At 33.9% G+C, this 71688-nt stretch overlaps 7 protein-coding genes across 9 annotated transcripts in view; 3 read left to right on the top strand and 4 right to left on the bottom strand.

The window, feature by feature from the left end:
• The first annotated feature begins 13894 nt into the window (after positions 1-13894).
• LOC144562265 (UPF0426 protein At1g28150, chloroplastic) lies at positions 13895-15506 on the top strand. Its single transcript, XM_078311452.1, has 3 exons — positions 13895-14010; positions 14114-14275; positions 15166-15506. Exons 1-3 carry the CDS (start codon positions 13972-13974, stop codon positions 15352-15354), a joined length of 390 nt encoding a protein of 129 aa, XP_078167578.1. The 5' UTR covers positions 13895-13971; the 3' UTR covers positions 15355-15506.
• A 10696-nt stretch (positions 15507-26202) lies between these two features.
• On the top strand, positions 26203-29812 carry LOC144561767 (ABC transporter G family member 11-like). Its single transcript, XM_078310862.1, has 10 exons — positions 26203-26651; positions 26922-27211; positions 27422-27593; positions 27675-27797; positions 27894-28022; positions 28113-28307; positions 28613-28699; positions 28780-29052; positions 29137-29244; positions 29367-29812. The coding sequence occupies exons 1-10, from the start codon at positions 26289-26291 to the stop codon at positions 29694-29696; spliced, it is 2070 nt and encodes a 689-aa protein (XP_078166988.1). The 5' UTR covers positions 26203-26288; the 3' UTR covers positions 29697-29812.
• A 4420-nt stretch (positions 29813-34232) lies between these two features.
• On the bottom strand, positions 34233-37271 carry LOC144562440 (Hus1-like protein). 2 transcript variants are annotated; one of them, XM_078311663.1, is made up of 8 exons: positions 37092-37271; positions 36813-36979; positions 35907-36194; positions 35399-35576; positions 35235-35317; positions 35071-35140; positions 34812-34956; positions 34233-34670 (listed from the first exon to the last, which is right to left on the bottom strand). In XM_078311663.1, the coding sequence occupies exons 1-7, from the start codon at positions 37141-37143 to the stop codon at positions 34832-34834; spliced, it is 963 nt and encodes a 320-aa protein (XP_078167789.1). In that variant the 5' UTR covers positions 37144-37271; the 3' UTR covers positions 34233-34670; positions 34812-34831. The 2 variants fall into 2 exon arrangements, with proteins under 2 accessions (XP_078167789.1, XP_078167790.1); XM_078311664.1 differs by having other exon boundaries at positions 34233-34577.
• A 920-nt stretch (positions 37272-38191) lies between these two features.
• Positions 38192-40689, bottom strand: LOC144561375 (uncharacterized). Its single transcript, XM_078310339.1, has 2 exons — positions 39589-40689; positions 38192-39387 (listed from the first exon to the last, which is right to left on the bottom strand). Exons 1-2 carry the CDS (start codon positions 40612-40614, stop codon positions 38479-38481), a joined length of 1935 nt encoding a protein of 644 aa, XP_078166465.1. The 5' UTR covers positions 40615-40689; the 3' UTR covers positions 38192-38478.
• Positions 40690-50318: 9629 nt separating this feature from the next.
• On the bottom strand, positions 50319-50762 carry LOC144561390 (ferredoxin-thioredoxin reductase, variable chain-like). The gene has a single exon (XM_078310357.1). It carries the CDS (start codon positions 50760-50762, stop codon positions 50319-50321), a length of 444 nt encoding a protein of 147 aa, XP_078166483.1.
• A 1549-nt stretch (positions 50763-52311) lies between these two features.
• On the bottom strand, positions 52312-64438 carry LOC144561604 (vacuolar-sorting protein BRO1-like). 2 transcript variants are annotated; one of them, XM_078310616.1, is made up of 9 exons: positions 58340-58397; positions 57395-58153; positions 56143-57090; positions 55607-55696; positions 55404-55472; positions 55128-55265; positions 54852-54900; positions 52762-52865; positions 52312-52669 (listed from the first exon to the last, which is right to left on the bottom strand). In XM_078310616.1, exons 2-9 carry the CDS (start codon positions 58034-58036, stop codon positions 52553-52555), a joined length of 2157 nt encoding a protein of 718 aa, XP_078166742.1. In that variant the 5' UTR covers positions 58037-58153; positions 58340-58397; the 3' UTR covers positions 52312-52552. The 2 variants fall into 2 exon arrangements, with proteins under 2 accessions (XP_078166742.1, XP_078166741.1); XM_078310615.1 differs by lacking the exons at positions 55128-55265; positions 55404-55472; positions 55607-55696; ... (1 more) ...; positions 57395-58153; positions 58340-58397 and adding exons at positions 61241-61378; positions 61526-61597; positions 61773-61862; positions 62133-63080; positions 63779-64438.
• Positions 64439-71606: 7168 nt separating this feature from the next.
• Positions 71607-71688, top strand: part of LOC144561550 (uncharacterized) — a 7360-nt gene continuing 7278 nt past the window's right edge. The window contains exon 1 of the mRNA XM_078310523.1: positions 71607-71688. This exon is cut by the window's right edge and continues 342 nt beyond it. The gene's annotated coding sequence lies outside the window, so the exon portion shown is untranslated.

Genomic DNA, 71688 nt, shown 5'->3' with positions numbered 1-71688 from the left:
TAGAATCCGTATCACTGAGGTGCAAGTGGTGAATCTAAACCGTTCATTTCACTTAACACAAATCTCAATACAGACCTACAACCTCAACAGTCATCGATTGAGTTTAATCTGGATGGGATTAATCTGAGCCGTCCATTTTCTTCAATTGCACCTCAGGTATCTGGGAGACATGGACTCCTCAACATAACCTTTCCATCAAAAGACATTCACATTTAGAAATTGGAATTTGATTCCTCATAATGAGTTTGTAATATTTTTTTCTTCCAGGGGCTCAATTAAAAGTCGCTATGGAACATTGTGCGACATTTCGACACGTTGGATCCAAGATCAACAAAGATTAATCTGGATCACAATACTCTGTCAACATCAACCGCTAGATCTTCATCTGATGTACAATAATCCCTAGTTTGAGCAGCGTGTTATGATAGAGAATGCAGGGAATCCTGTACTTGTTGTAAACGTCAATAAATAAGACAAATAGAAGAAAATGATCCTGCTGTCGCTGTCGGGGTCCGGATTACCTAAAGTAACGCAATTTTTGAGTTTAGATCAGGACCGTCCGATTCGAATCTGGGTCAATCCGGTCCGAGGTGGAGCGCACGGAGCCCCTTTAATCTGACGGCTCGATTCGAATCTGACGATTCTGATCTGAACTAAAAAATTGGGTTACTTTAGGAGATCCGAACGCTGTCGGCTAACGCAAGTACGCAACACATCTGACATCTCAGTTTTCTTTTTTGAGGATAAGCCCTTACGCACCTGACATCTCAGTTGGACAATGACGGTCGGACCGGGCAGAGTACTATCGGTCAATAGTTTAATAGAGCAATCTTGACTTTATGCAGCGCAATCAAACATCTCTGCATATGATTCTTCTGTTGCATGAAGCTAAAACTGCTCTGTTACAATATACCCCGTACTATGATATTTTGTACACTGTTCCTTCGTCTAAACGGGAGGTTTCAACACGCCGCATTCTACGCCTCACGGTTGATGCCGTGGCAAGTGAAAGAAATTTAATTTTTTTTTTGTAAATTAATCAGAGAAAAAAGAGATTCGAAGGAAAGGGTGACAAAAATAAGGTAAATAAATTGTTATATGAATTGACTTCAAGTCTTTAAAAAATAAATAACGACGATATTTAACCGTTAACCGTGGATGGTGTTTGATGATTTAATCTGTTTAAACGCCTTTTAAATGACATTAAAAATGTACTTTGAGATCATATTTAACATTTTTAGATATTTTTTTTTACTTTTAAAATAGAAAATCATTACTTTTGGATAGTTCAAAATCGTCAGATCAGGTGATTCTTTACATATCTATTTTTTATAAATATATAAAATTTGGTATCTAAGTATATTTTTATATAAATATCACGTCGAACGGTTTGAATCAATTATTTGAATTTTGTAAATAAAAATATTAATTCATAGCACAAATCGTTTTCATACTTTGCAAAATAAAGTACTCTTGATATACTTACAGATAATGACAATGATGATGACACGACATTGATAAGGACAATAATAATAAATGATAATAAACGATGAGATTGTTTTCACCGTATAAAAGGAGTCTTGCTACTGTGATTTTAAATTCTATCAAATAAACTTTAAACAATGAATTCAAACAGTTAAAACTAATTTATTCTATGAGTGATGCATTAAATACAAATTTTATAAATTTTTGAATTCATCTCGTATGAAGTCAAGCGGGAAATTTTTTTTTTAAGTTATATTTAATGCATTCATTTTTTTATTATAATTTGACTACTTTACTTCATACTAAGTGAATTTATAAATTTATAAATTTTTCATGTAAACACATTAGTAAAATAAATCAGTTTGAATAGTTTGAATTTATTATTTAAAGCATATTTAATAAATTTTGAAATTAGTACCACTGCGATTGAAACAACATCAATATATCATAATAGCCATACTCATATAAAAATATAAATCTTGTTATAAGCGCACTTTTCTTGCATAAACGAGCTTGAATCCCTTTGTCTTTAAGCACGGTAACACCTTGTTTGGATGGAGAGTACAGGAAGGGAGGGAATGGAAAGGAACAAAAAATTTCTCTTGAATCGTGTTTGGTTGATAAAATTATATTGGAGGTGAAGGGTACAAGAGGTGAAAGGTTTAACATTCTATCATTATAATTAATAGAATTGGTTTTCCTCCCAAATTGGGGTGTAATTGATGGAAATAAATTTTGTTACAAATTTTTTTAGAAAAAATGATACAAATGCCCAACCATATATCTTATATATACAATTCTCATACAATATTTTTTTTCCTCAAATATACAACAGTCACTGAATTTCTCATTAACCTTCTAAATTTTAATCAACCAAATAAGAAATAAGACAGAAATGAAAATTAAATTTATTTTCTCTCATTAATCATCAAAATACAAAGATATTAAATATGTTAATCTTCCTTTATATTCCATTTTATTTCCTTCTATTCTTTACCTCTCATTCCTTCCCCTACTCTCCATCCAAACATGGTGTAATATGCTTTTAGATTGACTCTCTTTTGAGGAATCTAAACCCATATGATATGAAGGTTTCTTGCCTTGTACTTTTTTTTGTATTGGATTATTCTATTATTCAATCTTGCCTAAATGCCTTGTATATAGTATATACTTGTTTCCCGGGATGGTAGGCAAGTGGCAGCATTTAAACTGTTTTACTGTTTTTGAGACTTGACATGGGCTGACCTAACTTCATCCTAATATATGGCTCGAATCATTGAAGAAGTCGTACGAGAAAAGGGAAAATACTTGTCTTTTTGAGATAGGTCGAAACTCGTCGAATATTTAATTCTCTCTATTTTTAGATCTTATTATTTTCCATTGCACATGCATTCCTTCACTGTCTATAAACGAAATGGATGAGACACGTGCATCTAGGGGTGTAAACAATTGGATACGGATCGGATAGTGGTTTTACCGTATCCGTATCCGTTATAATTTTTCAGATATGAATTGAATATTAAACGTTGTGAATACGGATTGGATAACAGATAGATACAGATATTTTTCATAACTAGCTTATTGGTTACAAAATATTTATTATATTATTAAAATATTAGTTACTAATTATGTCATAGTATTATATTATTCATAGATATGCAATTTAATAAATAAATTTGAGAACATATAACACATTTGTTGTGGTTTAAAAGTGTCAACGGTCGGATACAAATAGTTAAAAGTTTCACCATATTCTTATTCATTATAATTTTTTGAATACAGATAGTCTCGAATACGGATATGGATCGAATAATATCCGATCCGTTTACACCCCTACGTGCATCACGGGAGATTTGTCTGATCGATAGAGATAGAGAGGAAGTCATAGGTGTGAACTTTGAAGACGAAGGGGAGATGATTGATTATGCCTGTAATTAAATGAAGTAAAATCACACGCATCACGAGGCGTCAAATTGTCAATAGATCATGTTATTATTTTTTTAATTTAATATAATATTACTTTATAATCAAAGCTAATCCGACACGAATTAAGAAGATAATGACTTATATCCATCCGATCTTTGTCAGATCAGATCGGACCCATTAAATTTCAGATGTAGCATAAATTTATTTATTGCCACTCATTAATGACAAAATTAGTAGTTGGGGACTTGGGGTGGTGGCTTTGGGCCCTGATTTTCATCTAGAATGACTACGAATTTGATTTCCACACCTCTTGCATTTTTGTTTTCCTTCAAAATTTCTTCATCCAATTAAAGCTTTACTTAAACCCCCCCCCCCTCTCGTAAGTCATCTTGGAAGATGTTATTGCTAACATTTAAGGCTCTGATCGGAACAACGATGAACAAATATTGAGTTAAATTAAAAAAAAGAGAAGATTGTGAATTGAAGTTTGCTGATCGAAAACTTCTAAAGTGGAGAAGAGAATTAAGTGTTGGTCTACTTAAAGGGTGGGGGTTTTGTCTGAACATCTTTAAACAAAGTCTCATCCAAAGTCAGATCTAAACCGTTTAATCTGCATCAAAATTCACACAGACATTTAGATTCAAGGAACCATTTAAATTTATTAAGTTTTAAATATATTTGCACGAATCTCAATGAAAATCGAACATTTAAACTTGACTTTGGATGAGGCTTTGTCCAAAGTCTTTTGGACAAAACCTAATCCCCTACTTAAAACTAACCTTCAAATTTATATAATTTACCAATTATGCCATTATATTGTAAAAGTTAGGTTTGGAAAAAAGAAAACGGAGAAAAAAAAAATCAATACTTCTATTGAATAAATTCAACTCTCGCTAAGAAAACGAAGAAGATAACTTGTTCGGCACTTTGATTGATTGTTGAATTTGTTGGTTAACTATCTTGATATCTAATAGCAACACAAAGGGAAGAAAGGGGCAGATAGGAGCTTTCACTAGTGACAATTTATTTCTCGTCAAATCTCTTGCTTTGAGGTTGGATTTCAGTGTGCGATTTCGACCCTCTCAGATCGCGTGGAATGAACTCAAGTCTCATTCATTGCTCTTTTCCGATCAGCGAATTTCTTTCAAATCTGATTCCAAATCGCATTTGGTGAAAGACAAGAGATTTCCTATCAGAGTGTAAGTGGATGAAAAGACAAACTTCTATCTTAGAGGGTGGGGGGGGGGGGGGGGGGGGGGGGGGGGGATTGACTATGGTCAATGTTTTTCTTTCTTCTATATTATTCAGGAGCATAACTATAGAATTTAAATAAGAGGCTGAAATAAAGATATGTAGCTACTATAGTTTGAACTTAAGTCTCCACGCTGATAACAAGTGAAATTTTAACCACTAGACTATAAATACATATTTTATATTTTATAAGAGGGAACTAAATTATATAAAAAAAATTGTTAAAAATAACTTCAATAAAATTCCAATATATACTATTAAAAATTTAAATTATAAGGGTGGTTGAACAAATTTAGCTAACTTTTAGATCTGCTCCTGATGTTATTATATTGTTTTTTATGTATTCTATTTTTGTTTTAGGTTTTAAAAAAATAGATATAATTAATTAGGGCTCGTTTTTAATAACATTGAATTGATCATCCACATAAAAGCAACTCTTATCTTTGAAAAGAGAATTGAGAGATGGTATTATTGATACTTCTAACATGAGTAAAGCTCTTATTAAAACATAGTGATGAAAGCATCAAGATCCTAATTACAAGGGCTTATAGAAATATCTTATTATTGCTTAGAATGGCTTCAACATATGCCCTTTTTTAGAGCTTCACCATTCTAGAAAGGAATCTGAGTAGAACATGTCATAACAAGAGGATATATATGAAATAGACAACTCATAGCATATTCATTTCGTTGTCCACAATATATATATAGAGGTTGGCTAAGATCAAAGTGGTAGTTCCTGAGCTTTGGTGCTACCAATTCGTTTTTCAATTTTTAAATTTCAAAACGTCGATCCGAACCGTTCAAGTTGTTCTCCATATTAAATTGTGCTTGGAGACCAAATTTTATATTTTTCTGAAATTTTTTACTATTTATTAAGCCATTTTGAAAATAGCTGATCCAACGGTAGCTTCTGATTTTACTGTTTTGTTAAGCCACCGTTGGATCAACGATTTTCAAAGTGGCTTAATAAATAGTAAAAAAAATTAGAAAAATGTAAAATTTGGTCTCCAGGCACAATTTAATATGAAGAACAACTTGAACGGTTCGGATCGACGTTTTGAACTTTGAAAATTGAAAAACGAATTGGTAGCACCAAAGCTCAGGAACTACCACTTTGATCTTAGCCAACCTCTATCAGGAAATATTCAACTTTTCAAGGATATATATGAAATAGACCACTTTGATCTTAGCAAAATTTTGAAAGTTTCGAGTTTATTTGCTACATGGTCAAGTGGTCAATGAAATAATAAAAATTGAATATATAAAATAACTTATAATAAAATGTTCATTTCTTTGACCACTTGATCGTGTAGCAAATAAACTCGAAACTTTCAAAATTTTGCATGTATATGCATCACTCATGAAGTACATGGATTTCAACGGTTTGGATTCGGCATTTGACGTCGATCCGATTACTTTTGGAGTTATGCTCACCAAACTTTCTTGGTGAGCATGTCACACCCTAGCTTTACTCTATATATATATATATATATATATATATATATATATATTATATCGATCCAATTGTCCTTGGTATTAATTCAAGTATATTATAAGGAGAAAAACTAGGGTGTGATGTGCTCACTAAGAGGGTTTGGTGAGCACAACTTTAAAAGTACGTCGGATCGAATTTAAATGTTAAATTCAAACCGTTGAAATCCATGTACTTCATAAGTGATGCATGTACATGCAAAATTTTGAAAGTTTCAAATTTATTTGTTACAAGGTCAAGCGGTCAAAGAAATGATAAAAATTGAATATATAAAACAACTTACAAATTAATTTATAAAAAAATTCATTTCTTTGACCGCTTAACCTTGTAGCAAATAAACTCGAAACTTCTAAAATTTTGTATGTAAATGCATCACTCATGGAGTACATGAATTTCAACGGTTTGAATTCGGTGTTTAAAGTTGATTCAATATACTTTTAGAGTTGTGCTAACCAAACTCTTTTGATGAGCACATCACACCCTAGCTTTGCTCTATTATAAGTACCACATTATATAATTTTCCACATCTAAAATTCTAACATAATCAAATTAAGTAGATTAAGACATCGTTTAAATTTAATTATAACATTGGTTGATCGGCACTATACATAGCACCTTAATCTAGGGTAAATTATGTAGCCATTTGATTTTTTTTTTTTTTAAATAATTCCTTATATCTTATGAGTTTGACGTGCAGTCATAATTAGTAACTTGGAGTAAGTTTCAAATCAAAAAAAAAAAACTTGGAGTAAGGTATTAGTTTGAACTTTACCATTTGGAGCAATGAAATGAACAGTTTCATGAGACTTCAATCAATTCATATTCACCAAATTATTTGATAATCCATTTTACAACTAAAAAAAGCATGACTTTATACCATTATGTCCATTTAGACATTAGGTCAAAAAAGTAGATAAAGCGGGTCCATATAAATGTGGAGAAGCACTTTTGTAGTTATGTTGGTGACAAATAAGTCTTTGGGAAACATAAATAGGATACCACTAGTGAGAATTTCTAGTTCTGTTTTATTAATGGTTCTGCACCTAAACAGATTTGGACTCTTTCTTAATAGATACTACCTATTGATTGACAGCTATGGTCATGGATTTGGTTATATGGAACCGGATCATCTGCGCTTCTGTGAACAGAAAATTTATGTTTTTAAAGTCACTGATATATAGATTTGAAATTGATTTTGATATTTAAATATTAAATATATTTTTGACTCAAAACCCACATTAGACTCACGTGTCAGTGACTTTAAGGACATAAATTTTCTATCCACAGAGGGTAGGAGATTCGATTCCTTGGTCATATGGTATAACAAATATCTAATAAACCTAATTGGATTTCAAATTGAATGTAGATGTGCCAATAAAAGCCGTTTATTTGATTCAATAAACTCTGACATGTTCTGTATTTCATTATCGTTATCGTAGGGTAATTGATAAATACAAAATATAGATAATAAAATTTTAATCAGTATTTTGTTTGATGATTTGCAATAATTTGTATTTTGTATTTTATATTTTATACTTGTATGTGCTTGATATGCTTAAAGTGGTATAATTAACTCACGATTATATAAATTATTACTTTATTTCATATTATCAGTTAATTTTAACGAGTAAGATGAATAAGATTTATGTTTAAAGAATAAATATAATGTACACAAAAAAGATAAATTTTAGTGAATAAACGTATAAAAATACTTCTGCCCAAATTATACTGCATCTGTCATCCCAACTCTCCCTCTACAATTAGGGGTGTTCAAACAGTTTGGTTTGTTTGGTTTTCAACCGAACTGAAAATTTTCAGTTTAAATGGTTTAGTGTTTTGGTTTAAATGGATTGGTTCAGTTGAATTTTTGAATTATTTTGGTTCAAATAAATCGGTTCAGTTTAGACTTTTCAAAACCGACTAAACTGAACCGACCGAATTATATTGGTTCAAGTATTATTTATATTTTGTTTGATTCAATCATTACTTTCTTTCTTTCATTTTAGTTTAAATATTTTAGAATATTTACATATTTGTATGGAATTGAACAACTTGTGTATGAACATGTGTAATTTTCATTAATAATGACACCAATATGTTTACTTCGGTTTAAACCGAACAAATCAAAATTTACTTTAGTTTATTCGGTTCGGTTCTTAATCAGTTACAAGTTTAATCGCTTCGGTTCAATTTTATTTTTAAAAACTAAAAAAGTTTAATTTGATTATTTTAGTTCGGTTTTAATCGAACCGACCATGTAAACACCCCTGACTACAATGTCTATGTATTCACACTGCTATAAATTTTTATTTAACAATAAAAGATAAATAAAATTATTTTTATATGTATTTTTTTTTTGTATACAAGGAACTTTATCTTCATTTATTGTAGCCGTTTCCTGCCAACGAAATATTTGAAGATATCTACATATAGAGACAGTGGTATTGCTATCTGAAGTCAACTTATAACCTAAGAACTAAATACAGGCACAATGTCAACATTGCAACCCGTTTGGAATTTAATTAACAGTTTCCTGGTGGCAGAGCATTAATCATGTTCATTCAGAAATTTGGTGTTATGCTTCCTTGTCGGTTTTGTATTTCCTCCGATCTGATCGGATCAGTGTCTCATGTTTCAAAGATTTAAATAACATTTATCATATTATAGCGAAATAACTGAAAAAATAGTGATATATATATATAGCATTATTATAGTGCACTATAGAGTGCTCACCGCTAACATCATAGCTTTTATAATCAGAAAACGTTATAGCGACGCTATAATTAAGGACGGAGGCAGAAATTTATGAAATGGGAGTTAACTTTTTTTTTTAATAAGAATAGTGTGTGAGAGAGAGATAATATAAAATAAGAAATGCCAGTTTTCTATTTTTTTATTAAAAAATATTCTAAAATGCTAAAAATCTCTCAAATTATACACAAATAATTTTTTTTAAAGAATGAGGGTCAAATGGTAAATAGTATAAAATTTCACAAAAATATGGGGGTCAATTTCTTGTGCCTCTAGCATTTTACTATAATTTATATAAGACAAGTATATTTCTAGTACTAGTTTTTGAAAAAAAAAATGGGGATCAATTGACTCCCATTTTTGTATAGTAAGTCCTCCCTTGACTATGGCGCGCTATTTAGAACCCTAGTCTGTACACACTCACATTGCTCAATTAACTTTCTACAGGTATAAAAGGGAGGATTTTATGAATACCTTTAAAAACATCAAAATTAAGTATTTCTCCTTCAAAAATTCATAATATCATATTTATTCTTCTAAATTTTAAAAACTCACAAATTTCATCAATTTATTGTATTTTCTATTAAAATTCATTTTAAATTTATAATGTTTTGATGTTACCCTTTATTTAAAAATTTAAAAAATATTGAGCATGTGTAAGAGAATTGTTTAATTTTCTAATTAACCGATTTGTATAGAAAAATAGTTCATTTTTCTACCTAAGCCTATGCCTAAATGGCACGATATATGTGTTATAAGTAGATAAATGAGTAATTTGCTTTTTTTTTTATGATTGGCAAATTGTCAACAAATATATTGATAACAAAAAAAATTTAATTACAAAGCCATAATTAACTGCATCTCCTATGCACTCTCTATACATTTGGGGAGAGGGACTGGAGACATAGTTAAAAAAAAATAAAAAGAAATTTGCTTTCACAAATCGACCAACTAGAAGATTGAACATTTTTCTTACATTGCTACATATTTTTTATTTTTTAAATAAATGATCAAATGAGAACTTTATAAATTTAACATGAGTTTTAATAGATTTGGTAATAAAATTGAATAAATTTATGGAGTATAAAAATTGAGAAAGATTAATATGAATTTATGAATTTTAGAACAAAAAAGTACGTATCGAAAATTTGGAAAGATGTATACGAAATTCTCACTAAAGAAGGATCAAAAGTTGATTTATTATTTGTTTATTCAGCAAAAAATAATGCGGCCAACTTCAACTTTTAGTCCTTCGTTTTTGACTTATTTTCTTCTTTGTTCTTTTATTAAAATAAGAATTAAAAATTCCCCATTTGCTGGTTAATTGGTTGAATCTTGAAGCCAACTAAATATGGCAGTCCCTTTCAACCAACCCTTTTAAGTCAAATTATTTTTAAGAGATGTAATGTAATGATGAATTTATGATCGGTGGATCCATATTTGATTCCGAACATTTATAGACCTGTTGATGGTTAAGAGCTAGACTTGACCTTAGTTTATGGGAGTGCTATGCTGATGATAACATTTGAAATTTTACCGACATTTTTATTTTTACTCAATTAAAAAAATAATTTAATAATAATAACCATGATCCAAGAACATTATTAAAACTATCCAAGCCGTGGAATTTTTCCACGGTCCCAACTTTTTTTTTTTAACAAAACAGAATTTTTTATTTTTTTTATTTTTTGAATTGAAATATTAGAAATGTTGAATATATTTATTTAAAAATAGATGAAATACAATATAATTTGCTTTATTAGAAAGACTGTAACAAATAACTCGGATCAATATTTTTCAGGCCGGATTTTTCACGGCTGTAAGAAAAATTAATATATTTCTTTATGTGTTATTGGAAAAAAATAAAAATACTTAGATTCTGAGTTATTGATCCCGGTTCAAAAGTCAATTCTAGGTAATCCAGAAAATATTGTGATCTTTCTAATACATTTAATTTATAAAAAGTTGTATATATTTTGAGAATTATTTTTGAAAAACAATCATTAAATAAATTAAAGTTTTAATTTTTTTTCAAAAATAGATACAACTTTTTTATAAATTAAATGTATTAGAAAGATCACAATATTTTATGGATTACCTCGAAGTGACTTTTGAACCGAGATCAATAACTCAGAATCTAAGTATTTTTTTTTTTTCAATAATACAAAGAAATATATTAATTTTTCTTACAGCTGTGAAAAATACAGCCTACAAAATATTGATCCGAGTTATTTGTTGCAGTATTTCTAATAAATCAAATTATATTGTATTTCATCTATTTTTAAAGAAATATATTCAACATATCTAATATTTCAATTCAAAAAATAAAAAATTCTATTTTAAAAAAAAAAAAAGTTGGGACCGTGGAAAAATTCTACGGCTTGGGTAGTTTTAATAATGTTCTTGGATCATGGTTATTATTATTAAATTATTTTTTTAATTGGGTAAAAATAAAAATGTCGGGAAATTTTAAGAGTTGGAAGAAATTTTTCAATCTAAATACCGATTTTGTTATTCTGCTCTCTCTCTCTTATCTTCACAATTAATTATGTCACAATTAATATACAAATCTATTAAGGAAAAAAATAACAAAAAAAAATTACTCCTTAAGGAAAAAAAATAATTTTGGTAACAAACATCTCTCTCTTTATATGTCCAATTATAACCGGTACAACAAAAATTCAATTACAAAAGCAAAAATTACATCTTAGTCTAACTTATTTAAAATTTGCAGTTCCTCTATTCTCCTTTAAAATGAAATCTTAGTAAATACATAACTTATTTAAAATTTTGCAGTTCCTCATCATGAGGGTTCAAATGCCTCCATTTTTTGTGCCTCCATCATGCCTCCATTTTTAAAAACTTTAATAATTCAAAATTTAAAACTTAAAAGTCAAAACAAAACCGTTGGATATGATCTACATCATTTTATCTATGCACGTGTAAAAAATTATGATACTTCAATTTTATTTTGATTGTCATCAAGAGCTTGTAAAAAACGCACTAATGTGGATAATTTCTAGACGTTGATTTTTAAACCTATTGATTCATATAAAAATAAATTTGAAATGTGATAATTTTTTATAAGCTTCTTAGAGAAAATAACATATATCACATCTAACGGTTTTATTTTGACTTTTAAGTTTTAAATTTTGAGTTATTAAAGTTTTTAAAAATGGAGGCATGGTGGAGGCACTTGAACCCTCCTCTTTCATCATATGAATAACTTTCTTTATCCTTAGTCGAAGAAACTATATATTATTCTTGACATTTTTCTGTACTAATGTTCTTCTAAAAAGAAACAGTATATGGCATATTTTGAAAATATAAAATTGAATTATAATATTACAAATATTATTTCAATCGAACTAAAAAAGGCATACTTATTTAGTAAATAACTAGCATAAATAAGAGTGCTACGACTCTCTGCCCCTCTATCACATTAATGTTTTCTAAAATTGTTGTACCAGTTGGTACTGTGATCATTACTGTTGCATCAGTTGGTACTCCCCAACAGGCACTTGGTTGTTTAGCCATAATAGTTGATAAATTTATTTGACCAAAATTACAATCTCACAAAAATAAATCTTTGTAATCAAATTGGGGCTTTACTAATATAAAACATTCTTTTTGCTAATATGACATTTGTAGTACTTTCAAAATTCTCTATTCTCTCTTCTCTCTTCTCATCGTGATATTTACATAAATCATTTTGATACTTAAAACCGTAATAATCAAATTATAACATAAAATGCTAATCAATCCTAGATGCCCCCAAACTTGATTCTTTTTATTTTTTAATTGATTTATTTTGCTACCTCAACTTTTTATGATGTTAAGTCGATCTGTTAGATTGGCAATCTGACGAGAAGCAATTATTAGATTGCACTGAATCTGTTTTTCAGAGATAAAAACTGTTGAATTAAAAAAAATACATAGATAGTTTGCCTTCTAACTTTAAGCTAGAGAATTTGTGTATAACAACTCATTTTTAATCAATCTCTTTCGCTGGAAGTATATGAGAATCACATAATTTGCCTTCTAACTTTATGCTAGAGAATTCGTGTATAACAACTCATTTTTAATCACTCTCTTTCGCTAGAAGTATATGAGAATCACATAATTTGATTTCATACTAAATTCCTCTCTGATTGATACTGTGTGATTCATTTCTAATTTTTTTGTACACGCTGAACAACAATTTCGAATTTTAAAAAAAAATTGCAGGAGAAAGAGAATCATGGGGAGAAGGATTATTGAGGATTTAAAATCATGGAAGGAAAAGATTTTTGGGTGCGAGTTTTCTGACGGAAGAGAAGGATATATGGGGATGATTTTTCTAAGAGAAGTAACTTTCATTTCCTTTTATTACTTCTTTTATTAATTAAGATGAGAGAGAAAAGTTAAGAGATAAAATTGGTATTTAGAGAGAAATTTTTTCTTAGCTCTCAAAATTTCAAATATTGCCCTCAGTATAGCACTTCTCTTAATTTATTCGCTATTACCCATAAAACCATAAAAATTTAAATCTCCATAAAATCGATTATTCAAAAAATGTAAATCTGATAAGGTACTTGGTTATATTTCCTCAACACTTGTTAAAAAGGATTGAAGATGACAAAAGCCGCATGATTATTCTTTTTTTTTAAATTTAATTCTCATATAAAATGTATTTAAAGATATCAAATTTTATATTTTAATATATTTTTATTTTTTAAGATAGATAAAAAATTACTTGATTAATTAAATTTGAGCCCCTCAAAAATAGTGTTTTTTTTCACCTATAAAAATAGCAAAAAAAATAGTAATTTTGTTCTGCCTTTGGGCACTGGGTCTCATTAATTGCTGAATTTTACAGATATTACATAGTTGTAAGTACCTAAATTTAATTCTGATTTTTCTTTCGGAGCTTAAAAGCCCGTTTAACCATTCTGTCCTTCCCAGGCCTTTTCTAGGCCCAATTTGAAACTTTGAGCCCAAGTACTTGATCGATGCATCCAATAAATATCCCAATTTCTCCTCTCAAACGCAAGAAGAGAGTTCAAGACTCAGTATAGCTAGGCATGGCTCTGCTCCTCACCTCCCCTGCAAAAATTGTAACTGTGAGATTTTTGCTCTTTTACATTTCCTTTCCAATCAATTCCCTTTACTAATTTGAATGCTTGTTGGTAATTTCTTTTTCTTTCTTTCTTTCTGAATTAGCAGTACGAGTGGCGTTTACCAGTAAATAATCTCTCTAGAAGCAACCGAAGTGCGGTTGTAGGAAGCAATAGAGGAATTAAGAAAGGAGAAAGAAGGTTTGTGAGAGTTCAAGCATGTTTTAACCCATTTGAAGATCAATCACCTATTGTAAGAGATGCTCTCAAGGTAAAATTCTTTCATGCCTTTTATTTTTGCTTCTCTGGGTTGACTTTATTAGGATTTTGAGTGTGATAATGTCTAGTTATCTGGTACTTGAGCTTATATATATTGTTAGTTGGTTCCTATTAGAAATTGAGATGGAATTTGAAGAAGAAATATTTCATTGATTAATTATAAGACCTCCTCAAACATATCACAATGCATCTAAGATCTATGTATAATGGATACAAGGCATATAATTGTTAGAGTGAAGAAATAAAAATAAAAGTAAAGTGTTCAATGCGATATAGCTGTTGGAAAAATATCCATAAATGGCAAATTTCGTGAAAAAGAAAAGTTAGAGAGTATTTTGTAAAATTTCACTTTTGTGTTTTGCTTGGTGTACTGAAGATGGCATCTCCAATTTGTGTGTTTTATTTGTTAATCTTCAACAGGTCCAGCCTTGATGTAGAGGTTATCTTCATATGCCTACATATGAACAATAGTAAATCAAAATGGAATGAATGAACTCTCTCAAATGATATATAAGTAAAATAAAATAAAAATGGAATGAATTGAGGAAATTCATTTTATATGGAAGCCTAGTTATTTATGGTGTGTATAATACATACCTTCCAGACTTGACCAGCACTGTACCCAAAATCTCTAGGGTTGATTCTGTACTTTACTGTGTGTTCTAATTATTATTTTGGTATTATCGTTAAGAAATTACTGAGAGTAGAGAGAAATGTCAGTAGGGGTATTTACTACCTTGTCTGTTACATACTGGTACCAGTAATACATTGGTATCCTGTACCTAAACTTTTGTTGCACTGTAGATAAACAGGAAGTTTTGTCTACTGCATACGTTAATATTTAGGTTGTCTATAATGCCCCTAATTTGTGGCCTTTCTTAGGAGCCAGTGGCTTTCTTGGGAGGGGTATTTGCGGGATTACTGAGGCTGGATCTCAATGAAGATCCACTCAAGGAGTGGGTCTCCAGGACAGTAGAAGCTTCTGGAATAGCTGAAGAGGTACAGACTGGAGCGGATGGATCAGAGCAAATTGGAGGGGACGATACACCGCAACAAATTTTGATTGAATAAATGTAGGCCGTGATTATTGTATTAGTAAATATGGGACTAAATGTGAACTATGCTTGGTATTTTCTCGCACGTGGTGCATTTTTACCGATGTATTTTTATGATGGATGGAAATTAACTGGTTATTTGTTATTTATTTCTTCTTTGTCAGCCAATCTCTTTCTTTTGGAATAGTTTTTGCCTGTTTTTATTTTTTTGTGTTTTATTTTATCAAATGCATATATTTATTTTGTAACTGGCAATCATGTAAGCTTGGAAAATTAGGCATCGCCCCAAAAACCGGAGAGAGAATTCATTCATATCCAAACTGGAGTAGTTAGACCAGCTGACACCTCTGGTACTGGATTTGATAGGTATTTTTTCTATTAAAGATAGGTACTTGCTGTTTCCAAGCATAAATTATTTATTGCATCAAGGTATCTTCAAGTCTATATTGTATTTTTGAAAGGCAAATATTCCTAAATTCAATTTTGAGTGTTTTATTACATATTAATGAGAGTTGGTGGGTGTCAATTAAATTGTCTGAACTTTTCTGTTCTTGTCAAGAAGATGAAATAAAATATCACATGATGGTTGAACATGTGCTCACTATTATGATTGAACATGTGCTCACTATTTGCAATAAAACTGTTTACTGGACTAAACTGAAATTGCCAGGTTGTTTTTTGTTACTTGGTCATTTATAGGAGCTAATCAAAATTTGAGTATGCTGTTATTCTTCTTTAGCATAATATGACATACTTATTATGTGTGTGCAGTTCACTGGAGCACTTATTATTATTATTTAAAAAAAAAACAAACTGATTATTTGTTTTCTCAAAATTCTGAATATCTGAATATTCGACTAACCTATTCAGTCTAATTTTTTTTTTGTTAAATCACACAATCAGAACTTCTCAGTTCTCACACAAATTGTCCTGGTACAAAATCACACTATTTAGACTTGCCAGTTCATGCAACTTATGTTCATGAGATTAGTTAGTTCATCCAAGTGGCAGTACATTCATAGCCTATATATATGGTCTGATGTTACTTCAATTTCTTCATCAAAAGATAAAAACAAGGGTAATACAATTAATTAGTTGAAAAGAACATCAGATAGTTATACCAAAAATGAAGATCACTTTCTTCATCATACTGTTTACACTTGCAACTGCCATGGCAAGGGAAACTCCACTTACCAGTAAAAATAAAACCCCTGTTTATACAAGTCTAGGTCAGGAACTGAGAAGCCTTCTCGCTAAGGCCGGAAGCATGTGGAGTTCCCATAGCAGAGTAAATGCAACTACACATCATGCAACCAAGCATAGATCCTCTAAAATGAGAGTCCATGGAGGAAGCAAATCGGGTGCGAGAAGTTCAGTGAATTGCATCAGTGCCTCATTGTGCAACAAAAAGAAGATGATCTGTACCAAATTATGCAACAAGGCCGCGCGTGTTAATACAAATCACATCACCAACAAATGCTACCTCAAGTGCAGCAAATGCAAACCAACTTGCTAGAGCCACAAGTTATAAGTTATTAATTAATTACCTCTAGTAGTTTAATTATATTGCAAAATAAATGATAGGTGTTTTAATTAATTAGGGGCTTGATGCTTAGCAACACTAGTTCCTTGTTTTGGTGTAAGTGAGAATAATAGTTCATTTTCAGAGATTGTTTCTTTTATAATTGGATTTACAAAAAGATAATTATATTTGCTTGTTTTTATATATCTTGTGTTCATGGTCATGCCGATTTTTTTTAAAATAGCCAAATATTAAATAAAATTATTAAAAATACCCACCCCGCGGATATTATCCGCGCTCCGTAATATTAATTCGCAGATAATATCCGCGCCCCGGATTAAAAAATCGCCCCCCCCCCCCCCCCCCGCGGATAATATCCGCGCTCCGGGTCTTTTATTTTATTTTATTTTTTGGCGCAATTTTTTGTTATAAATATGGATCAGAGAGAGAGAGAAGCAGAAGCAGAAGGAGAAAGAGAAGGAGAAAGAGAGGAGAAGAAGAGAGGGAGAGAAGGAAAAGGAGTTAAGCTGGTAAATCAGGTATGCACTGTTCACGTATTTACTATTTATGTGTATGTATTTTCTTTTCATGCACTGGTCATATAATGTACGTATACGTATTTACTGTTCACGCACTATTCACACCTGTTTGTTCACTGTTCATGTATTGTTTATGTACTGTTCAATCACTGTTCATATGTACTGTTCAAACACTGTAGAATGACTGTTCCTAAATACTGTTCAATCACTGTTCATATGTACTGTGCAATCACTGTTTAAATACTGTTCATATGCACTGTTTAATTACTGTTCATATGCACTGTTCAATCACTGTTCCATAGGACACTAACGTCCTGGAGAGTCACTGTCATCTCTCCGAACGGTAGGTGGAACGTCTGAGTCTCAGGGCGCCATCTCTCCACTAGTCCTGCCAAGAGGGACGCATTAATGGCCTTAGTCTCCGTCTCTATAATATCGACCAAATGATGCAGTCCCAAATTTTGCAGATACTGGTCCATCAACGAGTAGTACTATATACTAGGATGCCAACTCCTAGCCTCTACAATCTCCTCACTCTGTGTTGAAAGAAGTAAACAACATAAAAAACTGAAAATACGACAACTCCACAAAATTTAAACTTAAAAAATTAATCAAGTACCTCAATAGATGCCAGTGAAACTCGGTGCTCTGCGTGAGTCATCCATAATAGAGGACTAAAATGTTCCGTGCTGTTATCGGGAATTGGCTCAAGATCAGGGTCCGATGGTGGTACTCTCCTAGGCCGTCCCCGTCCCCTAGCCGCCATCCTACGTTAAAAAGAAAATTAGACATCATAATATTGGATAAAATACGCTAATTCCGGACTATTAGAACTATTGACTATGTATAACGGGTTGACTACTAGAACTACTGACTATGTATAATTGACTATTAACTAATGAAAATTCTAGTTTAAAATATATTTTAATAAGAATTAACAAGCCTTTTTTAAAGTAAAATCTCAAAACTCTTAAAAGTGATGAAATTTGGTATATATTTATCAGATACCAACAAATTGATAATTTAATTTACCAATCAATTATGCCTCTTCATGTCAGACAACCAAGTGTTTTTTCTTCCAGCATAACTAATATATGTGACAAACCAATGTCACATAATTAAGTCTTGTTCATAACCATAACGAACACAATATTACCAATTTCGATAAAATGCACAAAAAAATGGAACGGATCAAGTCACCAGAACTGCTCATGACGCATATAACTGCTCATGAATGCAACTCCTCTGACAACCTGTCTACGTGTCTCCTTTCGACATCACAAGAACTTGAAATGGGAAACATAAATGTGTTTATCTTAAGCGCTCTAAACATCACATAGTATGTTAGCTGATGTTTTAGTCTTGTAGACATTCACAAAAAAGATGGAGAAAAGCATTCTTTTTTTTATTAAATTTAAAAAAATTTAATAAAATTATTGGGTATGTGTTTATCTTAAGTTTTATGAAGTGGTAATATGAGCCTCATCATTGGGTATTAGAATTGATATAACATAACAAAATTATTTCAAGAATAGGTAAAAGAATATAAATATGATATTGAATATAAAACCATTATTAGTTACATGTAAAACAGTGTGATGAATTGACTAAATTTACAAAATTGGAAAGCATCTAATTATTTTTTTTTTTCTAAAATTGACCATCTAAATATAGGTTTACAAGTACACTTTCCTAACCGAGCAAACCCCAAGCAAACCCAACAATTCAATTATTTTCTTTAAAACAAATCTCAAATTAGGCATATTATTGCCGGGAAAATCAACAACCCGAGCAAACCCCACAATGCAATTACTTTCTTTAAAGAAAATCTCAAATTAGGCTTGTGCTTGCCGGGAAAATCAACAACCCGAGCAAACCCCACAATTCAATTATTTAAACCCTAAACCCGAGCAAACCCCACAATTCAATTAATTTCTTTAAATCAAATATTAAATTAGGCTTGTGATTACTAACCGTTTAGAGCAAAGATTGACGGACTAGCAACAATCACACTCTCGAACACCGATCGAACTCACCGGAGGCGAAAACCGACAACGAGAGGGATTGCTCGTGAGGTGGAGGAGAGGGGCGGGCTCTAGGGAGATGGAAGAGAGAAGGGGCGGGGGTGAGACTCTTGTGAGGCACAAAAGAGAGAGGGGGCGGGGGTTTGGACAGTCTGGGCGCTTCACCGAGAGAGAGCGGCCGGAACATAACAGAAACGGCAGAAGAAGAGAGAAGAAAGAAGGGTTCTGTCGGGGGGGGGGGGGGGGGGGGGTATTAAAGGGGTCGGAGCGCGGATATTATCCGCGGGGGAAAATAAATATTACGGAGCGCGGATAATATCCGCGGGGGGGGGGGGGGGGGGGGGGGGGTATTTTTATAAATTTGGCGATAACGTGGTTATTTTTATTAATTTTATTTATTAGTTGGGTATTTTTTTAAAAATCGGTGGTCATGCAATCACTTATATTTTTTTTATCCCCTTTACAAACTAAAATTATATTACAATAATTATTCAAAATTCTTTATCTAATTAATTCTCTAGTTATGTTCATACCATTGCCTAATTAATTGTTGTGATGTCGATCTACATGTCTCTATACAAAACGAGGATAAGATACGGATACAAGAAAATAGTTATCTAAAATTAAATAGCCAATTAATAGCTTTAAATTTTTACGATTTTCAGGACGACAATTAATAATAAGGTTTCAAGTCTGCTCAACTGTATTGTACTAAGATCAGAGTGCACTGCGTTCACACTTTTAAAAGCAAAATGGTGATGCAATGAGCAGTTTAAGTGCAAACCCTTGTTGCATCAAGAATCGTGTGGTAGTACTAATTATGTCACTGGTCAATGCCAAATCATATTTCTGTCCAGCGGCAACTACGCATGTACAAATCTGACACAAAACTGCACCATTTTAGTGGTGAACGAAAGAGACAGGAATTGCTAGTGCCAAAGCATTTCCATTTTTATTTTTATTTTTTTAAAAGAACTTCTGTTCTGTTTTCCTTAAAACCATAACAAATATTTGTTCTGTTAAGATTTCCGCCCCTTTTCAAGCGCAATTTTTATTACAGTATTTTGCTAAAAAAAAAAGGGTTAGTGTACATCTAACTTTTGTAATGCATCCCCTTTATATATTAAAATTTAGTTTAAATTGTAAATATGTTATCTATTATTTAGATAGAATGTGTATTAAATTTTAGTTAATTTGAAATTTATTATAAAATCAATAGAACTCCGTCGTAACAGATTTAATTTTTTTGATGCAAAACTAAATATTTTTTGAAAGATAAATTATTTGAACTCCATATATTTCACCCCCTTATCTCTGCACCTCTTAAAAGTGTTTAGTTATACTTAATATAGAAGTTATTTATATTATTTTTCTCTCTTTTATTTTTAATAATCATAAGAAAATCTAAGTTAGATTAGTTTTTGGGTTAGTGGAAAAAAATATAATCCGTACGAGAGGTTGTATATTTGAAATCTATATGAATTTTTTTTATAGATATAAACTAGTTTTTTTACTTGACTTTTAATTTTTATTAAAAAAAAATTAAGATAAATACTTTGTTGAACATCTATTAAAATATTTGTACCAACCGATCGAAATTCAGACTAATGCGGTCCAAGAATATTTGTACCAGACCAGATTGGACGGTTCAGATTAGAGTGGGAAAAATAGCACGACGAAGTTGGCTCTGTCACAGAATAGCACGGTTACGGTACGGAACGGCACGACACATGTGTTAGTTACATGCCGTGACCATTCTTTGAAACTTTGGCACGACACGGCACGTAGTCACCCGAGTCATATGTAATTAGGACCATTAGATATTAATTAAATGGTAAATCTTGAATAAACTAATTTAAATTATGATTAAATGGTCACGCGAGGCACATTTGGTCACGGCATGACTCACGTGACATGACCATTCGCACGTCGTAAATATTTTAGTCACAGCACGGCACAACATAAAATCAAAATCACGACACGGCACGTTTTTCCAACTCTTAGTCCGGATCCAAAGTCAAAATTTGAGTGACGATCCGAATTTCCAAAAAGTAGGGATTGACATGTTTACTATTGTTTCTCCAACTTTTCTTTACGCTTTGGTTCTGTTCAACTGCGTTCCTATATTTCTAAAAAGACAATAAAAAATAGTTTAAATTTTTACTTTTTTAGTACCAACATCCATTTTCATTGGTGTGGCCTTGAATTACGGAATGTCAATTATTGAATGATATCCCTATGTTGCCGACCTATGTTGAGTTAGCGAATGTCAATTATCGAATGATATCGCTGGTGTAAAAAGCAAAAAATAATATAAAAAAAAAACGAAAAGAAAGGACAAAAGAATCCTATACTTGATGATTTGCAGAGGAAAGCTGCACTCCTCACCGGTCACGAATGCGTACTGCATTAACTCGAGAGGAATCTTTTGTGTTGATTCAGATTTTTTTTTTTTTTAAACTTGATAATAGCTATCAAGATTTGTGAGGGAAAATCGAACTCTCAACCTTTAAATATAATAACTATATGACATTTTTCTAGCCAATTGTGTTACCTTCCCTTTCGGTGTTGATTCAGATTTTAAACGGAGCTAATATAGGCTTTTTAATATTAGTACATATTTAATTTGTACAAACCTTAAAACAAATCGGATAATCAAGATTCATTAATTTAAAAGATTTTGAGAAAAAAATACGTTTAAAAATGATGAAAATACCTCAGACTGAATTGTCATTCCGGTTCCGAAAAATAAAAAAATTCAGACCAAAATGACATTTCAGTTCTTATGATTTTTGTAAAAATAAAAGTAATCATGTTAATTTCATAAATATATATTTTTTAATTATGATTTATGAAAAAAATTCCTCTATCCATCCGTACCTACATACATAGTTGGATTCACACGTGTGTTGACGGAGCGTGTTTGGGTGTTTTCTCAAAAGCAGGTGTGTATATATGATCGATCGATTGATTGATTGATTGTTTGGACAATTGAAGAACTTGTGATAATGCAAATTATAAAGAGTTCATAATACATTCAATAGGCCTGTATTAATTCTAGATAAGTCATTAACCATACAAGTTATATATTATTTTTGCAAAGGGAGATGCCGTCTACAAGTTCTATAAAAGATTTTAATATTATAATAATTTTTTTTTTAAAATGTAAAGTTTGGTCTCCAAGCACATTTTATTGAAGAGATCGTATCTAACGGTTTTGATCGACAATTTGGACTTTGAAAATGAAAAAAATGCTTGTTGTAACTCAAAAATTGTTGTAACTTGATCCCTCCTCATATATATATATATATATATAGAGAGAGAGAGAGAGAGAGAGAGAGGTAGGCTAATATACAATCGATTGTTTCTGAGGTCCCGTACAACCAAGTTATTTTCCGATTTTTATAGTCCAAATGATCGATCCAAACCGTTCATCTTGTTCTCCATATTAATATGTGCTTGGAGACCAAATTTTATATTTTTTTGAATTTTTTTACTATTTATTAAGCCACTTTGAAAATCGCTGATCCAACGGTAGCTTCTGGTTTTACTGTTTTGTTAAGCCACCGTTGGATCAGCGGTTTTCAAAGTGGCTTGATAAATAGTAAAAAAATTCAGAAAAATGTAAAATTTGGTCTCCAAGCACATATTAATATGGAGAACAAGATGAACGGTTTGGATCGATCATTTGGACTTTAAAAATCGAAAAATGACTTGGTTGTACGGGACCTCAGGAACAATCGATTGTATATTAGCCTACCTCTATATATATATATATATAGAGATGGGCTATGGTGCATTGCAATGCATGAACCCTTTTATGCATTGCATTCTAAATCATGGATTTAAAGTCCAAACGACCAATCCGAACCGTTCATCTTGTTCTTCATATTAATATGTGCTTGGGGACCAAATTTTACATTTTTTGGAATTTTTTTACTATTTATTAAGCAATTTTGAAAGTCGCTGATCTGATGGTCCAGAAAATTTTACTGTTTTTTACTGTTCACAGCAAAACAGCAATTTTAAAAAATACTTAATAAATAGTAAAAAAATTCCAAAAAATGTAAAATTTGGTCTCCAAGCACATTGCTATATGGATTAAACATCTAACGGTTCGGATCGGTCATTCGGACTTTAAATCCGTGATTATAGTGCAATGCATAAGGGGGTTCATGCATTGCAATGCACCATAGCCCATCTCTCTCTATATATAGTAAGGCTACGCTGCTTTGTGAATTAATGGTGTGGTGTTTTAATTCGCGCTTATTTTTCTAGTTTCAAAGCTCAAAATAGCTGATCCAAACCGTTAGATGTTTAATCTATATTAAAATGTGCTGGGAGACCAAATTTTACATTTTTGAGAATTTTTTTACTATTTATTAAGATGGTTTGAAGATTATTGTTTTTATTAAAATTCTGCACCATTAAAAAACAGTGATTTTCAAACCATTTTAATAAATAGTAAAAAAATTCCAAAAAATATAAAATTTGGTCTCCGAGCACATTTTAATATAGATTAAACATCTAACAGTTTGGATCGGCTATTTTGAGATTTGAAACTAGAGATATGAGCGCGAATTAAAACACCACCATTAATTCACAAAGCAGCGTAGCCTTACTCTATATATATATATAGAGAGAGAGAGAGAGAGAGATTGACTTGGGTGAGCCATGGCTCACCAAGCGTTTGTAGTCCACGCCGTATTTTCATTTTGAAAGTCCAAACGACCGATCCGAACCGTTAGATATGATCTCCATATTGAAATGTGCTTAGAGACCAAATTTTACATTTTTTGGAATTTTTTTGCTATTTATTAAGCATTTTTTAAAATTGCTGTTTTGCTGTGAACAGTAAAAAATTTTGGACTATCGGATCAGCAATTTTCAAAAATGCTTAATAAATAGTAAAAAAAATTCAAAAAAATGTAAAATTTGGTCTTCAAGCATATTTCAATATAGAGAACAAAATGAACGGTTTGAATTAATTATTTGAATTTTCAAAATGACTAAAATAAGCTATGGCTCACCAACATACTATGAGCCATGGCTGATTTCAGCCCAACTCATATATATCTCCCTTGCGTTGTTACGCATTCATAAACGAAAACGACCAAAAATATATAAAAGAAAAATAATTAATTTTGATAAAAAAAATATGAAAATCTTATTCAAGTTGTCAGCGGCATTCAAGATTTTCTAGAACTTATATTCTTTTAACTTACAAAATGTAACATATTTTTAGAAAAAATTGCAACTCACTCTCTGAACAATATTTACTTCTCATCTGACTGTTCTTCATACCAGCCCAGGCCCCCACCCCCACACACACCATGTCACATTAATAGGATCAGACGGTAACCAACCAACAAGAAATTTTGAACGACGACCCTTTTAATGCTAGAGGATGGATGCATCAAAGCGAAATAGAGATAAGCGGTATACGGGCAGCATGTAGACGTGGCTATTTCACTGTGGAAGCATTAAATGGCACCACCAACATCTACCAGAATACATTAATCAATGAAATAAAATCCAACTTCCCATCATCAAAAACTAAGCGACAAGCTAAAAGGTAGGCGTCAAAATACACATGCACTGTTTGTTCCATTTACAGTTGGGAAAGTTTTGAATGTTTCTGATCACCATGCACCCTCTCCTAGCAATTATCAATTTCGATTTGAATTCCTCATATTTTGCTTGTTTTAGTTTCACATATATATACAATTAAATGAAATATATATGCATGGGTAAGTGTTGTTTGAGAAAAGAGATTAATTAATTGCCGATCTTAGTACACATGTTATTTAAGAATGGATAAATTAATATGTTTTATTATTATTATTTTTCATTTGAAACTTTTTAATATTAAATGTACATATAGACATTTATTGTGAAGTACGCAGATTCCAAGAGATAGGTATGCTGATATCCTGGATCCTGCCAGCTGACAAAAACTAAACCCTTGTCTGACCTATGTACGTATGCTGGTCAACTTCACAAAGCGTTTCAAATATTTTTAGATCAAGTTAGGTGGAAGTTGATAATGTTTTCCATGTCACTGCATCTATGGTGAATACTGAATACCCCCATACTGTCTTTTATCCATTTTCATTTTTTGGAAGCAATAGGCAGAGAGAGAACCTGGTTTGGGCTATCTTTGAACCCTTTTCTGTCCATTTATTCATTACTACATTTCATCTAACAGCACATTCATTTATTATAACAAGACTACAATAATAAAATGTTGTCACTTAGCAGCCTCTATATTAAGTTCCTAAAAAAAATTAATAAAACGTTGTAATTTGACTATGAATTTGGATTTTATAAATTTTATTGTTTATTCAAGAGCTATGAAGAAGTGGCATAGATCTGTTTTAGTTCAGTAGTCACACAAAAAAACCACTAGGAAAACAGTTTGTAGTCCGTAGTACTTACTCTTCACATGCTTTCCATATAAGATTCTATACATAACCCCTCTCTCGCTGAATTCAGATCCAGTGAAGTAACCCAATCTTTGGGTTTTAAATTGGGACCGTCCGATTCGAATCCGAAGTGGGCCCACATATCCTGAGACATGAATTCGAATTCCGAAAGCAATCTCGATCGACGGATTCGAATTGAATGGTCTCATCAAAACCCAAAGATTGGGTTACTTTAGGGAATCCGGACCACCTCTCTCTCACATCTCTCACATTTCACCTCTCATGACTCATGAGTCATGACTATATAAGATTCTATATTATAAAACCAAACCCTCTTACTTAAAAAGTTCTCCATTAAACAAACCCTAGCTCAAAGGTCTTTCTATTCGAGCACTGCACTGTGAGAGGAAGACATCAAACAAAACTCGGCTTGTCAAGCGATGGCCGAGATGGAAATGAATAAACCAACTGGTACCGGTATATCACTGCCCGGTCTAAGTCCCCTTAGCGAGACCATATGGAAAGACAAAGCGAACACCAATCTCATTGGTGATGTTTCTGCCCGGCTGACATGGAAGGATCTAACGGTGACGGTGACGCTTGGCAATGGCGAAATGCATACAGTGCTTGACAGGCTTACTGGGTATGCGGAGCCTGGAACAATTACAGCTCTAATGGGGCCTTCGGGTTCTGGCAAGTCAACACTTCTAGATGCACTTGCTGGTCGTCTTGCGGCAAATGCATTCCTTTCAGGGACTGTTTTGCTTAATGGCCGAAAAACCAAGCTGTCATTTGGCACTGCTGTGAGTATTTCATATCTGAATAATTTTCTTTTGTTGTCATTTCAATTATTTTTTGGATACAAAATGTTGTGTTGCTTGTAATTTATGTCATTGATTTAGCATTTTGTTGTTAATTAAGTTCCTTTATTTATTATCAAGGTTTTCTCGAGTCAAATGGGAAAAATCAATACAAAGCCAAATGGCACCATTTGAGTCACTAAACCTCTAAAGAACCTCACCTAAGTTGTTAAAAATGAACTCAGTTTAAAAATGGCTTGTTTTCGATTGTAGGCCTATGTGACGCAGGATGACACATTGATCGGGACTCTAACTGTAAGGGAAATGATATCCTATTCAGCTCGCCTCCGCCTCTCCAACAAAATGTCACGCGAGGAGAAGCGGGCCCTGGTGGAGGGGACCATCACCGAGATGGGCCTCCAAGATTGTGCCGACACTGTGATTGGAAACTGGCACCTCAGGGGAGTTAGTGGTGGAGAGAAGCGGCGTGTCAGCATTGCATTAGAAATTTTGATGCGGCCTCGGTTGCTCTTCCTTGACGAACCCACAAGTGGCCTTGATAGGTACCTTTTGTTATTTATCACATAATTTGAAAATAATCATAAAAGAACAATGTCCTGAATTTTTGTAAAATGGAACACAATTTAAATAATGAAATAGCGTGAAAGATTTATGAGGAAAAAATGTGCTATTAGGATAGATTTATGTAAATTTTCCTTTGATAATAGCAACTTTGCTTCATGTTTTCTTAAATACACCCTTTAAAATTGCAGTGCATCAGCTTTCTTTGTGACACAAACCCTTCGTGCCTTGGCAAGAGACGGAAGAACAGTCATAGCCTCAATTCATCAGCCAAGCAGCGAGGTCTTTGCGTTGTTTGATCGTCTATACTTGCTATCAGGAGGTAAATCGGTCTACTTTGGCCAAGCTTCAGAGGCTTGTGAGGTAAATTATTGTTCAATTAATCTCCAATTATTATTCTTCAGGACGAAGAAAAGTTGAAATCTCTTCATGTCTCACCTGCAGTTCTTTGACCAAGCTGGATTTCCATGTCCACCGTTACGAAATCCATCAGATCATTTTCTCAGATGCATAAACTCAGACTTTGACAAGGTCAAGGCTACTCTGAAAGGATCGATAAAACAGACGGTACATAAACAATCGTTGTTGATCATTATGCTGCAATGTGATTGTTAATTCTAAATCATGAATATTTTAATGATATAGCTGTTTTTTTTTCCTCAGTTTGTCAGGTCTGATGATCCGCTCGAGAATATAACAACCACTGAAGCCATTAGAAAGCTGATTCAGCACTACAACCGTTCCCAAAATTACTACAATGCTAGACAGAGAGTCGATGATATTTCTCGAATTGTAAGTACAAATACTGGCTTTGTATGAGATCTCAATTCTCTACTGAAAACCTTGCTAATTAACAATTTATCAAACTTTTTTTTTTTTTAGAAAGGGACAGTTTTGGATCCAGGAGGAAGCCAGGCCGGCTTCTTCATGCAGGCTTTTACACTAACCAAACGCTCCTTTGTTAACATGTCGAGAGATTTTGGTTATTACTGGTTGCGGCTGGTGATTTACCTTGTAGTAACAGTTTGCATTGGAACTATCTACTTAAATGTGGGAACAGGATACAGCTCCATTCTGGTACTTTTATCAACTTGAGATTCATGGCAATTTATTGGTCTCTTTCTGCAAATTCAAGCAAATGGAACTTTTTCGTCATAAATGCGCTTTTTCCCTCGCTAATACTGTCTACTTTGTTGTTGTGAACCGACATTTAATGTTAATGTTTAATCACTCTTTTCGCAATTCATATCTAACAAAACCCACCGGAAGACTATCCAAATTTAGATAGTAATCAACATTGATATGTTTGAGCAAAATAAGCAAGCAATAATTCTTATTTCTTTGTCTTATCTAAAATTTAATCCTGTCAAAAAAAATTATAGGCACGTGGTGCGTGTGCTTCCTTCGTGTTTGGTTTTGTCACATTCATGTCAATTGGAGGGTTCCCTTCATTTGTAGAAGACATGAAGGTCACTTTCTTCCCAAAAAATCTAATAAAAATTTCAAATTTATTTTTGTTTAAGTTCTAAAATGCTCTTGCTTTTTGTAGGTTTTCCAAAGGGAGCGGCTGAATGGGCACTATGGTGTTATGCCATTTGTGATCAGCAACACAGTTTCAGCAATGCCTTTTTTGTTACTGATAACCTTTTCTTCAGGAACCATATGCTATTTTATGGTGCACCTACACCCCGGCTTTACACATTTTATTTTCTTTGTGTTGAATCTCTACGCAAGTGTTACAGTAGTAGAGAGCTTGATGATGGTCATAGCAAGTGTGGTTCCTAATTTCCTCATGGGAATAATCATTGGAGCTGGAATTCAGGTAATTAAACTTTATAAACTTACTATGGAAGACTGTCAAAATTAGCTCGCTTTCATAATTTTTAACAGTACAAAATATCTACAGGGAATATTTATGCTGGTATCAGGCTTCTTCAGACTGCCACAGGACATCCCAAAAATTTTCTGGCGGTATCCTATGTCATATATCAGTTTCCATTTTTGGGCAGTCCAGGTAACGTCCTCCTTTTTTTATGAATAGCATGATGCATATATGTCAAGAACTCAAATAAATCATGTTTAGTAATTTGAATTTCATCTTAATTGTATTCTGATATACTCTTTTATCTAAAACAGGGACAATATCAGAATGATTTGCGAGGCCTAGTATTCGATAATCAATCGCCCGACCTACCAAAGATTCCAGGCGAATACATTCTAGAGAACGTGTTTCAGATAGATTTACAACGATCAAAGTGGCTTGATCTATCGGCTTTGTTTGGCATGATATTTGTATACAGGCTATTGTTTTTTGTTATGATAAAGGTAAACGAGGATGTGACACCTTGGATTAGGGGTTACATTGCTAGAAGAAGGTTACAAAAGAAGGGTGCACTTGTCACCAGGGTCCCATCTCTCAGGGGCTATGTTGTTGAAGCAGGGTCTAGTTCTAGTAATAGTGCATAAAATATGTAGGAATATAAAGGTTTTTTATAATAATATTTCATAGAGCTATGATTTCAAAGTTCAAGGTGTTTGATAAGCCTTGAGAACTTTTGGCATCAGTTATTTTCTTTGATCTTTATGTTTTGCATTTGGTCCAGCAGTTATACAGCTTTCATATTACCAGTAGTTATAGTCCAGTCTCCAGCTTCCATTGAAATAGTATATTTGAAATTTGAATGCATCCAATTATCATCATTGGTGCTGAGTTAAAGATGGTAGGTGCTTAGTAATGATGCATAGTAAATATAATAAATATTGCTAGATATTTTCTTGTTCTTCCAAGAGTGCAATAACATGTAGTTCAATTAATTCCCTGCTTAAACCACTGTACCGATTTATTGAGTCTTTGCTGGCTGTAAAAGACAGAAAGTAAAAGAAATGACAGGATACCAGTACAGGCTCTCTGTAAATAAAAAATGGGGCCATTGTCCGAGTCAGCAAAACTACTGCAACTAGCCAACTAGACACACAAAAGAAAAACATTCATTGCAATAAAGAACCAGACTTTTTTATAAGAAGATGCATCAACAGAGGAAGTAAGCACTTTTTAACTTTTTATCACTATATATAGTCAATAGAAAATCTGGAACAAATTATGTCGAGACCAATACCACTATATGAAATCATTAATCATTTAAATACCAACTTTTAAGCACCATAAAGAGAAAGGTGGAGACTTGAGAGGAGCTTTTAACAAAATTTTAAGAGTGAGTCTATGGTACTATGCATATTACGATTTGGCACCGTGCTACGGCTCTATATTCGAGTTTTCAAATCCTAACGGTCGATCTGAACCGTTCATCTTGTTCTCCATATTAATATGTGTTTGGAAACCAAATTTTACATTTTTTGAAATTTTTTTACTATTTTTTTAGATATTTAGAAAATCACTTGATCTGAAAATTCTGGACCATCCAAAAACAGTGATTTTCAATAAATCTAAAAAAATAGTAAAAAAATTTCAAAAAATGTAAAATTTGGTTTCCAAACACATATTAATATGGAGAACAAGATGAACGGTTCAGATCGACCGTTAGAATTTGAAAACTCGAATATAGAGCCGTAGCACAGTGCCAAATCGTAATATGCATAGTACCATAAACTCACTCAAATTTTAATACAGTTTATATGAGCTTTACCCACATAATATATATATGGAGCAAAGTTTCTTTTCAACGTCTAAAATCACAAAAAAATTATATAAAATTGGAAGCAAGATAATTGCCTAATTAATAGAACTTTTTGGTTTGCTAATCCTTTTTCTTTTTATTCTAATAATGTAACTAGAACTTGGTGTAACTTTTATTTATTTAATTATCCCATTTTAATATATTGTCAGTTGGCTGTAGGGGTGGCAACGAATCGAACCGAATCAAACTTTTCCTAGGTTTGAGTTTGGTTTGAATAAGATTCGAACCGAATCTGATTTGATTCGTTTTCAATCGAATTAATTGCGAACTACACATTTTTCGAGTCGAACCCGAATCGAATCACGAACTAAATTATTTTTTAGCAGCTCTAGTTATACCGGTAGTTTATACATTAATTTTTTTCGCGGGACAAAATCACATGGCTTCCTTTTGCCAGTATGAAATGAGTGTTTTTAAGTTAAAAAATTATTCATGAAAAAATACATCACAACAAATAATCATAAAAAGAGGATTAAGTACAAGACTGAAATATGTAGTAAAACAAGTAATCGTATCTCGAGTGCTCACTCGATCCAACCCTCGATCGGACCATCTAATGAAGTGAGAATCCGAAAGGTAGAGAAGGCGGAGAAGAGACGACCGAAGAGAGAGGAGAGACAGCCTTCTAGGCCGGAGAGATAGCCAGTCGCTGATAGCGTCGGCTAGGTTTTAGAGCGAGAGGGAGAGTGAGTTAGGGAGAGACAAAGAGAGAACTAGGTTATTGAGATTTGAGAGCGAGGAAGTGTCAGCTAAGTTAAATTATAACTCTCTATCTTGGATTTTAATTTTATAAGGTAAATAAACGGCCGATGTTATTATGAGATTCAAACTATAAAAGTTCGCGAACCCATTTCGATCGAATCAGGTTAGGTTTGAGTTTGGTTTGAATTAATTTCACCCATTTCAAATCGAATTAAACTCAAATCAAACCCGAATCGAATCACGAACAACGATTTTTTTTGCCAGCCCTAGTTGGCTGAACTTAAAAAAAAATTACTTGTCCTCTATACAAGGGAAACCATGTATACTTATCAGCTCTTAAAAGAAATATATATAATCTCATCAGTACATTTGTACTGCAACCATACAAGAAGAGCCTCACAAAAGAAGGTAATATATTGTAAATTTAAACATCGTACATTCGTACTATTATAATTTGGGAAGAGGTACAAAGTTTGGGAAATAAATCTGCTACAGTCCTTCGTGTGAATAGTAACCCTACAATCTCTCCTTTTCAGAATCCAACCGTTGAATTGTTTCGAGATGTGTGCACATAAAAGTTCTGAAAAAAATTGCTTTGAAATTCGTTCTCCAAAAAAATATACGGTTGGATTCGGAAAGGAAGGATTTATAGGGTTACTATTAAGTACTAACTCTTGGGGATTGTAGCAGATTTATTTCCCAAAGTTTGGTCCGTTTCGGATTCTCCCAAACAGTGAGGTAATGCAGGAATTTGTATCGTCTTGAGTTAACTCAAATTTTGAGTTTAGATCAGGATCGTCCGATTTAAATCCGCACTAATATTAAAGCACCCCGTGCGTTATAGATGTGGACCAGATTGGCTCGAATTCTGACCGTACAGTTCAAAAATCAACTCAAACTGTACGTTAATGCGGAAGATACGCATTCGGTAATGCAGAGGATCCGGGCTCATGAGCCTAATCCATCCTTTTGGCAACACTAAATCCCATGCAAGAATTCATTAGCATCCAGGCCCAGCAGCCCCTAGCCCCCTACTAGCATATACTTCCAATTGGTTTCATTGAAAGGATATCTATAGTGCAATAAAGCTAATCAATGTATGACATAAATGGCTTGTACGAATGAAAATTTTACAGAGGCGATTAATGGAGGAAATGATAATATTATTCTTCTGTAGATGTTTAGGGAGAATGGCCAAAGCTCAAAATATTTTTTCCTAGTCTCCGGAATAAATGACTCTATTTTTCAATTTTCAAAGTCCAAACAATCGATCCAAACTGTTAGATGTTCAATCTATGTTAAAATGTGCTCGGAGACCAAATTTTACATTTTTTCAAATTTTTTAACTATTTATTAAGATAGTTTGAAAATCATTGTTTTTATTAAAATTCTGCATAGGGCTGTCAAAAAAGCTCGCGGCTCGTGGCTCGCCTCTAGCTCGCTCGCTAACAGCTCGCTCGGTAGTGGACCGAGCTGTTAACGAGCCAGCTCGGCTCAGGCTCGGGCCAAAATAAATGAGCTGAGCCAGGGGTCAGCTCGGCTCGTTAAGCTACAGTGAATTTAGGGTTTAGTCCCGTATAATTTTAAGTCCAGTCCCATTTTTAAAGGCGCAATTATGCAAAATTAATGTATTTTCGGTTTGGGAAGAAAGGATATGGCTTTAGTTGCTTGAAGATGAGCCTGCTGGACAATTTCTTAAATTTTTTGAATGAGATTTCTTATTTTTTTTTATTTTTGAATTTGTATAATAACAGCCCAATAAAGCCCAACGAGCCAGCTCATCAGCTCGCGAGCTAGCTCGGACTGGCTTGTCACAAGCTGAGCCAAAGGTTTTGGCTCGGGTGACCTAGGTCCAGCTCGCTCGGTCCAGGCTCGGGCCAAAATAAACGAGCTGAGCTAAGACCCAGCTTGGCCCGAGCCAGCTCGTTTACAGCCCTAATTCTGCACCATTGAAAAATAACGATTTTCAAACTATCTTAATAAATAGTAAAAAAATTCCAAAAAATCTAAAATGTGGACCCCAAGCACATATTATTATAGATTTAACATCTAACGGTTTGGATCGACTGTTTACTTTGAAAATTGAAAAACCGAGTCGTTCGTTCCAAAAGCTAAGTAAAAACGTTTTGAATTTAGCCATTCTCATGTTTGGACATTACAAAAAGAGTAGCAAAAACCACTCATTTTCTGATCAAAATACTTAATTGACACAATATGATCAATCTTAATTATTTAAGCTTTCTTACCTTAATTTTTGCTGATAAGTGTACAGTACAACATAACATAAATTTCCTTTTTGTAGTTATTTTTGCACAATTCTCCTTTTTTGTTTAAAAGAGCTCTGAAAGGTAAAGCAGGAATAAATGCACAGAAGAAAAATGCCCTAGAGCCTGAACAACAAGGGACCCCCCCCTGGACTAGTGAAAAAAATGGGTTCCCTGGGCATTTTTATATGCAGCTGATCCTGCACCAGTTCACTTTGCTATGGGGTTCACATATTACTCAAAAGGGGTATATCTGACAATAGCAGCTACCCAGAGCATGGTTTTTATGCATTTCACACAAAAATGTGAACCCACTATGATTTATTTTGCCTAGATTGCTCTAGTGCTGTAAAATATTTGAGAGCCTTCCTAATCCCAACCTTAACAGTCAACAAAATCAATCATTTTCTATCATAATAAAAAAGTATTTCCCCTATAAATCCTTACCTAAGATCTAGTCTGCAGTTCTATCTAGATAGTAGAAATATTGTCCTCTAATAATTAGTTTTTTTTTTTTCCTAACAAAAACAGAAAAAAAAAAAGAGAGAGAGAGAGAGAGAGAGAACCGATGAGGCCAATCACCAGTCTCCTTTCAGACCATATGATTCTTAGGCCGATAAAAGGGCACAAATTGTCATTGCTATAAATCCAGCCCATCAGGCATTTGAAGGCTTCTGGATGACGAGCTAATTTGATAGGTTTGAAATAAGAAGTATTAGCAGGCTTTACTTTTTGCATCTTCAATAATTGTCTTCTTGTTATACTCTTTACCGTGTTATCTGTGCATTATTAACAATAAGATGTTCTTAGTAAAACTCTTCATCTCTTCTAGTATTAACAGTCCAAAAAGTCATGCAAACACATCTTACTACTTAGAATATGAAATTAGGAAATAATAGTGAAAAAGACAGTGAAATAACCTATATTCAGGAATCACACGTCAATTGGATCCCTGGTCAAGTACTGGAAGCCTGCAATAGAAGCTGATCGATTTATCAGCCAGCCTTGTTCCTGGAACGAAGTACTGAAATATTACTGTCAAACAAGCACCTTGTGGAGCAATGCCTATATAACAAATATTTCAATTAATATAGGTTCAAATAGGGACCATTTTTAATTCATTATAGCATGACAACAACAGACAAGAAATTTAATTAAGGCTTGGGAAAAAAACCATACCATAGAAAGTACAATCCGGCTTAGCCAAATGGCATTGCAAGCTCTTCACTAGATGCTTCATGCTCAATTGCTGTTATTGTATAAACATATAATTGATTCATCAAAATTAGCAACTTAAAAACACTCCATAGAAAAAAAAAAAAACTAAAGCAACAAAACTCAACCACAGAGAGTGCCTCTCCTCTCTGAACTGCCATTTGTGTCCGTGTTGATGCACTCAAGTTCGCATGACCAGCAGGTGGATCAGCTAAACAGATAAAAACACAATCACATGTGAATGTTTGTACAACAATTTTGTAGTCAATTTAAGTACAGAGCAAAAGCTCACCATGAATGCCAAGTACTCTGAGCTTTCGGAACTCAGATCCGACACTTACAAGGGAGGTGGAAACCTGTAAGTGGAGATCACCGTACTGTGTAATTGAAACTGTGAGCAAATCTCCAACATTCTTCAACCGATCAACCAGGCTTTGCAACTGGGACAAGTCTGGTACCTGAACTAAAGTCTAGAAATAATACCAAGACATATCTAAGTATAAGGTTCAAAAAATAAAACCGTTTTCATATATATTGCTTCCTAATATCTGAAACAATATTCAGCACCAAACAAATTTTCTTACAGAAAAGATTTTGTTGCTATAAGAAAAGATTTTATTGCTATAAGAAAACAATATTCAGCTCCAACATTCTTCGATTCCAACCCTGAAATTTTAATCTATTTATTTGATTTGTCTTTTTGTTTAAAGAATGCTCTTCACAGCTCACACGTGTTCATGATGGTCAATCATCTATAATATGAAATGAGTAAAACCACATTGAATCTTTGAGTAATTGACCTGAGGGAGCTCTTGTGCAGAATCAAGTACTGACTGGAGTTGCAATAGATCAGCACGTGACAGTGGCTTTGATATTGGCACATCTTGTACAACGGCTGCATGAAGACCTTTGGTTTCAAATGTGAGATACGGTGACGGGGCCTGCGCCCCAACAGGTAGCTTTTTCACAAGCTTGATTTGAATAGCTGCATTTGGGTCAGTCTGGGATTGCATGTGAATAGTTAGCGCACTGCGCAAGGCACGGTGGAGGAGTGACACATCAGCCGCGAATGCAATTTGATTATCACTCTGGTTCAACAAGAAATAATTAAGTTGTCTCTTCTCCTTTACATATGAGAAGTACATCTGTACATGTGTGCCCCAACAAAATCTCAAGTGCCTTGTATAGCTCAGAAAAGCGAGAATTATCTAATATGCTCCTGTGAAACAAAGGTTTTGTAGGAATGGTGCTTCTTACACTTGGCAAGTGCGTACACATGGAGGTTGTTCGGGGTAGACATGAAATTATTCCCTTCTGGGTAAGGTTTGTCAGGAAATAACTTTCAAAAGATCAACTACATTGAAATAAGGTGCTTATTTACAGTCAAATTATGTGAAAATTGGATTTTGGTTTCATTTCATTTTTGGTTGGAGGATCCTGTCCTAGCTTATATCACAATTTTTCTCTAGTCCACAATAAACCACAAATTCATTTGCTAATTATTTATTTTATCTGCTGGTTTATAACTAATAGTACATAATCAAGCAACGCATCATTTATGCCAGTGTATTGAACTTGCCCATATTAAAATTCTCTCTTTTCTGGTATTTTGAACCTCAACCTAGCTTGGGGTTAATTTCCATACAACTTGCTTCCGCAATCATATAACAACAAATTAAACAATGAGGAAAAGAAGAAAGAGGAACCTGGCTAGAGATGCGGTAGTCACGAAAGAGAAGGTCTCTGCCAAACTGGGCCACGCACTGGAGTCCATCTCCTCCCTCAGGGTATAGCCCGTGGAGAAACATCACGTGATCGGGAGTAAGGTACACTTGGCATATACGGTCCATTTTTTCCAAAGCCGGAAAGAAGCCTACAATGGAAAATTTAAAAAGAGGAAAGGGGTATGCTGTGAGGTGAGCACCAAGTGTTTGATGAAAAGCCTCTGTGAGACGAAAGAGGATGGATGGGGTTAGTGGTGTTACGCTTGTCAAGGAGATTCATCCCATCTTGTGTGAAGAACGCCTTGAATTTCATGTCGCCCCTTTCTTTCTTCCTACCAAAGAGTCTGAGAGGAACCAACTAATTTTTAATCAATCGCAAATTTTCGAATTCGATAGCGCCTTTTTTGTTTTGTGGGAAAATTTTCGGAGGAAAAGGGTTCCCCCGCGAGAAAATAATGGGCTAGTTAACGGGCTTACCATGGTGGGCTGTTTGATCCGTGTAAGGCACAGAGCCCAGCCTGTTTATCATTGAAGCAATTATTTTTTGTAGAAATTAGAAAATTCGTTTTATGAAATAATAATGGGCTAGTTAACGGGTTTACCTTGGTTGTCAGATTGTTTTTATTTCTCCAAAAGTAGCATTAATCAAATTAATATTTTTGAATCAAAGTTCAATCATCACTTTTTGAATTTTCTGTATCGTCATTCGTGTAATATATTTTTGACAAATTGATTTTCTTAATATCTTAAAGAATATCGCCACGGAAAACATTTTATTATAATTCATATCTCAATAGCGCTGAAAAAATATCATAGCGCATATCGGAAAAACAGACATGCGGACAGCTGACTATATCGAGATTTAGGCTATTAATATTGGTATTAATATGCACAAAAAGTTATTTGTGCTAAAATATGCACTAAGTTATTCTTCAATACTATTAATATGCACAATGTTTTATGTGTAAATAATATATCGATTTATGCACAATGTAATGATGTATTATTTACTGTCAGAACCCCCTCTAGTTAACAAAAAAAGATTCTGATCACAATAGTACAACCATTAATCTGCTTTTATTTTTACTCTTTAAACATTAATTTTACTCGAAGAAACGCATGATAATTCAAATTTTTAGAGGTTCGGTGATATATGTTTAAAACTTCTTTTAAAGCTACGGAAAAAAAAATTGAATTTAGAATATAGAAGGTTTATGAGATTCGTGCCAGATTGAAACGGATGATCAGATCTCGTTCTATATGGTCAGGTATCGCACCGGATCTGAATTCAAAGAGAACAGGAAGCTTGAACAACAATGTCAAAATAATTAGGATAAATGAAAATTCTCAGGTGCTGGAGATCAAATTGATGTGCCAAACTAGTCAGAGCTAACATCAAGCAATTAGCCATTGTACAATCTAATAGGAAAAAACTGTAGAGAACAATTGAGAGGTATACATTGCTTCTGTCATTACAATAACTAATCAGAACAATGTATGATAACACTCACAAGTCACAACAAAAGAAGGAACAAATACTAGACATCCCTAAACAAAAGAAGCAACCTATCTTGCTCTGCAACCTAAAAAATAAAAATTAGCCCATAAATAACCAGGATTCCTACACTAATCTGACATAAACACACAACTAACAAGCTGAAGCTGAAGCACTTGCTGTTACCGATGCCGCTCTTGCACCAGGCCTCACACTTCCGGTACCACTTCGGTTGATTTGCCGATCAACAGTCTCTCTCTTCTTCACATTGGAAACACCTGTGACTCCACTTGCACCAGACCCGCCCCGCAACAACCTCCTATCATGACGGCCCTGACGTGCCTCACCTGCTGGACCCTCTTGTTCAATTTCCTCGAGGTTGTTCGACTGTGACCCAGCCAAATACCTATCAGTAGAGTCGGCTGAGTTGGGTTCCCATGATGAAGCCCAAGGCTGGCCCGCAAAACTATTACTCCCAGCAGACTCTTGCGGCTCCACCTCAGATCGTAAATCTCTCACGGAAACATACATGTGCATACTCGGTTCCATCAAATCATTTGAAACCGCGACCTCTGACTCGAGAAATGGCTCCTTCGGTTTGAAGCCACGGCTTGCGTCAGATGAAGATGAATTCAAGTCAGCTACTGCCTCGAGAATCGAACACGCCTTTGACACGCATTCTGGGATAGTGAAGCTGATTGGGTTTTGGTTAGCACTAGTGGTGGTATTGTTGTTTTGGTGATAATTTTGGATATCTTCTAGAAGCAAATTGGCGTAAGAATTCCCATTATGGTCGAAATCTCGAGAGGAGCGGCGGGAAGAACGGTTTGTCGACACAACCGTCTTCGTATTCAGGCTCTCAAGAGATATGTTGGTGAAGTTGATTTCATTTGATTTGAAGGAACCCAACGGGTCAAACGGGTCCTCTGTACTTTTTTCTTGATCTTTCCTACGACAAGTTACAAATTGGTCCCTGATGCAATTGGTGACTATAGTGTGACTCTTTGTGGTTTTTGTATCGTCAATTGATCCTTTCTGAGATGAAGCTACACTTTCAGTTTTCTGCAATTTTAAAATAAACAGGGATTATTTAAATATTCGTGTAAGATAAAAAGGCAACTGATAGAAACCAATTGGTGGAAGGGCATTTCATTGTACTTTTCTTTGCTTTTCTGAAATGACTTCAATTCAGGGATGGGTAATTAATTTGAAAAATGAACTTTATCTAGAAATGCATATTTAAATCAACAAAAAAGTTGTTACCTGAGATTGAACTTGATTCCCCTTCTGAGATTTGAAACTGGCACTGACATTCTGATTCCCTCTCATTGAATTTTCATCAATCTCAGCCATAGGGTTTCTCCTGTACGGTGAGTGCTCAGCCTTCTTAGATGAGTTACGGCTGAGTGACGGCTGGGTCCCGCTCCCCGGATTCTCATTGCCACATCCAACACTCCTGTTCAAACTATTTGAGGCCGGTGATCTAGACCTCGGTGAAGCATTCCTCTTTGATGATACAGTACCACCATTCGAACCCTTTTTTAAACTGCCACCCTCAGCTGGCTTCTCCCTCGCAGGTACCGATACCATCTTAGCCGGTCTGGGTTTCTCATTCGCTGATGTGGCACTTGCGGGACCATCTGATCTACGCCCTGGTGATCTGCTCACTCGACGGCTATGGGACCCACCACTGGCACCTCCTCTCTCACGGCTTCCGGACCTTTCCCTGCCAGGTGTCCTCCTATGAGGAGATGGTCTAGATACCGGCCTCTCATCATCATCATCTTCCCCTTTCCTTTCGTGGTCGAAATCAAAACTCCGCTTCGAGCCCGAGTACCTCCGGTAGGCCCCACCTCCGGCAGTCTCACCCAAGGTGTTACCCGAGGAGCTTCGGCTGAGACGACCACACTGGATCAGGATTGCATCAACTTCTTCTTTGGTACAGCTAGATGTCCGTACCGGCCCTTGTACCGGTCGGATCTCTTCAGTTGGGACTGATTTACCACCCGAGATAGGCTCAGCTTCTTGTTTAATCTCTTGTTTCTTTGTGGGTACCTCAACTTTTTTCTTTTCTCTCTCTACAGTTTGTTTCGCATTTTGAGTTACTATAAACACCGGTTTTTTCTCAACAACCGGCTGCTCGCTACCTTTGTTGGAGGATACAGCAGGTTGTTTGCTAGTATCTTTCTTCTTCACCTTCTCCTTCTCCAAATTTTTCCCATTAGAAGCAGGATTGGAGCTAGGCGCGTCACAAGGCGCTTTCTTTTTCTTGCTAAAACAGAGGCCCATTGGTTCTTTCAAACCGGAGACGAAATAATGGAGAGAAGAGAGAGAAGGGGGAAATAAAGAATCAAACGGCGTTGGGCTACGAGATGAGAGTATTTATAACTGCATAAAAATAATTTAATTGTTGATATGTGAGGTGCGAGAAACGAGGATACAGTGGCGTGGTTGGGTACCTGGGCTTCGAAATAAACAGATTGTTTCAAAACGGACGGATTGGGATTTCAAATTTGAGTTTTGTCAATACTCAATTGGCATGGTGTCATATATGAACACGGGAGATGTTTTCAGATTAATTGTGAATATGAGAGTACCAACTTACTATGTGGTGGGTAACTGACATACCTGTATTTAGGGGCTGTTTGGCAACAAAGGATTAAGCCTTCTTAAGTCTTAATCCGCTTCATTTAGCTTCCTTAGCCTCTTAATTCTACCGAACACCGGTTCCTTAGTGCGGATTAAGAACACCACTTTTAATTTTATTTTGCCATGATCTTAATCCTCTGTCCGGACTTTAAGGCACCCATATCTCTTCATTTAAGATAACTGGACATCGGTTCCTTAGCGCTCCTTAAGTTCTTAATCATTCACTCTTAATTCTTTGTTTTCGAACAACCCCTATAAGTTTAATTTTCTATCAATCCATCGTATGATGAGTGTGACTAATATGCATTCGGTAGCACTTCGGCCGAAGTGCTACCGATTCATTTTCCGATTTTTAAAGTCTAAATGATTGATCCAAACCATTAGATGTCATCTCATACTAAAATGTACTTGGAGACCAAATTTTTCATTTTTTTTGGAATTTTTTTACTATTTATTAAGCCATTTTGAAAATCGCTGATTCAACGGTAGCTTAGGCCGAAGTGCTACGTAATGCATATTAGTCACACTCATCGTATGATAATCAAATGAATTAAAGATAATTTTTTTTTTACAATTTTTCTTGTCCTTCCTGTTTCCAGGAAAAATAAATTAAGACAGATTTTGTTATAGATGGTTGAATACTTGAATTCATCTATAAATATTGTGTGTTACATTTATTTGTTTTTTGGATCCGTCACAGAGGATCCGGGATCTGGTAGAGAGACGTTGTGGTGAACTGGTGATTTTTTTTATTTTTTTTTGAGGGGAAAGTACTGGGGAGTCCGTTGGAGAAAAGGATGCCACTTGCTTTATCTGGTCAGACGAGAAGAGCAGCATGGTTGCCTGGGTGGGGCCAGGGAAATATTATTTTTTTAATGAAAAATGGTGGTCCAGGTAATATATTATATTTTGTAATGAACAGTGATTTAAATTTGGATGTTTGAAATGGGAACAGTGTAATTGTAACGGTTATGTTACCTGTTTCGTTTTCGGGAAAATTAATCAATATAATGGAGCGCTGCCAAGCTTTTTAAAAAAAAAAAACAATGATATTTAAAATTGAACTTGTCAACCTATTTGGTAATAAGTTTTACTTGTTTACGTCAAATAATTTGTAATATCAGAATATGGCAAAGATTTTAACAGAGCAGCTTTGGCTTCATGCAGCGTGCAAACCATATGCAACACTGTTTTAATTCTGTAGTATGTGAACTGCATGAAACGAAAACTACTATATGTTAAAATGTTTACCCCCAGAGTACCTTATTTCAACTTTTCAAGAAGAAGAAAAGTGTTGCCTATTTAAGATTGTTCAAAATCTAAAAATCTAGAAGGACAAAAGCAAGACAACCCTTTAAACGTAAACGAGTCGACCGTTGGGGCAGGTGAAATTATGGTGCTAGCAGCCTAGCACCCGTTGCTGCGATTCTTTTGGCAGCATCTGATCCAATTACATGCTACAGTTCAAAAGGACACAGCTAAGATCAGATTTGTTATTGAAATATGTCTCATCCTTGCCTCTCCGTTTATAATAAACTGGAGATAACCATGCAACCGTGCACAATTGGTAGTACAGTTGTGTGAAGAAATCCGGAGAATTCCATTTGATGTAGTAACCGTAGAGAGTTCGATAGGACCAATTTAAGATTTAAAATAAATTGTTTAAAAATGTCTTTTCACGTGAAGAGGGTGATCTCTAGTTATACTTTCTGAGGACCAGAAAGATCAATAAATGCAATTCTCTAGAAATTGAGAATAGCTCTATTGCCTGTTGGTTGTAGGCCATAAATACACATTATTGGAACTAAAATTAATTAAAAGAATTTATTTCAATTTCATAGAATATAATGGAATTGATTTGAAATTCAATTTTCTTGATAAAAATTAAAAAGATAATTAGAGTAATTCATTGCAAAAGAATTAGAAAACCCACAAAATTCTTCTAATTTACAAATTTTGCCATTTGAAACTTAACTAGAGTTTGTTAAGTATATATTGGAGGAAATAGCTTAAATTCAACAATTATAAAACTAAGATTAGAAATGGAGAGGAGGCTAAGGAGTCTTAATTAAGTTTGTTAAATTATTTTTCTTTTATAAAGTTTAAAATTACTTTCTTAAGTGACTCATTTTTTCAGTGATAAGAACAATGAGAAAAAGGATCACACTGAATCCGTATCCTCTCCGGTATTGCATCGATTTTATTCTCATTGTCTTCGTTCGTGCTCATGATTACACTGAATTTGTATCCTCTCCGGTATTGTAAAGGATCACCCTCACTTTACGGTTTGAGATTAAATTTCAACCGGTTTGATATTCGGGCCACAATAGGGGGCAGTATTTTTGGGCTTTGAGATTCGTGCCAAGTTAAAAAGAACGGTTCAGATCTAGTAATTTTAAAAGATTCCCTTATCAGGTATTGGAGAGGATGTGAATTCGATTACGCTTGCAACGTCAGTGCAGATTCTATTTCTCATTTGATGAATCTCCATCATCATGTTTCGATCAAATAAAAGTAAATAAGTGTACCTTTTGTAACTAGTAAAATATATAAAAAGGATGAAATATATATATATTTTTTTCATTATGGCCCACGTACACTAATAAAGTCATTACGAAGAAAAGTTATATACTTTTATTTTAAATAGAGATATCCTCCGGACTTTTTTTTTTTTTTTGCTTCAAATATCCTCCGGACTTCGTTCCAAAATATATATATATATTGAAAAAAGGGAACAAATAGATTTCATTTTAGAAGAAGGGCAAAAAGTATGTATTGATAATGTTACTTTGTTAAAAACAAATTTGATTTTATATGAGTTACTGTCAAGATTATTTTCAACAATGACATTCAATTGAAGATTTAGTGCAATTTGTTCTTACTCTTCCTAAACTAAAAAGACAAACACTATTGGTGGTGGTTAGTGTTGTTACATGAGAGATTTGGAAACAACGAAATGATCTATGTTGTAATAGCGCTATTGTACGACCTTTTGTCGATCGTTCTGTAATACTAACTATGATCTCTATTATTATCTATTTGACAGGCAAACTTCTGATGAATCTCTAGGAGGAAGCTAACAATTGGATGCCTAAGGATTTGGATGAGGTTCCCTTGCAAATTAATTACATCTCCTGCAGAGGCGCATATAGTGAACGTACTAGGCTCTCTGAGGAATATTCTAACTAACAATGTTCCTTATGCTATATTAGACTTTGTTAGCCCTGATGTGGCTTAATTAGTTGATATCCTAGTTTCTGTTATTGTTTTACATTTATGTTTGCTTAGTGCATGTGGTGCACTGAATATATGGTATTTTGCTTTTGAAGGTTTACATGCCTCAGTACTCGCAGTTAGGGTCTGCATTTTTGTTTTGCTTGTAAGACTGGTAAGTTTCATCTAATGAAACAGACTTTTGTCTTCTTCTTTTTTTAAATAATAAATTATATAATTAGCCGCGCGATAATTAACACAAAATAGTTTGATTTTTGTTAGAGTTTATATTAATATATCAAACACATTTTTTTTTAAATGAGGAAAGATAATCATAATGCGTAAGTGACTCGATCAAAATAAATAAGAAGAGATGATAAATTGGATGGATATAAGAAGAGATAATACGAAATAACTGAATATTTCCATGCTTAATTCTCTTTAGATATTATAAATTGTTTAACAAAAAAAAATACTGTTATAGACAGCATTTTTTTTAATTTAAATTTGAACCGTCTGATATGTTTTAACTTTTAACGCATATATCAAAGGACACTAGTGCATTTCACTTCGGATCAGATTGGTCCGCATTCTAATCAGATAATCTGAATCCAAACTCAGAATTTGAATTACTTAAAAGATATTGGCCCAATTTTCTTCCCTCGATGTAAAACCGTACTTAAAATGGATTTTGGATGAAAAGGACGGAATTGAAAGAAGTAAAAAAATTAAATTTGAATCCGGTTCGGTCATTATACATTTAGCATGGATTTTAAAGAGATCTCATATATTATAAAATTGGATTGAATTAGCTCGAATTTTAATTACTCGGTCTGGATTGAAACTCAAATTTTTGTTATCTCGGAAACATGCAGACTCGAAATGCAATTGCTCACGAGCAAAATTAGGATTTTCTAAGTTTATCAAGTCTCTTTGTGAATTGAACATTAAAATCTATCGGATTGATTTCAAATAACCAATTTGAACTGTTGAAACTCATCTATTTTACGAGTGATGTGTTTATATGTGAAAAAATTTAACTTTCGAATTAATTTAGTATAAAGTCAAGCAGTTAAAATTAGAAGGTTTATTAATTAATTTTAATGCATTCATTTTTTGAAATTTTTTTACTACTTCAATTTTTTGTTTTGTTTTGATAATAGTGGATTACTCCAATTTTATAAATTAAAACCATACATTGTTAAGCAAGTACTGGTACCAGTGTACCAATCATGTCTTATATCGATTCTATACAAAATTAATTCAAAATTTAAAAAATTTTGTATGCAAACACATCACTCGTATGATAGACGGACTTAAACAGTTTGGATTTGTCATTTGAAATCAATCTGATATATTATTATATTAAATTCATAAAAAGACTTGATGAACTTAGAAACACCCTAGTTCTACTCAACAAATACACAAACACTGTTAAAGAAAAAAATCATCAAAAAGATAAATATATAGAAAGCTCAGGCGATTGCTATTCGGGCAAAAATTTAGGGAAGACAAAAGCCCATTTGATTCACCGAAATTTAAAGGAAATTAACAATTTTTTCAACTAAAATATTTTTTAGTTTGATCTAATTAATTTGGAAAAAAAAAACTCTCAACTTTCCTTCACTTATTTTTTTTGAAGTTTTTTCTTAAAAACACATATATTTCTTCACGCCCTGCTCTCTCTCTCCTCAGCTTCCCTACACTCTCTAGTAAAATCAAATCAGTAGAATATGGCTTTAACTTTTTTTTTTCTTTTTTGGCACACCATAATATCTATAAAAATATAAATATCATTCTAACAATGAAAATAGATCTGAAGATGTTGAAATATTTGTCATTGATAATTTTTTTGCAATCAATGCAAAAGGAGGCGATTCGACCAAGACTATATATAGTTTCTGTTACACTGGATAGATAAAAAAAAATATCTAACTTATTTTAAATATCATATTTGAATGGAACATAAGTGAAAAAATAAGTTCCTTTTTTATCCTCTTAGTTTGTCAAATATTGATAATTCTACAATAAATAATAGATAAGTGTAAATAGAACTGAGTTGAAAAGGTACAAGTTTTATAATTCTGAGGTGAAATAAATTATGCTTCACGCAAGACCAGATAGTGAGGCATAGGTTCAAGCAGGATACAATCAATGACATGCAAATTGATGACATTTTATCTGAAGCGTTTAACAAAAATTAAATTTGTGTCATCAAATAAAAAATATTTCCATTCATGATAAAAACGTTAATATTGTTAGCATTTTGGACATGAGAAAAGCTAACAATAACAACGTTTTGGCAAAAAAAATTAAAAGATATCCAATTTTTTCTTTTTTTTGAAATATATGCTTCATAAGTTGCAAAACACTAACATCTCGCCAGGCTCGAAATCCGAGTGTTTCGTTTTCTTGCGAGACACCAAATTTTATGTCAAAAATGAAAGTATTTCTGAATTAATGTCGCGACTTTTTTTTAAAACGCTACAGGTAAAAAAAATCGATACGAATCGCATTTCCTCAGCACTGAAAATAAAAAAGATCACCAGATTTAGGTTCTCAGCATAGCTCTCAAATCGTAACTTAGTCTCCCAAACAGTTTGGTATCCTCATCATTTGATCGTCATTAGCTTTTAAGGATAACTCTTAAATCCCAATTTATTCAACTCTCCTAACTTGGAAGAATTTGGTTGTGTAGTCATGAAGTTGTTATACTCGGTATATACAAGGGCGGATTCAGAGTTTTCGTCAAGAAGAGCAGGAAAATTATCGAATCGGGTTTAAATAACTAATCAGGTTTAAATCCATTAACTAATTTGGTACTCAATAAAAAAAAATAGACTTATAATTTGTAATATTCTGACTTGTAATTTCTAATTATCTAACTTATAATTCTAATTACCAATCATAATTCAAAAAATTTATTTTGATTTTAATCCTAGATTTGACCCGAATTACAAATTAAACATCCAGAGAGGGGAATTTTTTTTTTTTCAAAAGAGGGCAAAGTCAATTGAAACCGATAGATCAAAATTCTAACGATCAATTCAAACCGTTCAACATGATCTCCATATAAATATGAAAATCATCTTATACGATTTGGATTGACCAAAAGAATTTTCAAAACAAAATATTGATAGGTAACACAGACTAATCCGTACCATAGCCTCACTCTTTTTGTTTTCTACAAATCTTGCTAATTTTAAACATCCACTTATTATTGAATATTACTCGACTACTTTTATGAACACCAGGGAAATTGTCTAAAGAATTTATCTCAAAAAGCTACTCCCTATCGAGAAAGGTGTAGGTCCGATGCCCATCGGACCTAGTTTAGTTTCGATGGACAGATATACCGTCTAATTTGCTTCAGGATTTGTGCGCACGAATATTAAAGCAGACGCGAAAGTTTTGACGCGAATCCTAAAGCCAATCCGATGGTGAGTGAACCCGTTGGAACCAAAGTAGGTCCAATGCCCATCGGACCTACTCTGTTTCCCTCCCTATCATAGTGATAATTGAATAATTTGGATTCGGTTTGGCGGAGTCAAAAGTTCGTGATTCGGGAATAATTCGGATATAATTCGGGAATGATTGAAAATTATCTACATCAGAGATTCCAGTCCCACAAGGAAGCAAAAATTAAAAATGTTATGGGAAAAATCGGGAATAATTCATATAATTCGGAAAAAATTCGTAAAATTTGCGAATTATTCGTGAATAATTCGGTCAAAGTTCGGTCAAATGAATAATTTTTTAAATAAGACATAATTGTATAATTATTTTAAACACGAACATATTTTTGTAATAGTTTTTAAAAAAAGAAATATGGCAAAGGAGATAAATTTTGAAAATGTTTTGAACCAGACGTAGAAAAGCACCTTACCTTTCCTGATCTCATGTGCCTTCGCCAGTAACTTCGAACATAATTTGATCAGAAGCAGCTCAAATAATACAAATATCAGCTTTTTTGATATGAAGAGTCCCAATTTAATAGAAACACAGACATAATTGCACTTCACTGAGAATAAAGCATCGATACTTGCATAAGAGCATCTCCGATTGCTTGCAAATATAATTGCAAAGTTCTTGTTGGCAGTTTCATTTCTATTTTCAAAAATATTGAACCCTTTCAAAAACACTTTAATATGAGAAAACTAGCGGTCACCATTCTTTAAAAAAAATAAAATTTTGCAATTACTACTCTTTCATGAATGCATTTATTTTACAATTAGTGGCTACTTTCAATTTGACAACTATCTTGCAATTGCTAATTAATTGCATTGAATTCGAGTGAGACAATCACTCAAGGTGAAACATCAATGTTTTAGAAAAAAAGGAGGAATTTCATATATACCACTCAAAAACTGTTCAATTACGTATTTACTATCCAAATTTCTATAATTACATATTTACCATCTAAAAATCGAATAACTCACATATTTACCCAATATAACTTTAGTATATATCAAATATATCCAAAATTCAGATTAATTATATGTAATATTCTTAAAACTATAATTAATTAAGGATTAACTTAACACCCTATCTTTTTTTTCCTTAGATCTGTTCTCCTTTATATCCAATATAAGAGATTAAAAACAGATATTCCAACCTAAGCCAGTAACAAAACGCAGATTATCAAACTCAATACTACTTTGATAACGAATTGCGATATCATCATCGAATTCAGTTAGAGTTATTATATTGGAAAAGGTGAAGTGGTTACTTTGTTTTTAGACAATCAAGTTGGAGCTGAAATCCTAATCTTCGAGTCTGTTGCTCTCTTCTCTCTGAGTTTTAGCGAGAGAGACGAGATGAAGAGAGAATTTCAACAGAAAGGTAAAAGTTATACTAAAAAAAGCGAGAGAAAAACATGTGCGCATAAGAAAAAGTGGTAAAGAAGAGAGACTAAGTAAACCTTTTTTTATATAACATTAAACTTAATTAATCTCATTTTTTGACAAATTGAATGAATATGTAAGTTGTTAAATTTTTAGATGGTAAATATTACATAAATTTGAATAGTAAATACGTAATTTCAGAATTTTTTAGTGGTATATATGAAATTCTCCCCAGAAAAAAAGACAACATCTATATTCGACTGAAACACAGACTAGACTTAGTTTGTATATTAGACCTAGTCTGCATTTACGTTAGAATCTGAGTTTTATTTCCGACAATCCGTATATGAAAAGCAAGAAAGAGATGAATAGCAGCAGATACGGACCCATAACTGAAACTTTGAGTTAATGATCTCGGCGGGTCCGATCAGGATCCGAGCCAATCCGGTCTAAGGTGGAATGCACGAGACCCTTTAAAGTTCGTGCCAACACGGATAGAACGGTCCAGATTCATTATGCATTAACTCAAAGTTAGTTATGTAGAGGATACGAATTCCCCATAGCTAGGGATGTTCATTGGATCCGGTTTAGTTAGTTTTAAACCGAACCGAATTAGTTTGGACCAAACAGTTCTTTTTTTTGTTGTTTTTTAAAAACCAAATTGTAACTTCAATTCGATTCAGTTTGAAAATTTTTAAAACCGAATTAACCAGACCGACCGAACTTTTATATATTATGAATTTGATCTGGACGGCTCCAATTTATTTCTTAATCAATTGCTTTAAATAATTCGGTTTATTTCTTAATGTGCAAGTTTATTTCTTAATATATTTCAGTTTATTATAAATCAATTGCTTTTAATAAAAAAATTAATATATTTCGGTTTGAACCAAACAAACCGAAATAAAACTTTAGTTCAATTTGATTTGATTGTAATGCTAAATCGTTTCGGTTCGGTTCTATTTTTAAAACTGAATTATAACTTTGATTTACCTAGTTCGATTCGATTGGTTGAACCGATGAACACCCCAACCCATAGCTTAGTCTCTAATTAACATAGTGGTGGTATTTGACAGTGGTTACGATGTATATTATTATGTTTTATTATTTATTGTATTTATCATTGCTATCATCCAAACAATAACTACTAAAAATGTTGCACAACCAACAGATATATCCAACCCAACTAATAGAAGCCTTTTTGTTCATCTAACCTCCATCTGTCAAGTTAATTTACAATAACCATTTTATTCTATAAAAAACAATAATAAAACAAAAAATAACCTTTTATTCAACATACTCAAATTCATCCTCTCTCAGGTGCGCAAGAACCTTCACTGGTTTATCCTGGCCGTCAACTGGAACAAAGAACTCTACTTTGAATGGAAAATTTGCCGAGATTCGCTTCCCTTTCCAAAGCCCAACATACTGTTTTATAACCCCTTCCAATCCACACAAATCCAAATTTGGTATCTTCATCACATGGTACACTTTAAGCGGCACCTTGACACGAACTTTCTTCCCAACTTTGGCAACCATTTCAGCTTCTTCTTCTGAAGTATCGGAGGATGAGGCATCGCTGGTCAGTGCCACGTGGCAAGAGAAACCCCGCTGCGAAATGCACCGCCGGGGAAACGGAGAAGTCAGGAAGCGAGAGGGATGGAGAGGAGAGATCCGGCGGAGAGGAGAACAGGGAAGAAGGGAGGTGGGTGTGGTTACACATGAAGTCATGGTGAGTAATTTTAGAGAGAGGAAAAGTTAAAGTGTAATTTTTTGGTAGGGGAATATGGTCGAGCAAGTGGCGGGCAAGATATTTTGCTGAGAAAGAGCGATAAGTGGTAGGAGAGACCGAGAGATGATTCGAGATTTATTGGGAGAAGGAATCAATGGTGGTACAAGTGGATAAGGCGGGGCCAATTAGCGGCGCTGATAAGATGTTAAAAACGAGAAACGATCACCTGAGTTATCTCAAATTTTGATTTTAAATCTGAACCGTCCGATCTGCTTTGGCACGAATACCGAAAGCCTGTGTGCATTCTATCTCGGACCGGATTGATCCGGATTCAGATTGGACGGTTCTAATGTAAACACAAAATTTGAATTACTGCAGAGGATAGGTACTTAACAGAGATGTTACTCGCGCTTGTTGTCCGCTTATGAGAGAGACCGGAGAGTTCTTACCTTGTGATGCAATCCAATCGGCACATAATTTTTGTGGTGCTGCGCAAAAATATTTGAAAGAAAAAAAAAAAATGGTAAAAACAATACGGAAAAAAAAAATAACAAACTGTATTTTTACTCTATATTGAAGGGGGTAAAATTAATTCATTTAAATGGTAGAGGTAAAATATTTTTAATTTTATTTTATTAAAGTGTGGAATGATTAACTTTATAATTTTTCATTCTCTCCCCTTCTTAGTTCTTACTTTTTACTTCTGGATCACAGAATTAACAAAGATAACTCTGCAGAATCAGACAACAAACTTTAGTGTTGCCGGAGCCAGAGGAGATAGCTGTACAAAATAAATTACCACGAAGAAAAAAAAATAGAATATATATATAATAAAAAAAACAAGAAGTTAACATTTAATATAAATTTAGCATGAACTTTTTGCCTAAATTTGACACATTCTCGTGTCTAAGAAAAATTTGACTATAGAACTTCTGACATAATAGAGATCACATGAAAACACATTCTGACCTCTAAAGAAAATTACATATGGAAATCAAGCCAAATTATGAATTTATATATTTTTAAATTTTAAAGTTTAAACAATCAATCTGAACTGTTTAACATATTCTTCATATTCAAGTGTACTTGGAGTTCAAATATTATATTATTATTTTTTTAACTTTTTTATTATGTTTTTAGATAGATTGAAAATCATTATTTTTTGTTAATCTAGGATCTTTAGATGAGGTGATTCGTTCTTTACATCGAACAACAAACTTTACAATGTGATCTGTGATCCTTTCTAAGATTCAGAAGAAGAAAAAAACCTCTACAAAAAAATCCAAGTCGAAAATCGTAATCCTTGTGTGTTACACTGTGCAGGGCTGAATTCGGAACCTTCCCTTGGGCCGCTCGCTGGAGCGCCCAAGAGGCAAAGATTGGGCCCGGAAAAAAATGACACGTAGATTCATGCCGTCTACAGCTAATAACATGCGTTGCGTTCTCTGATAATCTCTAAACCGAAGAACATAATACAACCAACTTGAATGTGGAATAATGTGTAGTGTACCTAATTTCCAACTAGAATCACAGAAGAAAGAAAAAGAATAGAGGAAAATAATGAAGTATCCAACTTATGCTCATAATTACAAAAAACAGAACCATGGTGCTTTGGCGTAATAAATATACAATACATGGAAAAATAATTTCTTTCTGAACAAAGGTTAAAAAATAACGGCGCATATACAGAGACATCAATTACAGTTGGAACAGCACACACAGCGGAACTCATAGATCGAATGAAAGACATGTCCAATTACATAAGAAGGTATAACTTCAACAACAATTGCTACCGCCCAAATATTCTCCAGCCTGGCTTCTTCAGGATTTCTACCATTTCCTGGCACTGAATATCTCTTGTCATGACGAAGTCACTACTTTGTTGCTTTAATTTATTCAAAACTTCCTGGACAGTTATAATAAAATTGGATTAGTACAGCTACAAAGAGTTTATATTGGAGAGGACATATACAACATGCTTAGTAATTTGATCTGTACCTGTAATGATGCGTAGAACTTGATACCTTCACTTAGGTTCTCCTTAATTTCACCAAACTTGGCAACAGCAGTGCGGATTTGTTCTAGATTTTGTGCAAAAGAAACTGAAAATAAAAAATGCATTATTATTTGTTGCTCTACGTTGAACGATTAAAAAAAAAAAATCTCAAGCCAAAGGATCCATCAAAATCTGAAGCTCAATCCGACCCAACAATATATTGGAGAAGTCAACAATATAAGACCCTAGGCCAGGCAACTCAGAAGTCAAGCTTATCAAACATAACTAGACCTGAACCTTTCTAGACCTAACCTGACCCAACTGGCATGCAAACCAAATCTCCTTAACCCAGCATAACCCAATCTGATTGAAAAGAGGAAAAACATTACTTTCAGATGTAAAATAAAACTCGTCTTGTTAGAAGGCTGATCTGATACCTTAACCCACCAACCAGAGCAACCTAAACCCAAATAAATCAAGACCTAGAAAACGCAAACCGAAGGACTTTGGACTGGAAATTAACTGAAACAAAATTATTAGAACTCAAAGATGACAAAAATCTAAACCAGACCCAGCTAGGACTGACCAAGCCCCAAACGACCAGACCTCACATGCATATTTGCTCTTCGACTTGGGAGTGGGCATTCGTTTGTGTACAGTAGATGCTTATCAGGAATAAGATTGAAGAAGAGATCTTCTGAAAGAAGATCCAAAACTTGAACCTTTTATAACAAAAATGTCATTCATTTTCTTGTCTTCCAATTTTTTAATCATTTTTCTCTAATAATTATCTTTCTTCAACTATAATAGTTATAACAACAATGATAATAATATTATATCAAAAAAATAATAGTAATCAAATAATAATAACAATAATAGTTCATAGTATTATAATAATGTTCAGTTGTTACAATTAGAGTACAAATAGGATGTTCTTAAGAGATCGACTCCAAAACCTATCAGATTTTCTTCAAATGGTGAATCTAAACCATTGAAACCGAACAATTCTACGAATGATGCATTTACATGCAAAAAAAATTAATTTTTCGAATTAATTTGGTATAAAGTCAAGTTGTAAACAAAATAATGTTTATCAGCGGATTTTAATACAATCATTTTTCATCAATTTTTTACCACTTGACTTTATACTAAATTAATTTGAAAATTTATGAATTTTGCAGGTCAATGCATCACTCATGATTAAGATCGGTTTCAATGGTTTGGATTCGTCATTTGAAGCCAATCCGATAGATTTTGGAGTTAAGCTCACCAAAGACATGGCGAACTAACACCCTAGTCCTACTTGTTGTAATTAATATATTATTACTATTATTGTTGTTATTTCATTTTTTTGTGATTATTATTGTCATGATAATCATCATATCATTATCATTATGCTGTTATTGTTATTAACCTCCAGAATTAATTTGTAACAAATAAAAATAAATAATAATTATAATAATTAGAAAGATACTTTTTATTTTCACCTTATTCCGAAAGAAAGAAAAGGCTGTCCCAAAAATAATTGAATAAAGTCGAAGAAGAATTTGTCCCAAAGATATCTTCTTCCACCTTATTCCAAAACAAAGAAGTACTAAATGGAGCCTAAAGGATTTTGATCTATACACTTTCAACATACGTGAACTATTATGCTTATTCACATTGAGGTGAAAAAGAAAATTGACAGCCTTGTTGGGTATGTTTAGATGCTTTGAGTATAGTGCTAACCCGGAAATGGTTCTACAATTTTTGTTTGGATGTATCCAATCATATTTCTCTCTTCCCATAATAGAATTGGATTACAACTACTTCACTAACCCAACATTATCGGTTTAATTTCAGGATATACATATACAAAATAGTTAATGCAACCATAATATCATAATAATTCCATCAACACAAAGTGCATATGGGGAAGGCAACAAAACTGGCATCCTTGTATGGAGATGCTGCTGATTTCTTAACATAAAGGCTCAGTGAGGGTAAGACTTACAATCTACCTTGCTAAAATGTACCAGAAACATAACAGAGTAATTACAAAAAACAAAAAAAAGAACGTGCAAGAAAAAAATGAGAGAGAGAGAGCGCTCACTTTTGTACTCAACAAGTCTAAACTGAGTCACAAACTCGATATTTTGGGCCTGCAAAATGCACATTACATTAGTTTATATAGTACACAAAACAACATCAACTCCTCTGTTTCATTTAAAAAATAAATTTTCGAGATGTCTGTTCTGATATTCCTTTTTTGAAAGTCCTTTGTGGTAAGCTCTGAAAAATATAGCATGACTTTTACTTTCACAAATTATATTCAGCTAGAGAAATCGTTATGAAGAGTTTATATTGATAACAACGGAGCAGATACTACCTGAATTTGAAGCAACAATTGTTCCCCCATCTGAATATGCTTGCTAATTTCTTCACAAATTGGATTATATTTTTTAATTTCTTCTTTGAACAACTCCTCTGATGAAGCACCTCCTAGCAACTTAGGTAGAATATCATCCTGAAAACAAACAATAGAAGTTCGATCAAGTTTCCAAAATATGTTTGGCCCAAAGAAAAGAAAGACCTACAGATAACTCCACTGTAATCATTCTTGATGTAAATTGAAACAGTAATATTGTGCAAAACTAAGTTCGACCTTTTCCTTCAACTCCTTCAGGTTTTTTTCAAGGCTTTCCAGTTGAGCCTCAAGAGTCTCCAGTTTTGTCTACAAAAGCAAGATAAATTGGCATCAAAACAACTGATTTTTTGTAAAGCAATGACTAATTTCGAGCTCAATACAAAAGCAGATTGTAATTAAATAAAGAGAAAAAAAGAAAATATAATGACTAAAATATTTACCAAGCTTAGTTTGAGGGTACCAAGAGTCCTATCCTCACTTCCATCCACATAAATGGCAGGCCTTGCAAGACTTGGGAGTGCCGATTCTATCTGTTATCAATAATTCATAGATCAAGTACAAATATGAATTTGCAGGAGAGTAGAACCTCAACATCACACTTTAATTCAAGGAGCTCTTCTACAAATCCTAATCCTAGTAATATGTTCCGATGTTTTTTTTTTCTTTTTGATGGTCAGTGAGCTAATTGCTCACCAACAATTCCATTAAAATCACTACCAACCTTTCCAAAAAAAAAAAAAAAACAATTCCATTGAAAAAAAAAATCTGTACAACACCTCTACATAAATTATGTATACTGATATAAAATATTCCCTAAAGTGCAAGTAAAGCAGGTTAACAGCATGTTCATTACTGTGAGATTAGACCATTATTAAGCATGGATATCAGATTAAAAAATTTCATTTGGCATTGAAATAGAAATATATCACAAAAGGCAGATCTTGTAGAAAAGAAACATCTAAACTGAAAAACTTACCGGCTCATTATCAAGAATCGCCAAAATTCCAAAATTCTCACTCATAGATCGTTCAATTTTTAGATCACTAACCCCCGCTTCTTTAAGATTTTCAGAATATTTACTGAGCACATCTCTTATGTTCTTAGCCAACGCACCAGATTCAGGCCGGTTCCATTTCTCCTTGTACCGGGCCCGGTACTGAGAATCCTCTCTCTCTTCCTTCTGCAACATCTCCTCCATTTGCACCATTAATTCAAGATTGACCCTCCTTAAATCCTTCAGTTGCTGCAGCTCCACTTTTAGCCCACCCGGTCCACCTCTGTCCTGTATTGCCTCGACTTGAGCCTTCAGCTCAGCAGGTACAGTAGAACCATTTTCTACAGCACCGATTGAATTAAATAGATCCATTTCCTGTAATTTTACCTTACAAACCTCTTTTGCTAGCTTAATCTTATCCAACTGGGTTCGGAGGACATCATCAACCATTTCAGTATACTTAGTCAGAGACTTCCTACCAGATTCAGATATGAGATTTGAGAAAAGAGTCTCACTACTTATATCCAGACCCTCGACCGGAGCAGGCTGAGCCAAAACTGCGGCTGGAAGCTCTGACAAAGAACTAACAGGCGTGACCCGCATCAAGTAGACATGGTTGTTTTCCTTGACAGCCGTCTCAAGGTTCTGGTTAATTTTGGTCTCCAATTTCGATACAGCTTCAAATAGAGAAGATGGGGCTCCCTTTGCTGATCTCTTCGCATCAGAAAGGGAGCTGATTGAGAGTTTTAGCCGAGCTATTTCCTGTCCAATGTCTTCTTTTTGATGAAGATCTATGCAATACAAAGAGACCGCCTCAGTGTAGAAATAGGCAGTTTTTAACTGGACATGTGAGACCCATGCTCGATCGAAATGTTGGTCAAGTGGTGGCACAGTTAGAGCTGAGTACGCCTCATCATAAAATTTACCGGCCTGTCAAATCCATCCAAACAAATATTATTATTCTTAAAAGACAACATGCAGGATAGAATTCTATAATGAAATTGGTCCAAACATTAAATAATTTCAAGGTAAGCACTAAGCAAAGGGCAACAATAACTAGTAAGTGGATCTTCTGACCATTCTAAAGCCTCTTCCAAGCTAACACACCAATATCAAACAACCTATCTAAGTGAAAAAGCAGTTTGAAAACGTAGTGGAAAAATATGAACTATAGAACTGATAATTCGTATCAAAGTTAATGTAAAAGGGAGTAAAATAACAAATGCAAACCTACCTGTTTTGCTACTTTTGAGCAGAGCGTGACACCCTTGGAATCTGCCATGACCTTGTCAAACATACACTCCTGTGCCTGAGCCAGCATCAGTATCTCTAACATACCTGCGCACTCGGCAGTCACATCGACCGTGGCCCCTGTCACAGCATTCTCCTTCAACAACCTAAACACACCAGCGGCTTTCTGAAACTCCGCATATGCAATCTTCCTCCCCTCCACCGTGTCTCTTTCAGCCATGCTTCCGATTTGCGAATGCACTGCACCGATGTTGAACAAAATTGACGCCTTCTCGAAATCGATCGATTTCAGACTGGATTTCTTGTTTGACCTGAAGGCGTCGTGCCAAGTGAAAGGGATGGAGTCGTCACAGCCGAGCCGGCGCTCGATCACAGAAATAGCGCGGTAGTATTGGAGGAGGAGATCGAGTCGGGAACCGGCGGAGGGAGGGGGGGTTTGTTGCTTCGCTAAATCGGATCGCATCTGATGGACGAGACTGAGCTCTCGCTCTGACGCGGAGGCGTCATGGGAGGAGAAATTGGAGGAGATGTGATCGCGAAGGAACTTGTGGAGGTCAAGGAAAGAGGTCTTCTTTTCTGGTACGGATAGCATCGGCATCACTACCTGAGAGGAGGTCGAGGCCATTGCTGGTCTTCCCTTTGAAGTGTTTTGTTTGTAGTCGTCTCTCGACTGTGGCTTAAAGATTATAGTTCAGAATTTGGTCTGATGTTCATCGGACCACCCGGTGCTCAAAGTCGTAACCTTCCGAATTCGCATCCTCGATATCTCATATTTTGCGTGACTTTTTGGAAAATCTCAACCGTTTAAATACGCTCTGCGCGAATCTCAAAGCTCAAATAATACTGGCCCCCACGTTACCTCCGAATAGGCACCGGACACGTCGGTCAAGCAAAATATGAGATATCTCAGAGGATACGCACCGGACACCTTCCCTTGTGCCGCTAGCTGGAGCGCCAAAGTGGCAACATGATGTTTACAGGAACTATCGCCAAAAAAAATGGCATATATGGCGCGCGGTAAATTCCTGGATTCAGTGTTATCGAATCGGACCGGACAGTATATACTTATGATTTATGAACCGATAAAAACCGGGTCTATGACCGGTTCTTTTGAGAAAAATTCAGTTAAACTGTTTAGAAAACCCGGTTCAATCAAATTCCTTAAATTATATATATCTGCAATTCTGCAGGCATCTCGTTTATTTTAGATCTTTTTCCTCTCCTCTTGTAGAATTGGAAACAAATTAAAACATGCAAATAATTAGCGATATTATTTCCTCATTTGCACAGTAATACAATATACGTAGCATTTTCTATTTTTAAATATTTTAAAATATCAGCTATTTAGCTCACCGGTCCGATCAGTAAAGTAAACCATTGATCCGAAACTATAACATTGCCTGGATTTTTTTAACTAGCACTTTTGGAGTTGAGAAGCTACGTAGATTCAAGTCTGGTTTTGTCGTCCTCTGATAATCTCTGAACTGAAGAGCATTAAACAACCAACTTGGATGCGGAATAATGTGTCGTATCGTATCCCTAATTTCCAAGTAGAATCACAGAAGAAAGAACAAGAATAGAGGAAAACAATGAAGTATATATCCAACTTGTGTTCATAATTACAAAAAAAAAAATAGAACTATGGTGCTAATGAATGTAAAAACAATTTATTTCTGAACAAATTGAAAAAAAAATAATGGCGTATACAGAGACATCAATTACAAATTTATAATTGGAACAGCACACACAGTTGAACTCATAGACTGAATGGAAGACACGTCCAATTACACAGAAAGGCATAAATTCAACAATAGTTGCTTTAATTATGCACAATTAATATAATCTCCACCCACCTGGCTGCTTCAGGATTTCTTCCATTTCATGGCACTGCATACCTCTTGTCATGACAAAGTCACTAGTTCGTTGCTTTAACGTATCCAAAGCTTCCTGTTTAGTTATAATAAATTTGGATTAGTACAGCTACAGCCTACAAAGAGGAGTTAAAAGTTGGAGAGGACATCTCATATGTTCCATATACAACTTGCTTAGTAATTTGATCTGTACCTGTAGTGATACGTAGAACTTGATGCCTTCTTTTAGGTTCTCCTTAATTTCACGAAATTTAGCAACAGCAGTGGGGATTTGCTCTAGAGTTTTCAAAGAAACTGAAAAAAAAAAATTGCCTTGTTATTTGTTGCTCTATGTCAACCTCACCCAATAATATTTGAGTCTAGATCCTCAAGTAACTCAAATTTTGAGTTTAAATTCAGACCGTCCGATCAGAACCCGAGCCAATCCGACCCGAGGTGGAATCCATGGGCTCCTTAAATATTCGTGCTAAAGTAGATCGGACAGTCCGGCTCTAAACTCCAAATTTGAGTTAACTCAGGTGATATGAAGTCAACAATCCAAGACCCTAAGCTAGGAAACTCACAACCCGAGCTATCAAACGTAACTAAACCTGAACCTTCCTAGCCCTAACATGACCCACCTGGCATGCAAACCAAACCTGCTTATAACTCAATCTGATTGAAAAGAGGAAAAAAATTAGTTCTGGATGTAAAATAAACCCCAACTTGTCAAGACAGGCTGATCTGATACCTGAACCCACCAACCAGAGCAACCTAAAGCCAAATAAATCAGGACCTAGAATATGCAAACCAAAGGACTGTACTTTAATAAACTGAAACATAATGATCTGAACCCAAAGATGACCAAAAGGAGCCCAAGGATTTTGGTATATACACTTTCAACATATGTACGTGAACTATTATGCTCGTTCACATTGAAGTGAAAAAGAAAACTGAAAGCCTCATTGGGTATGTTTGGATGCTTTGAGAATCGTGCTAATCCAGAAAAGGTACTGCTATTTTTACTTTGGATGTATCTGAACATATTTCTCTCTTCCCAGAATAGCATTGGATTACAACTATTTTACTAACCCAACATTGTGTAGTAGTGCTAACAATGGTGTTAGAAAAGTGTTGATTTTGTACAGACTGCAACATGTACATTTTGTTTGAATTCCATAATTCAGAATAGTGTTAATCTGAAGATGTGATAAAAACTTTTCAGATTAACACTATTCTGAATTATGAAATTCAAACAACATTTACAAATTGCGGTTTGTACAAAATCAAAACTTTTCTAACATCATTATTAGCACTATTTTTGCACGATTCTTATACTAACCTCAATAACACAATTTTTACACTATTCTTCTGACGAAACACACCCATAGTGTTTAAGATGTAGCTTTCCGTAATGAGTAAACCATTATCAGTTTAATTTCAGGAGATACATATACAAAATATTTAATGCAACCATCATATCTGAGTAAGTTTCATCAATAGATATTTGCATATGGGGAAGGGAAAAAAAATGGCATAACTGTTATGGAGATGCTACTGATTTCTTAACATAAAGGTTTAGTGAAGGTAAGACTTACAATCTACCTTGATAAATGTACCAGAAACATAGCAGAGTAAGTACAAAAAAAAATGACGTGCAAGAAAAGAATAAGAGAGAGAGAGAGAGAGAGCTCACTTATGTACTCATTGGGTCTAAAGTGAGTCACAAACTTGTTATTTTGGGCCTGCAAAATGCACATTACCATTAGTTTATATAATACACATAAAGACATCAATTCTTTTGTTTCGAATCAAAAAATAAATTTGTTCTAGTTTCTGTTCTGAAATTCCCTTTTCTAACGTCCTTTGTGGTAACTGGTAAGCTCTGAAAAGTATAGCATGGCTTCTACTTCACAAATCATATTCAGCTAGAGAAATCATTATGAAGAGTTTTTATTAATAATAGGAGTGAATACTACCTGAATTTCAAGCAACAATTGTTCCACCATCTCAATATGCTTGCTGATTTCTTCACAAATTGGATTAAATTTTTCTCTCTCTTCCTCCAACACCTTCTCTAATGAAGCACCTCCAAGCAACTTAGGTAGAATATCATCCTAAAATAAACAATAGAAGTTCAATTAATTTTCCAAATAGGCGTGGCCCGAAGAAAAGAAAAGAGTTATAGAATGGCACATTGAACTCCGCTGTAATCATTCTTGATGTAAATTGAAAGAATAATAATGTGCAAAACTAAGTTTGACCTTTTGCTTCTTCAGCTCTTTCAGGTTTTCTTCAAGGCTTTTAAGTTTTGCCTCAAGAGTCTCCAGTTTTGTCTACAAAAGCAAGATAAATTGGCGTTAAAACAACTGACTCTTTGTAAAGCACTCAATATACTTCCCAAATTTTCACTTTTGGTTGGTAAAAACTAACCAACTTAGAACTAAATACAAAAGCACATTGTAATTAAATAAAGAGAAAACAAGAAAATATAATGACTAAAACATTTACCAAGCTTAGTTTGAGGGTGCTTAGAGTCCTATCCTCACTTCCATCCACATAGGTGACAGGCCATGGAAGACTTGGGAGTGTTGATTCAATCTGTTATCAATAATTCATAGCTCAAGTACAGATATAAATTTGCAAGAGAGTAGAGAACCTAGACAGCACACTTTAATTCAAGGAGCTCTTCCGCAAATTCTAATCCTAATAATATGTTCCATTGTTAACAGCAATGTTCATTACTGTGAGATTAGATCATTTCATTAAGCACGGATACTAGATTAAATAATTTCATTGGGCATTGAAATAGAAATATATCACAAAGAGCAGATCTTGTAGAAAAGAAACATCTAATCCGAAAAAACTTACCAGCTGAATATCAAGAATCACCAAGATTCCAAAATTCTCACTCATAGATTGTTCAATTTTTAGATCACTAACTCCTGCTTCTCTAAGATTTTCAGTATATTTACTGAGCATGTCTCTTATTTCCTTAGCCAGCACACCAGATTCAGGCCGATTCCACTTCTCCTTGTACTGGTCCCGGTACTGACAATCCTCTTTCTCTTCGTTCTGCAACATCTCCTCCATTTGCTCAGTTAATTCAAGATTAACCTTCCTTAAATCCATCAGTTGCCGCAGCAACACTTGTAGCCCACCCGATCCATCTCTGTCCTGTATCGCCTCAACCTGAGCCTTCAGCTCGGCAGGTATAGTACAATCAGTTTCTACAGCAACGATTGAATCAGGTAGACCCATTTCCTGTAATTTTCCCTTACAAACATCTTTTGCTAGCTTGATCTTGTCCAATTGGCTTTGGAGGACATCATCAATCATTTCAGTATACTTAGTCAGAGCCTTCTTATTAGATTCAGATATGAGATTGGAGAAAAGAGTCTCATTACTCATATCCAAACCCTCGACCGGAGCGGGCTGAGCCAAAACTGCAGCTGGTAGCTCTGATAAAGAATTGACAGGCGTGATCTGCATCAAGTAGATTTGGTTGTTTTCCTTGACTGCTGTCTCAAGGTTCTGCTTCATTTTGGTCTCCAATTTAGATGCAGCTTCAAGTAAAGAAGATGGGGCTCCCTTCGCTGATTTCTTCACATCAGAAAGCGAGCTGATTGAGAGTTTCAGCCGAGCTATTTCCTGTCCAATGTCTTCATTTAGATGAAGATCTATGCAATACAAAGAGACCGCCTCAGCGTAGAAATAGGCAGTTTTTAACTGGACATGTGAGATCCATGCTCGATCGAAATGTTGGTCAAGTGGTGGCAAAGTTAGAGCTGAGTATGCCTCGATGTAGAAGTTACCAGCCTGTCAGATCCAGCCAAATAAAAATTATTATTAAAAGACAACATGCAGGATAGAATTCTATAATGACATCAGTCAAAACATTACAGAAATTTCAAGGTAAGCACTAAGAAATGGGCAACAATAACTAGTATGTGGATCTTCTGACCATTCTAAAGCCTCTTCCAAGCTAACACACCAAAATTAAACAACCTATTTAATTGAAGAAACAGTTTAAAAAAGTGTTGGAAAAATATGAACTATAGATAGGGATGTAAATAAATGCCGTGCCGTGCCGTGTCTTGGATCACCTGTCCTGTCGTGACCAAGTCAGATTTTTACTTGTCATGCTGCGACCAAATTGGGATGGACCGTCATGGCATGTTAGTCACACCGTGACCACTTGTTGTGTCCAAAAGTGAATTGTCATGTTTAACTATTTTTTTTTCATAATTTAACTTAGTTTACTCAAAATTCACCATTATATCAAAATCTAATGGTCCTGACCATGTGTGTGCCATGTTGGGACCAATTCGTGTGCTGTGTCGTGCCAATTTTTCGAAGGATGGTTACATCACGTGAATGGTCACGGCACGGGGACCGTGCCATGATGTATCCAGTCAAAGGGTGACTATTTTACATCCCTGACTATAGACCCGATAATTTCGTATCAATGTTAATGTAAAACAGTAAAAGGGAGAAAAGAACAAATGCAAACCTACCTGTTTTGCTACTTTTGAGCAGAGTGTAACACCCTTGGAATCTGCAATGGCCTTGTCAAACATACACTCCTGTGCCTGAGCCAGCATCAGTATCTCTAACATACCTGCACACTCGGCAGTCAAATCTACCGTGGCCCCCACCACAGCATTCTCCTTCAACAACCTAAACACACCAGCGGCCTTCTGAAACTCCACATACGCGGCCTTCCTCCCCTCCTCCGTGTTTCTCTCAGTCATGCATCCTATTTGCGAATACACTGCACCAATGTTGAACAAAATTGCCGCCTTCTCGAAATCGATCGATTGCAGACTGGATTTCTTGTTTGATCTGAAAGCGTCTTGCCAAGTGAAGGGGATGGAGTTGACACAGTCAAGCCGGCGCTCTATAACACAAATAGCACGGTAGTACTGGAGAAGGAGATCGAGGTGGAAACTGGCGGAGGAAGAAGACGGGTTTCGTTGCTTCTCTAAATCTGATCGCATCTGACGGACGTGTTTGAGCTCCCGCTCAGACGCGGAGGCGTCATGGGAGGAGAAATTGGAGGAGATGTGATCGAAAAGGAACTTTTGGAGGTCCAGGAAAGAGGTCTTCTTCTCTGGTACGGAGAGCATTGGCATCGCCTGAGAGGAGGTGAAGGCCATTGCTGGAATGCTGGTCTTCCCTTTGGTGGTTTGTTTGTAGTTGTCTCTCGAGTGGGGTTTAAAGACTTTTAGTTCAAAACCAGGTCTCCTTGACGACCAGACGCGCGCGCGCATTTCAACCATGAGTTCAATACTCTAAAGTATCTCAAATTTTGAGTTTAGATTCGAACCGTATGATCATAATCTGGGCAATCCGATCTGAGATGGAATGCACGGGAGACCTTCAATATTCTTGCTAAAATATCGGACGGTCCTGATATAAAACCAAATTTTAAGTTAACTCAGGTGATATGAATTCTTTAATCTATGGACTGGCCGGAATCCGGAAGGGAGGTAATTTTTTTATTTATAAAAATTATATTAAAAATATAGATTATTAGACTGATTACTATGAAATTTTGGTTCTTAGAAAGAATCCGAAATTATTCGGAAAAAGTTTCAATCCTTTTAGGCTGACTTTCAAATCTGTAAAATGCACATTTATAAAACGTAGGTAAAAAGAAAAAATCCTACGTTGTTTATGTCAAATTCACCTAAAATTTTCGTTTTTTTTTGAGCTATTTCTTACAAAAGTTTCTTTTCCTTGTTCGAATGATCTTTGGTAATGAATCCATGTCACGTGTGTAGCTAGGGGTGGCAACGAGCTGGGCTCACATTGAAATTGTCGTGAGTTGGCTTGTTTGGATCATGAGCGAGCTGATTTTAGGATTTCGAACTAAAATTTTAGCTTAAAATCGTCACGAGCTGGATTGAGTTGGCTCGCTAGATCTGGCTAAATCTTTTTTTAAGGAGAAAATAAATTTTACAATATTTTTGGACCGAGCTGAATTGAGCTGGATTGAGTTTGACAATATAAAATACATAGAAATTAATACAAATTCACAAATTGATGCCGAGTCGAGCTAGCTCGAGAGTTGATAAGCAAGCTAGATCCTAGCTTTAACTCATTAATTCTGAATCGAGCTGACTCATTAACAGCTCAGTTCAGTAATGAACAAGCTGTTAGCGAGCGAATCACCTACCAATTACAATCAAGCTACGAGCTTTTTTGCCACCCTAGATGCAGGGGCGGATCTACTGTAGCACGGGGGGGGGGGGGGGGGGGGGGGGCAGCCGTCCCCCCCTGAATTTGAGTTTTAGTGATGATTTATTGGTACTAATCGAGTTTGCTCTTTCCTGGAAATTCTTTTGCCCCCCTCTGGATGTTTTAACACTAAAAAATTAATATTACTAATCATAATTAATATAGCCTACTGATTCTAAAGGAACCGAAAAAAATGATGGATCTTTCTAAGAAATTTAAATTTGACAAAAATCCATCTAATATTATAAATAAAAGATTTTCGGAAGGACTTGTTCTGACGAATGGGGACTCGGTTAATTTACCCAAAGTCAACAGAACTGGAGACGTCTGTGTTCAATTGAAAGCTTGGTCATGATTTTTAAAATTTTGTATTTCTAAAAAGAGCCTTATTTGGCAACAAAAAATTGCAAGTGAAATTAAATTAAATAGAATCAGTATAAATTCGGATATCAAACGCGTTTTAGATAAACTGACGGGGTACGGGGTCATAATCGAGATTTCAATTAAACAAAGATTTGAGGAAATTGACCGGAAATAAACTAATATATCCAAAAGTAAGAATTATCTTAATTTTAATTAACAAAAATAATTTATATGTCCAATTATTAAAAAATTTATGAGTGAGGCTAGGGTAACATGCATAGCGCAGATTGGTCTGTACTATATTATTTTTTTAAATTGGTAGAAAATCACTACTTTTAAATGATCTGCAATTTTAGACCAGGTAATATTTTATCTACCTAAAAAATAAAATAAATTATAAAAAAAAGATTAAATTTTGATCTACAAGTACATATAAATATGGATATAATATTAAATGGTTCATATCGATTATTTAGACTTAGAAAATAAAAATATTGTACATACCATTATTAGTTATGCATAGTATCATAACCTCACTAACTTATAATTTCTTTATTAGTTTTTCGGACATAACAAGTATGAAAATAAATAAAGGGGTTATTTTATTAATCTGTAGTATTGATATTTTTATTACAATTGATATATGAGGGGATCGCTTGGAAATTATTTATTTGACAGTTTTAACCATCTTCATAAATAAAGCTTAAATTTTAAGTACAACATTATATCATTAATTTATAATATCAATATAAAATGTTTATAACATATGATGTAATTTGATGTATGTTTCATTATTATCGTATTATGTTATCTCTTCTTTTAAATGGAGACGAAATAAAGATGTATCTTTCACCTTGTTTTCAAAATTTCAAGTTCTATTTTTAAGATGTGAATACAGTTAAGTGAAGAAAAATAAGAAAGATGCGTTATTCATTTGAGTGATGATATTAACACTACTAATGTTTTTACTAATACAACACTATCTAAATATTTTAATATATAAACAAATTTACCATTTATTATCTATTTCCTTAACAAACTATATCTCCTTCGTTCAATATTATTGGGGTTTTTTTTTCGTTTAAAGTTTTATACTCCTCTCACATACATTATTGTATGATTCATTTTTTAAGTTAAATTTACAGATTAAATAAATATTTTATAATATTCCTTATTTATAACTCATCATATTTTTAATATTTTTAAATATATTACAAGAATGAAAGATTTTATTACATTATTGAAAATCTTTCATTATATACATTTATATTACCCAACTCCACATGTATCTTCTTAAAGAAAATAAAATGTTATTTTGGCAAAATATTTTCTGTTGGATATAATTTTATCGATACTAATTGTACATAAATTTCATGAACATTATTTATCTCCGAACCAGATCTTTTTAATTATTTTCTATTGAATATATCCATTACTATATTTGTTATACATAATAAAACTCATTTGGTGTGCGATGGGTGGAGGGGGCATCTGTCTACTTGTGCTTTATTAGATAAATAATGCTTCAATTTAGATAATAGAAGATGATCTATTGAAATAATTTTGTTTCAAAAGAAAAGAGAAGATGCAACAAAAAGTCCCAATAAAATCATTTACAGCTTCAATCCGTTGATTTTTTTCTTTGTGACGAAGATAAACAAATTAAGAAAGTATATTAAAAAATATATAGGTATTAAAAAGTTTACTAATTAGAGAAGCAAAAGAAGTAATTGCTTATGAAGGGCAATTTTGTCTATTAGAATGAATATTTAAATTGTGTTGTGTCAGTAACAAATTTTATAGTGTTAATATCATCTCCTATTCATTTCCGCAAATTTTATTTTTTTCTAGTTTTGGGATGTAACAAGTTTTATTTTCTCTCTTTTTTCTTCTCTTTAAAATTGGGAACATATCCTTAATCTATTAAAAGAAGTCTTTCATTATTATCTTTTTGTCATCACCACAAAAGAAATCAATATCAAGAAAATACTAAAAAGTTATTTTCCAAATCTTCAATAAATACTTTGTGCAGTAATATATATTTTTCATATAAAAAAGGTCATCAAATACTATCACAAAATATAGCAAGGGAAAGAGAGCAATTTTATAATTACATGGAATTAACTAATTTCCGAATTAATTGCCAAAAAAAGGCTAAACTAGCGTATACTTACATGCAGTGTTTTAAAATGCGGTTTTGTTCATGCATGCGGAAGGCCACTGCATACCGCATATGCGGTATGCGGACGCATATGCGGATTTTCATGCGGATTTATATATGCGGATTTTAAAATAAAAATTCACGTATATATATATATAGAGAGAGAGAGAGTGTGTGTGACTAATGTGCATTCGTATGCATACGGTCCAAATTTAAAATTTTAAAATCCAAAACGTCGATTCGAACCGTTCATCTTGTTCTCCATATTAATATGTGCTTGGAGACCAAATTTTACATTTTTCTGAATTTTTTTACTATTTATTAAGCCACTTTGAAAATTGCTGATCCAGCGGTGGCTGCTGATCCGCATGGGAGGACTGCATGGCCGCATATTCGGACCGCATGGCCGCATTTTTAATCCGCATATGCATTTTTTTTCCGCATGGCCGCATATTCGGACCGCATATGCGGCCGCATGCTCAAAACCACATGGGATGACTGCATGGCCGTTCTGAGCGCGGCTGCCGACCGCATACGCATATGCAGCCGCATTTTAAAACACTGCTTACATGAATACATTGCAAGTGATGTGATATTTTCATACCATCACAACACATCAGATGATTTTATAATATGAAAAAATTCTTACCTGTACACTGAAATGAATTAGTACTCTAATATCACATCACATAATCTTAATAAATTCCAAATGTGTAAAAGTATGAAAATTTTGCACGGTCTATAGACCTGCCTTAGCAGGGATTCAGCTCCTCCCAGCTACCGTAGAGGATCCAGCTCATTCAGTCGGTTTGAGATTCGGACTAACGTGGAGGACAATATTATTGAGCTTTGAGATTAGTGTCAAGTTAAAAAGAACAGTCCGGATCAACTAATTGCAAAAGATTCTCTTTTCAGGTAATGGAGTGGATGTGATTCGCCTTGTCAGCCAAGTCAGAAAGTTTTTAGTCATCTTTGTAATTTTAAATTTTTTAATCACGTATAATATATTTAAATTCAAATAATGTGTTTTACGTCTCAGTTCCTCTGATTTAATTTTTAATTTTATAATTCCAACCCTGACTGCAAGTCTACATCTCTATCGTATATTGACCCTTTGTGCTCCGGGTCTTTATGATCCATCAAAGAAAATTCCAACACAAACAGTTGTGATAAAAATATTTATTGTATTCGTGTTCAACGCGTATTATGATCGTCACCCGCGTGATGTCAACCTTTATATCTCAGTGAAAATTGACTGAAAGTTGTAATTTCAAGAAAATAAAAAAAATATGCGGTATGTTTAAGAAAAATATCAGTTTTTTAATTGATCAATTCTGAAAAAAAAAAAAAAATTTGCTTTTGATGCATACACAAGTGTATACTTAAATGTCACTATATATACGTAAGGAGTAGACAAATTTTTTTTTTTTCTCAAAATAGGAGATTGATATTTTTTTCTTAAATAAGCTATATTTTCAATAGAGAATAATATGAGTATTTTATAAATTTAGAATGAGTTTAAATAGAAAAAAGATAATAAAATGAATACATATATGTGAGTTTTAAAATTGAGAAGGATAAATATGATATCACGAAGTTTAGAGAAAAAAATGCGTAATTTTGAAGTTTTAAGGGTATGCATGAAATCCTATCCATTAATAATGTATGTACAACTTCATTTTGATTTTGAATGAGTCTATGGTAATACAAATAGATCAATTGACTAGTTATAATATAAATATAATATCTACTTTATAATTAAATAATGTATGTATAATTTTCATTTTGAGTGAGTCTATGTATTACAAATAGACCAATTGGCTCCAAAATCTTTATTAAAATCCAAACTATTTAAGTAATTTCAAATTATACCCACTATTTGATTGAATTTCCAAAAATTACCAAACCGGTTAAAATATTGCCGGTATTGAATCACATTTCCGATTTAAAACTCACCGGTTCATTCACTTCTACAACTGGTTAAAAACCTCACCGGTTTTTTTCTTTTTTCTTTTACAAAATAGAAATTTTATAATTTATTTATTTATTGTATTGAAATATTAGAAATGTTTAATATATTTCTTTGAAAATAGATTGAATACAATATAATTTGATTTATTAGAAAGACTATGACAAATAACATGGATCAACATCTTTCAGGCCGAATTTTTTACGGCGGTAAGAAAAAATAATATATTTATTTATGTGTTATTGGAAAAAAAAAATGCTTTGAATTTGAGTTATTGACCGTGGTTTAGAAGTCACTTCTAGGATTCTAAATAGTGTTTTTGAACCATAAAAGTTATGGTCTATTGATGCTATAGCACGTTATAGTGCGCTATATAGATATAGAGCTGTTTTTTTAGCCATTCCGCTATGACGTGATAAATACTATTTAAAGCTTTGATCAGAATGTATCTTTATCCAACACTTACCGGCTGGGACGAATTTAGGTTTTATGAAAAAAATTATGAAGAAAACAATTAATAGTTTCACATTTTAAATATCGAGTGCCAATTTGTTCAACCTTAGCATTGAACTTTTAGTCTTCGAGCGTTGTTGCTGAATTTCTTTTCGGTCATCAGACAAATTAAATTTTTATTTGATGTATTAGTTCAACAAATACATTTTTAAAATATTGCACTTAGTTAAAATTATTCAAGAGCCAATACTTCTATTTTATTTGAAGAATAACTTTTCTATTTATTAAAAAGTAAGTGTTATTAAAACATCAATGGTTGAACCAGTTAAACTGGTTAAACCGCTGGTCCGATATGCAATCTATTAACTTGAAGCATTGCCGTGTCGATGTCAGGTCTGGTTCCAATAACCTTGGTTTAAAGTTTAAACTACTGAAGCAGCCGAGGAATGAAATGATTTTGGTACCGCATCTGACAAGGCATCTTGGATGGGGCTGTGGAAAGGAAAGGAATTAATCCCAAAATTGAAACTATTTGTTTGGAGATGTGTAAAAAATGTGTTACCAGTGAGAGGAATAATCGGAGCAAGGATAGCAACGGTACCGGTCACATGGCCTCTGTGTCAAAGGGAACCCGAATCGGTCGAACACGCTATTTTCAGTTGCGAACTTGTGATTTTGCAAAGAAGAGTTTGGTGGGCGTCTCCCCTCAGCCTCCGTTTTGATATGCTCCAAGGGCAAATGGCAGGGAAATTCAAGACCTCTTATTGTAGCAGAGAAGCTAATGAGCTACAAGTTGCTCACAAATTGGCTAATTTGGGTAGATTACAGGGAGGAACAGATCAGGAACAAGTTTGGATCAAATTCTATTAGACTAAATGGATGTAGGCCCACGGGCCATGTAAGAACCAAAAATGATTTTCCGGGCCGCAATAAAAACAGAGTTACAAACCCATTATCCAGATATCGAACCACATGGGCCCAAAAATGCTGATACTAAAATCCATATATCTTGACTTGATCCGACCGGATAAAGTCAAACAGGCCTTTTTATGTTCTCTTCGAAATATCATATAATATCATCTGCCATGGAGAATTGACCAGAAACCTCACAAGTCACAAACACAGACGTCGTATCATCACCCAGGTCCGGGTCATCTAAAGTAATCCAAATTTTAATTTTTCATCCGGACCGTCCGATCATAGTAGAATGCACGGAAATCCTTTAATATTCGTGTCAC

The sequence above is a fragment of the Carex rostrata genome, chromosome 11, assembly GCF_964058835.1.
Source record: "Carex rostrata chromosome 11, lpCarRost1.2, whole genome shotgun sequence".
Lineage (NCBI taxonomy): Eukaryota > Viridiplantae > Streptophyta > Magnoliopsida > Poales > Cyperaceae > Carex > Carex rostrata.
Note: the sequence above shows the minus strand (reverse complement) of the source record. Positions and strands in the feature narration are given on the sequence as shown.

Bases quoted from the DNA above. Each gene is read 5' to 3' on its own strand.
- LOC144562265 (XM_078311452.1), top strand. From the start codon at position 13,972: ATGGCTCTGCTCCTCACCTCCCCTGCAAAAATTGTAACT. The intron at 14,011-14,113 runs GTGAGATTTTTG...CTGAATTAGCAG, and splicing joins CCCCTGCAAAAATTGTAACT to TACGAGTGGCGTTTACCAGT. The intron at 14,276-15,165 runs GTAAAATTCTTT...GGCCTTTCTTAG, and splicing joins TTGTAAGAGATGCTCTCAAG to GAGCCAGTGGCTTTCTTGGG.
- LOC144561375 (XM_078310339.1), bottom strand. From the start codon at position 40,614: ATGGGCCTCTGTTTTAGCAAGAAAAAGAAAGCGCCTTGTGACGCGCCT. The intron at 39,388-39,588 runs GTAACAACTTTT...TTAAAATTGCAG, and splicing joins GGAATCAAGTTCAATCTCAG to AAAACTGAAAGTGTAGCTTC.
- LOC144561604 (XM_078310615.1), bottom strand. From the start codon at position 64,420: ATGGCCTTCACCTCCTCTCAGGCGATGCCAATGCTCTCCGTACCAGAG. The intron at 63,081-63,778 runs GTAGGTTTGCAT...TGGATCTGACAG, and splicing joins GCTCAAAAGTAGCAAAACAG to GCTGGTAACTTCTACATCGA. The intron at 52,866-54,851 runs GTGAGCGCTCTC...TTTTATTTTCAG, and splicing joins TAGACTTGTTGAGTACAAAA to TTTCTTTTGCACAAAATCTA.
- LOC144561390 (XM_078310357.1), bottom strand. From the start codon at position 50,762: ATGACTTCATGTGTAACCACACCCACCTCCCTTCTTCCCTGTTCTCCT.
- LOC144562440 (XM_078311663.1), bottom strand. From the start codon at position 37,143: ATGAAATTCAAGGCGTTCTTCACACAAGATGGGATGAATCTCCTTGAC. The intron at 35,318-35,398 runs GTGAGCTTTTGC...TTATCTGTTTAG, and splicing joins CAGAGTACTTGGCATTCATG to CTGATCCACCTGCTGGTCAT. The intron at 34,957-35,070 runs GTATGGTTTTTT...TTTGTTATATAG, and splicing joins GCCGGATTGTACTTTCTATG to GCATTGCTCCACAAGGTGCT.
- LOC144561767 (XM_078310862.1), top strand. From the start codon at position 26,289: ATGGCCGAGATGGAAATGAATAAACCAACTGGTACCGGTATATCACTG. The intron at 28,023-28,112 runs GTAAGTACAAAT...TTTTTTTTTTAG, and splicing joins TCGATGATATTTCTCGAATT to AAAGGGACAGTTTTGGATCC. The intron at 29,053-29,136 runs GTAATTAAACTT...AAATATCTACAG, and splicing joins TCATTGGAGCTGGAATTCAG to GGAATATTTATGCTGGTATC.